The 70,797-nt window shown below is 44.9% G+C and overlaps 2 protein-coding genes and 3 non-coding genes across 12 annotated transcripts; 4 read left to right on the plus strand and 1 right to left on the minus strand.

Annotated features, from left to right (window-relative positions):
- Positions 1–2,262: 2,262 nt before the first annotated feature.
- Trnae-uuc (transfer RNA glutamic acid (anticodon UUC)) lies at positions 2,263–2,334 on the plus strand. Its single transcript has one exon. It is a non-coding gene; the product is annotated as a tRNA-Glu (tRNA).
- A 10,692-nt stretch (positions 2,335–13,026) lies between these two features.
- LOC124077270 (neuroblastoma breakpoint family member 6-like protein) lies at positions 13,027–25,969 on the minus strand. The gene is made up of 3 exons (XM_046421480.1): positions 25,792–25,969; positions 15,255–15,357; positions 13,027–13,282 (listed from the first exon to the last, which is right to left on the minus strand). Exons 1-3 carry the CDS (start codon positions 25,967–25,969, stop codon positions 13,027–13,029), a joined length of 537 nt encoding a protein of 178 aa, XP_046277436.1.
- LOC131423309 (uncharacterized) lies at positions 17,702–25,527 on the plus strand. 8 transcript variants are annotated; one of them, XR_009224684.1, is made up of 5 exons: positions 17,730–17,801; positions 18,839–18,943; positions 22,201–22,261; positions 23,347–23,631; positions 25,122–25,527. XR_009224684.1 is itself a non-coding variant. In XM_058572003.1 (4 exons), the coding sequence occupies exons 2-4, from the start codon at positions 22,223–22,225 to the stop codon at positions 25,170–25,172; spliced, it is 375 nt and encodes a 124-aa protein (XP_058427986.1). In that variant the 5' UTR covers positions 17,702–17,801; positions 22,201–22,222; the 3' UTR covers positions 25,173–25,527. The 8 variants fall into 8 exon arrangements, 3 of the variants coding, with proteins under 3 accessions (XP_058427986.1, XP_058427987.1, XP_058427985.1); XM_058572003.1 differs by lacking the exon at positions 18,839–18,943 and having other exon boundaries at positions 17,702–17,801; XM_058572004.1 differs by lacking the exon at positions 18,839–18,943 and having other exon boundaries at positions 17,702–17,801; positions 23,347–23,598.
- A 15,567-nt stretch (positions 25,970–41,536) lies between the features above and the next one.
- On the plus strand, positions 41,537–41,698 carry LOC124077560 (U1 spliceosomal RNA). The gene has a single exon (XR_006846647.1). It is a non-coding gene; the product is annotated as a U1 spliceosomal RNA (small nuclear RNA).
- A 10,847-nt stretch (positions 41,699–52,545) lies between these two features.
- Positions 52,546–52,708, plus strand: LOC124077571 (U1 spliceosomal RNA). Its single transcript, XR_006846658.1, has one exon. It is a non-coding gene; the product is annotated as a U1 spliceosomal RNA (small nuclear RNA).
- Positions 52,709–70,797: the final 18,089 nt, after the last annotated feature.

The following is a 70,797-nucleotide window of genomic DNA, read 5'->3' on the forward strand; positions in this document are numbered from 1 at the left end:
GTCCCCAGGAGCCGCAGGGAAGTCCCCCTCCGTCTCTCCCGGCTCCTTCCTGCCAAGCCCTTTGGAGCCCGCGCCCCGCAGCCTTTCCGAAAGCGCCCCGATGGGTTCCTGCTCAGCGACTAACGTCTCCGTGTTCGGCAGCACAGCAGCAAAGGCTGACACCGAGGCTTCTGGCTTCCGCCCGCAGCACAGCACGCCTCTTGGCCTGCCTCGACCTCCTCGGGAGGCCAGCCCCGAAGGTGACTAGGAACGGAAAGACTGCGAGGCCACCTTTTGGTGGGGCACACAGGGCAGCCTAGCGGACTTCACAGGAAAGCCACCTCGGGCTTGAGATTCTTCTCGAGAGGCGGTTTTATTTCACCTTCTGTAGCACCCCATGTTAGGTGCAGGACAGGCTGAGTAAGCTGTCTGCAGGGCAGGCCAAGCAAAGTGAGCGGCAGGGTGACCTGGCCGCTCAAACCCTCTGTCTGGTTCTGTATCATCTGATGGCTTCAAGCCCTAATGCCCAAGCCCCCGCCCCAGGCCGAACACTTAACCCCCCCTTGTGTGCCAAGAAGGCAGCTTGCAGACCCAGAGGCCCCATTAGGTTTGGGCTATAAAACTCCCTCCTGCCGGGCCCCTCTCTCTCTTGCGCGCTCTCTCTCTCTCTCTCTCTCCTTCTCTTTCTCTCTTTTCTCCTCTGTTGCTCTGCTGCAATAAAAATCTCTTGGTTGCCCTGAGTGTTGTGGTCGCTTTCTTTCCTTTCACCCCAAACTCCTTATTTATTTGCTTCTTAAATTCTCCCGCTCAACACGGGTCCTGAACGCGAACTCTAGCCGGGGGTGAGGGCGGAGGTCAGAGAGAAGTGGTGACCCAGGTTTTTACGTTTGCCCCACCGCAAAATCTCAGCGGGCAGTTTTCTTTTGCTGAAAGATGGTAACGTTTCTTTAAGATCTGTTTCTGGGACGTGAACTTAAAAAGTTTGTGGGGGGAAATGAGTCCTTTTCCGTCCCGCAGTTGGCTTTTCTTACTGCAGTGGTCACCGCCGTCCACAGCCCAGGTTCAAGAGCTCCCGCCCTGGGGAAGGGCCCTGGGGAAGGCGCCGGCAGCAAGCCCCTCGGATACCGAGAGGCCATGCTCAGCTTTGCTCGGGCCCAAACTGGACGCCCCCAAGCGACTGGACCACGTCACCCCCACCAGCGTCTGGGGAGAACCATTCCCAGAGGACGCCGGTTCGTGTAGCTTTGGATTAGGAAAGTTAACGCCCCCCCCCCCTTCCTTCTCGTTTTGCACGATTCCTCTCCTTTGCAGTTATCCAGAGGAGCGGCTTCACACCTTCCTGTCTCTTAGCTCCCGTTGGGGTTCTTCCCGGAGGAAAGAAAACAGGGGAAAGGGCTGGAGACCTGCGAGGAGCCACAGACTCACCTCCTAGACCTGGCGCCCACACGGTGCCTCCCGAGAGGGGTGGGGTCCTGCTGGTGTGAGAGGGGAGCGCAGGGAGGTCTCGGGCCCGTCCCTGGTCCCCAAGACCACGGCCCAGAGGCTTTAGGGAAGGGAGGACAAAGGGCAAAGGCAGGACGGCCCACTCTCCCGAGGGTTGCCAGTTAAATTGGCCTCCCGTCTTGACCAAGAGTCCTGGGTCCTAGTCAGTGATCAGGCCCTGGGAAGGTGTGCAGGTCAAGGTCCATACTCGATCGACAGTGAAACCCGAATTCCTCGTCTGAAATGGACTTTGCCTAAAACTTCAGCGTCCAAAAGAACTTGTTTTGTTTTTAGTCTGTTTGGGGGATTTGCTCTGAGCCATGGGAGGATTGTAGTAAAGAATCCCAACATGGAGATGCTGAGGGTGCAAACGGTTGTAGGGCGAACAGATCTGATTGTGACTGAGATTCCATCGGGTTGTCTGCTGCTGCGGGAGTCTCGGGCCCTGTGGCCGGAGGTCCTGGGTCTCAGGCTCAGCCTCTTTTCTCCCTGGTCCACTCCCTCATCCTTGCAGGCAGCGGGTCCACGGCCGGGTCCCCTATCACCTCTGGGTTTCCAGGTCACTACTGAGCTGCAGTAGAGACGCACCGCCAACGGCTCGCTGGGCGGATTGTGCTTTTGGCGGTCTGCAAGTCGCCCTACTTGTGGGACCAAGTTCTGTTGCTTCGCCTGCGGCCTCGATTTTTGGAGACAGCTTGGAAGGTCCGACTTTCTAGATCATCTCTAAAACCACGAACAGCACGTGGAAGGGCAGACGTTTCTAGTGTGTCCTCTAAAATTAAGTGGAGGAACGGCAACGGTTCCCTGGTGGTCTAGTGGCTAGGATTTGGCGCTTTCACCGCCGCGGCCCGGGTTCGATTCCCGGTCAGGGAATGCCTGATGCCTTTTTCTGCAACCCGCCTTTCGCGCACGAGGAATCCTACCTTGTAGCTCCACAGAGTGTGTTAAGTGGTGCAAAGAGTCTCTTCTACAGTCTTTGGGTTCAGGAAAAGGGAATCCCTCCAGGCCCTGAAAATTAACAGTACCTTAGGAAGTTGGGGGGCGGTATCAAAAGCCCTGATGTGTGTGTCTTTATTCTTCAAGAAGTTGAAGCAAGAGAATATGTATTATTGCCAGATTTGCTAAGAACCATTTACTTAACATACAAAGACAAAGCGTGTCCTGTTTCAGGAGAGGGTACGGCCTGCAGGCGGCGCTTCAGCTAAGAAGGAAAGGGACGTCGAGGGTCTCTGCCAGTCGAGGGGCCTTCAGCCGCTTCTCTCCCAACGCCCGAGAGACACCGTTTATAAGCAAAGGGAACTGGACCAGCCTGTGACTGCTGTTCAGGAGCTCTGGCTTTGGCAGGAGCCCCTTCCAGTGACACGTGGACGTGACAAGAACTGACCACCGAAGGGGGTCCCAGAGTGCGAGCTCGTGGGAGAAGGCTGCCAGGACTGGGGGTCTGCAGGAGGGGAAGCGCTGGCCCGGCTACTAGGCCATCCGGGAGCTGCGATTGGCGGACTATCCCGCCTCCTCGACGGCAGCTCCTTTGCCGCGGAGCACCCTGCACCCTGCCTACACCTGCGGTCCTCAAGGCCATAGGCTCCCTGCGGTCCGCAAGAGACCAGCCCCAGCGCCACCACCCAGCGCCCCCACCTCCGCCAGGGGCGCTCCCGCCGGGCCTGCTAGGTCCACAAGTCCCCAGAGGTGCCTTGTCCCGGACGGACGCACCTCACAAGGCCAGAAAAGTCAGCCAAAACTTTTGTTGTTGTTGTTCAGGAAAAAATCCAGACTCTATTTAAAGTGTTGCAGGTAGACATTTTTCCTGCCATGAAGATTCATTCTCCATGGAGGGTACAATAGAGGATCTTTAACCACAGGGTGATCCAGTACATATGAGGTAGTTGCATGTCCCCACTGAAATGAGCAGAATGAAGTGACAGTACATCCTGATATTCTCAGCTACAGAGAAGAGAGAGGGAGAACATAGTCAGTAGGAGATGGAGGGGAGTAGAAGACCTGTAGCTGCCATAGAAATAGCAGGTTAACTATTGTGGGTGTTTTTACAATACAGAGAAGATGTCCTCCAGGGAAAGTTCCTATTAGGGAATATGCACACCAATAATTCCATTATTGGTGGATACAAAGTACACCATGATCAGAATATCACTTGGATGTTGTAGGTTTAAAATTCAAAACTAAAACTCTGAATTTACTGACAGAAATTTAGCAGAACACATAATCCTGGGATATAAACATTTCTTAAGAGAACATTAAAGGCCTTAATAATCAAGGCTGTGAAGAACTGACTGAGCCTTGAGGTAAAAATTGGCTCTATGTGAAACTCTCCCTTGCAGGAGGGGTTGACAATCCCTAGTACCATTGTACCCTTCGTTGCTACAAGGAAATGAAGGTCACTTGTCTGTTGCACAAACACATTTAAAGGATCTCTGTTAGCATCTCCTTCATCCTTCTTATATGAATCAGTCTTCTAAGTTTGAGGCTTATCAGATTTTGTATGTTTCAAAGCTTCTGGACAAACTGTCCCACTTTTATATTTGCTTGCAAAACACAAGTCAATGAGTATGAAGAAGTTATCCTCGGAAAAAGAAATCTAAAGGGTAATGTTATTTGAAGCATACTAGTTCCATCTAGGTATTGTTTCTATACTTGTGGGTCCTACAGAAACCTCTAGAATGGAAATTTGGCCTGCATGGAAAGATTTTTCCAAATTATGAATAAATAGCAAACTCCTATCACTGTTTCCTTGGGTTGCCAAAGAGTAAACATGTATATGGCTGCGGCCTTGCTCACAGGTTTGCTTCCCTACAAGAGCAGAATTCCTTGCCTGAGTTATCTCAGTTCCCAAAGTGTGGGACACAACATAGGTTTTCTATGCAATACCAGGTGCCTACTAACATATAATTTTAGAACAAAGTTATGCACCCAGCCTGATGACTATTACTCTGTGGTATTCATATGGTGAACACGTTAATGATTTGAGTTTCATGACTTTAACTGGAGAAAAAAAGAGTTATAATTTTTACTTTCACACGCACAAAAAGAATAGGCCTCAGAATGTATATAAAATAAACTTTATTCTCAAGAGTTTTCTAAATCCTCATCCCTCAAGGAAAACTAACACATGCTTCACGGGCTGATGAGCAATCTGCAGACATTATTCTGACTTTTTCTTGATCCCAAGTCTTTGCCATTTTCCTCCAGTGCTGCTGACTTCAATCACTAGAAGGAGTGGGGAGGAAGGGCAAGGGTTAGGGCTTTTCAAGATCATCACTGAATCTAGGCATTGGCGTCATTTAGACAGTCATCATGTTTGCATGTTGGAGGGCTGTGATTTCTACAAACTACCCACTTGGAGCAGCTGTGAAATTTGGTTTTCAGAGATGGAGCCCTTGGGCTTTCAGATTTGGGTTTTCATTTTTTTGTTGTTGTTTCATTTTTTTTCATGACAATAACTTTTCAGAGTTCCCAATATTAGTGGTTATCTGAAACAAGGAATAAGAAAAAAAAAACAAAAACAAGAATCTTCTCTCAGTTCTTGCTGGTACCTAACTGGGGCTGACGAGGGGCTAGGTGTGACAGATGCCGGGTGCACAAGGAGTGCAGTTGAGTGGAGAAGCTGTGGGGGTGAACTACCAGGGACAGGAGCAGCTGCCTGTGTGCAGGACACAGGGTCCCATCACCTCAGGTTAATCGCCCTGCTCAAAGCTGCTGCACGTGTGTCAGTCACACCTCCACCCCACCTCCTCAGCCTCAGTGTACTCCCCATTGTATTCCTCTAGAGGAAAATTAAGATCTTTATACCACCCAGGAAGAGATTTGCTTAGCCTCAAACATGCACATTCAGAAACAGCTTGTTATAGGAAAGAGAGAATAATTTGTAGGGAAACCAGCCCCCACTCCTAAATCCAATAGGAGGGTAGTGCCAAGGGAAGAGTCCTGTAATGTGAAAGCCAGCAGGGTCCTTAGACACCATGCAAGTAAATTTCATCTTTAGCCATGAGAAGACAGTGGTATCAAGATGTTGAAATTAGTCAAAGCCACATGAGCTGCAGGTGGAAAACCTGGCACTAAAGTCCAGGCCTTAACACTTTTTCACTGTGTCAGAGTTGAAAGGCTTCAATCTGAAGGAAGCCAGCAGGCTCCAGAGGCTGTTGGGTGACCTTGGCTGGGACAGAAAGACTCATGTAAATGTTCTTCTAAAGAGATAAGGTGGGGTACAGAGAAGGACTCATCACAAAGAATATAAAACCCTAGCAAATAAAGAGCCATCTTGGGCTAATCCAGTAGAGACCAACATTCCACAAACTTAATTCTATACCCGGATGCTCCTTATCAGCATTTCCAAAAATATCTTCAGTATTACAAAGTTCTCAGATGAAAAGTGAAAAAGTACTTATTTCTCATTCGTAGGTGCTCTTTATCATCTGATCTCTTCCACATTTCTGTTCAAAAAAGCCTGACAGTTGGGCCGGGGCTGTAGCTCAGTGGTGAAGCACTTGCCTTGCATATGTGAAGCACTGGGTTCGACCCTCAGCAGCACATACAAATAAATAAAGATCCTGTGTGTTCATCTACAACTTAAAAAAAAAAGTTTGAAAGCGCTGGGTGTGGTGGCGCACACCTGTCATCCCAGCAGCTGAGAGGCTGAGGCAGGAGGATCGTGACTAAGCCAGCTTCAGCAAAAAGTGAGGCACTAAGCAATTCAGTGAGACCCAGTCTCTAAATAAAATACAAAATAGGGCTGGGGAGATGACCCAGTGGTTGAATTCCCCTGAGTTCAATCCCTGGTACCCGCTCCCCCCGCTAAAAAAAAAAAAAAAGTTTAAAAGACTCTGCTATATGTAGCTGGATTATAGGTCTAATCCACCTGCCTCTTTTTAAAAATTTTTTTTGCATGCTACAAAAACAAAACCACTAGAAAGGAAGGCAAATTCCATCAATGGATTTTCTGTGAAGCTAGCTGCATGTTTAGGAGACATCCAGTAGCTCTATGGTCCACATCGGTAGCCACATGTTATAATCACGTGGGAGTTTTTAAGACTACTTAATGCCCTGAACCCACCTGAAACCACTTAAATTCTCTAGGTATAAAGTCCGGGCATTGGGTTAGTTGAAAACTCACCAGGTTATTATGACAGCACTATTTAACGACATTAAGTAGACATTAAGATAGAAGGGATACTAATAGAGAACAGGAAGGGGATCCAGAAGGAGAGAGGAGAGCGGACAACGGGGACAAACTAGGAAATAAATTCTATCAGATTATGCTATTTCCACGTATAATCTACCACAACGAACCTTGATTTTTATATAATTATAATGTAATAACAATAATAGAAAAGAGATTAGTAAATTAGAGAAAGCAGACAGGGGCAGGAAAAGGGGGAGGGAAAGGGAAGGTGAAGGGAAATGAGGTAGATCAAACTATGTTATGTGCACGTGCAAATAAGGGCATGACGAATCCCACTGTTATGGATAATTAAAATACACCAGGGCTTCTGGCAGCTCTGGCCTCCCCTCTCTCTTTTGGGTGTGGCAAGAGAGAGGATCATTCTAAGAGTGACCTTACACTGTGAGCTTGACCCCTTACCTCTGGAAATAGAATTCAGGCTCGCAGGGAGGCTCTTATACTCCTCCCCGAGGCCACTGCTTTCACTACCCGGCTGGGCAATGGGACCAGGGTCGGCCTGTGGAGGCTGGAGGAGCGTCCTGTTCCAGGGAATGATCACCCTTAGGCAAGTCACACACATCTGCTTAAGAGAAAGCTCTCTGGAAATTCCATGGAAGAAAACCATGGGACTCAAGGGCTGGGGCTTCACTGGGATGGGGCAGAAGCTTAATTTTCACAGGACCTTCAATGAGAAGAGTCACAGTCACATACATCATCACATGCAATGGCTGGCTGCAATATGAAGCAGGCTTTTCCCACTCATTGAATGCTGCTTCTGTCTGGGAAGGGACTGGGTCACTGTCCTTCTGGCCTAGTACAATATTGTAGAAGGATGGCCTCCGTGTGATGGCACTCTAACAGGAGGGTGTAGGGAGACATCAGGAAAGTGAATGACAGTGGCAGCAGAGGGGACCCCCATCCTGATGAAGGAGGAGCTCAAAAACCTAGGTCCTGCTGAATCACCAGAACAGACACACAACGTACAGCACACAGCCACAGACAGTACACAGCACAGAAGTCACAAGAATGGGAGATCAGAGACTCTAAGAGGCATAGTTTGGACTTGGGACAAGTCTCTATCTAAACCTGCTTATTTACTTATAAAATGGAATGATAGCTCCCAACCTCCTTCCCACCTAGGCCATTTGGGAAAATAAGTGAAGTAAGGTATATCAAAGTGCTTAAAATCTGTGCAGTCGTGCCCCTGTGACATGTCCTTAGAAAGGCAGAGGTCACCAGAACCCTGCCAACTTGAACCTCTCCTACCATTTCCACGGTCAGAGATGCTGAGGTGATATTTCAGGTTTTCTCGCAGGCAGTCATTGATGAAAAGGGTTTCCTTCAGGTGCTGCTGCAACTTCCACATCTCATCTTTTGTAGCCATTCCACCAAGACATGAAATGAGGTAAGAGATAAGGAATCTTTGTCATTTCACTTATCATGATAGTCTCCAATTATTTGCAAAATAATGTCATAAAGTCATTATTATTTATGGCTGAGTAATACTCCATTGTGTATCTATACCACAATTTCTTTATCCATTCATCTGTTGAATAGCATCTAGGTTGGCCCTACACCTTAGCTATTGTGGATTGAGCTGGTGTAAACATTGATGTGGCTACATGTAGTATGCTGATTTTAAATCTTTTGGATATAAACCAAGGAGTGGGATAGTTGGGTCAAATGGTGGTTCCAATCCTAGTTTTTTGAGAACTCTCCAGTAAGGGGGGTGGGGGAGGAGAAGAAGAGACATTCAGTAGATTAGACAAAGGGGAAGGAAGCAAGGGAGAGGAACAGGAAAAGGAAAGACAATGGAATGAATCCAAAATAATCTTTCTAGGGGCTTGTACAAAACAATATAGTGAATCCCACCATCCCTAAGAATGGGGCCCTAACTAGAACAAGACATATCTCATGCTGGTACAATTATATCAAAATGAATTCTACTGTCATGTGTAACTAAAAAGAACCAACTAAGAAAACTAAAGAGTCTTTATCATCAGTGTGGTTGCAAGGGTCTCTCCTCAAGGTCCGGCCTTTTACCATTCTTCTGCCAATCTCACCTTTTCATCCAGGAACACCAAGCAACTTCCAGAGCCCTTAGGGTTTCAAACAAAGCCTAGTCAAGTGCTAAGCGGACTCCACAGAATTTAAGAAGTGTAAGGGAGATTGACAGGAGGTGGGAGAACACCGAAGGCCTCCCAATAGGGCCATCTAGCACCGGGAAAGGTGTGGCCACCTCCTTGGTGTGACTAACCCTAGGTACCAATGTAGGGCAGTGAGGCTGGACACCGAGGAATTTCAGGAAGCAGGTTTATTTAAGCTGCAGTGGTCCAGAGGGGATAATGCCTAAAAATCTCTGGACCCTGAGTCTGGGAATTCTTTTAGATTTATACTCGGGGGTGGGGGGGTGGTGGTGGTTACATGACAGCTGGAGTGGATGGGAACAGAACAGTTACTCTTTGTCCCATATTCTTAGGCAAGACAGGGGTTTCACACATTTTGTCTGCAAACCTGGTATTTATAAGAAAGAGGAAGTTCCAAACCACACAGAGCTTTCTACAGAACTCCTGTGAAATCCTAAGACACTCTTTATAAAAATCTCTCTGACAAGAGAAGAGTAGTTATGGCCAGAGTCTTTTGCTTCAGGACTAGGGAATGTTTTTCTCTCTACCACATCCCTTTAACAAATGATGAAGGGACCTGGCATGAAGATGCCTTTGAAGGGGAAGATCTGAGTAATCAAAAGCACATACTTACATCCACTACCCACCCAAAGAGGTTGAAAGACAAACCTGATAAAAACTCAGTTAACAGTGAATGGATCAATATGGTCTATTTTCTGGCCTAGAAGAAGATATAAGGCATGTAGTCTCCTAGCAATGCAGACTTTTATCCCCAAAGAAAAGCCAAACAAGTGAGGGAGACTGAGGTTTTAATCCATACACACTCAGTGAAGCTGCAGCCCAGGGCCTCTTGTCTGGAAGAGCTTGAGGTCACTGGGAAAGAGACATGCTGGGGGGGGGGGGGGCGCATTGCTGTTAAATCCAGCCTTTCCTTCAGCATAGATGGATGAGCTTATAGCACTGAGACCAAATCCACAAAGATTTTAAAAAACAGACAAAAAACCTGGGTGCTACACACAGATGGGAACTCTGGCCATGTACCAAAGGGTTGCCAAAATCAGTCTTGTCTTTAGGGAAATCACCTGATATTCTGATCCTCAGACAGAAACTTACGTGGAAAAAAGAACCCAAGGGGAGAAAGAAACTGAGACTGAAGCCAAGGAACCATACTTTGGCAATATAGGCAAGATTTCCCATATTCTTGAATAGTTAGAAGAACTTATCAAGAACATTTCAGGAAAGACAAGCTGTCCCACCTTAAAGAAGGAGGTCTGTTAGATCCTGGGCATGTGGTGCAGTGGTAGCACACTTTACATGTGACATTGGGGCCAGAGTAACTGGGATGAGGCATGGACCCAAAACAAAACAAATTATCTGACTTGACACTTGTGTTCAGCCCAATCACCTTTTCAAGGTGATTTTTTTTTTTCCTTAAAGAGATAGGATCCTACTATGTTGTCCAGGATGGCCCTAAACACTTGGGCTCAAGTAATCCTCTTGCCCACCTCCCAAGAAGCTGAGACTAGAGGCACATAGCTCTGTACCCAGCTCAAGGAGAATCTTTAGAGCTCACTGCAGACTTGATCTCAGTCTAGGTAGAATTGGTGAGCATGAAGAATATAAAAGCTATGGAAAGTTTGTTGGACTCTTATTTTCTTTTTAAGAGGAATACTCACGGGCTCTGCCCATAGCAGAGGTGGCTTCTTGCATATTAGACAAGATCACATTGCTGCTAGAAGGCTGTTGACAGTCACAGTGGCTAGAAGGAGTCAAGTACTGTTCATCTAGTGAGTCTTCCAGGACTTCATTTGCTTCCTCTTCTGGGACCTCCCTGCTGAACCTGGTGGGGTACATAGGACAAGAGATTAAATCAAGGCAGCCTAGAACCATAGCTTAATAATTAGTCCTGATCCAAAATTCATGGAAGAGGCTTTGAAAACCAAAGAGGCCATCCTATCAAAGAGGAAGTGCAACAATCCATTTGTGCTTGGGACATAGTATACTTAGAATTCGGGTTCTCTTAACAAATAGATGAGGAAATAGACAATTATGCTAATGACACTTAAGCCACAGTGAGATTTATGATATTGGATTCACAAGGCTGTATACGAGTTTGACTTCATATTATATGAAGTGGTTCATTGAATATTGAATCCTGAGACAATAACAATCCCACGACTCTTGTAGCTTTTAGACCTCTCTCTTGAATGGTTCAGATTTATTTTTCAAGGTAATTTTCTGCCTGTGAAACATCTGCCAACATACTTTCTGACTATGTGCAGAAAGCAGGAAGGTGTCTCATTTTGTCTGAGTTTTGTTGTTGTTATTGCTTGTGTCTTTCTTTGTTTGGTGGTGCTAATGTTGGGTTCAAACACAGGGCCTTGCACATGTGAGGTAAGTGCTCTACCACAGAGCTACATTCTCAGTCCCTCACTTTGGTTTTTAACAACACAGGCTTTTAAAATACAGAAACCAGGGATTCCTGCTCAAATTACCTTTTGGTCAGACTGACTAGTTACCCAAACTTGCGGGAGGAAGCTACGGGGACCAGGGTTGTGACTCACTGATAGAGTGCTTGCCTCACATGCATGAGGCACTGGGTTCAATGCCTGGCACCACATTAAATAAATAAATAAATAAAATAAAGATATCGTGTTCAAAACTAGAACTAAAAAAATTTAAAAAAGAACCTACAGGAACTGAGCATAACACATTCCCCAGACAGCTGCAAGCCATCTTTGGAGGGCGGGGGACTAAGAAATGGGAGACAACTCAAGAGCTAGAAACAAAACAGACAACCATGTTTATTTTATTTATATCTGTTTGTTTGTAAATTCGTTTGTTTGTTTGTTTTCTACGGTACCAGGGATTGAACCCAGGGGCCCTTAATCATTTAGCTACATCTCCAGTAATTTTTATTTTTCATTTAGCGACAGGGTCTCACTAAGTTGCTTAGGGACTCACTAAGTTGCTGAGACTGGCTTTGAACTTGTGATCCTCCTATCTCACTTCCAGAGTCACTGGAATTACAGGTGTGTGCCATTGTGTCAGACAGACAACCATGTTTGAAAAGAATCCATCACTGTAAAATGATTAAATGAAACAGGTATAATAAGCAGTTTCTGGTTTTTGCCTGGATTTGAGACATTTGACCTCTTAATCCCCTGCTTCTGGAATCCTCTCTAGATGGCACCATTCCATCATCAGCCTTCATCATTCAGTTACCTGAGAGCCAGTAGCCTTTGTCTGTCTTCATCCTTCTTATTATGATTTTCTGCCATAAAACAAACCAACAAACAGAAGAGCTAGTCATAAGTTAAATAGGTCGCATTTCACACACTGGAAACATGAGGTCTGTGTGATCAGAGACATAACATGCTATATGTTTGTTGAGAGCACTCAGAAAATTATTCCAGGAAGCCTCAGGTTGTATCTTTTGAGCAGTAGCCTGGCAGACTTCTCTGAGCAGGGGTGCTCCTGACAGGATAAACTATCATTAGGACATTCACAAAAAGTTAAAAATGTGATTTTTTCACCAGCTTACAGGATACTTGCCCAGCTCTTGAACTTCTCCAGCCATGACCTTTATTCTCTGCACAAGGCTGGTTGCTAGACCATGGTTGTGAGTACCATTACTGCCATCATAAAGAACCTAGCCCACTCTCAGAGGAGAGGTCAAATGACCCTATTCTACCTCCACTCCAAAATCAGGGGACTCTCCAGGTTCAGCCTGTCTCTGCTATGCTTCTGATGTTTTCATGGGTGATTCAACCAAAACCCCTATATCCAATTAGAATATCTTTCAGAAATAAAGATGAATTCTTTTCACACTCATCAAGATAAAGTAAACCAGCTACCTCTTACTGATTAAAGACTAAGGACTCAAGAAAGAATGTCATGCAGGGCACAGGGGCCCACGCCTGTAGTCCCAGCAGCTCAGGAGGCTGAGGCAGGAGGATGGCGAGTTCAAAGCCAGCCTCAGCAATGGCAAGGCACTAAGCAACTCAGTGAGACCCTGTCTCTAAATAAAATACAAAATAGGGCTGGGATGTGGCTCAGTGGTTGAGTGCCCCTGAGTTCAATTCCCAGAACAAAAAAAAAGAAAGAAAGAAAACAAAAAAGAACACTACAAGTGTTTACCTGGGTTCTCTAAAAAGGAAATAATAGCAGGTAGGTTAAAGATCATGCTCAAAACTAAAATAATCTACATTGGGAAAAACTTTGCATTCTCTCCTGCTCCTTTGGGGGTCTGGGAGGAACTCATCTTCAGAGCCTGTAGCCAGGTACCAGTGGTGGGCCTGCGGCAAGGCTCTCTGGCAGCTTGCTTCCTTGGGTCAGTTGCTCACAGAGTCTTTGTCCATCATAGCTGGTGACGCCGGTGCTCCCGAGGACACTCTCAAAAGGTCTGACTGCATTTTTCACGTGCTGAGCAAAAAGATAGCAGACGCTTCTCCCTTCCTGTATTTTCTGCCGTAAATAGGTCAGTTCTTGGGCCTGAGCCTGAAATAGGCGATCAGATTTCCTAAGGTGGAAAAAAAGAGTGAACTGTAGGAGTGAACGACGTGAATGGTAGTTACAGGAGCAGAGATGTCTCTGAGGATGCCCCCAGGAACTTGCCAAACTGAATTCCTGTGCAAGCTGTCTGACTTGCCTGAGGCAAATGGAACAAAGAAGTATCCTTGGGTTTGTGGAGTTTTACTAACTTGGTTTTTTTAAAATGCCTCTTTAGGAGGGCTGGGGTTGTGGCTCAGTGGTAGAGCACTTGCCTAGCATGTGAGGCACTGAGTTTGATTCTCAACACTGCATATAAATAAAAGAATAAAATAAAGGTCCATCAACATCTAAAATATATATATATATATATTTTTAAATGCCCCTTTAGTTCCTCACTTCAACCCAAGTCCATTTCCTTATAATATACGCCGAGCATTATGCAGTGAGTGACCAAATAAGCCAGGGATAGAAATGTTGGACAAGTATATCTGGAGTTAATTGAAAGATGAAAAGAAAAATCAGTGTAAAGGTCAAAAAGGACAGCATTCTTTTGAAGGACCTGAAGATAAATATAATCAGGAGTAAATAAAGTTCTCACTCTATGGGAGATTTTGTTTTTTAGTTATTATATACATATTTCTTATGGGTTCCAATGTAGAATGTGAGCTCTGTGAAGCTACAGTGACACATCTTACCCAACTTACAGCCCCCAGTAAGTAGCATTTACACATATAAGTAGTTGTTCAGTTAATGCTTAGACTCGTGTAATCATAAAACTGGATTAACATTTACAGTCACCTGGCCAATCTGACGCCTGAATCTCCTCCAAACTTTCCTACCAAGTACAGATTGTTATCCAAATTATTCGCTTTGCTTTGTTAGGGGAAGTGACCTATGCCTGCTTTGGATCAAAGATCTCTATGTTAGTAGGTTTTACACATTTAAACTTCTAGGATTTCATTTTAACAAAAGGTCAACAGAAATTTTGGAACATCACAATCTATCCTATGTTTGAAATCTTCCAAGGAGGGGCAGTGCTGGTCTGGAGCCAATTAATAATGCCTTTTCCAGATAACAACCACTCAGTTCTCTGTCCAGTAGTCCTAACAGTTAATACTATGATACTTAAAATTAAAGTGGGAAGGAGAAACACTTTTGCATGGAAAGTCACTTCGGAAAGCTTGAAAATATCTCTCATAGAAAAAGCCCATTGGCCGGGTGCTGTGGTGCGTGCCTATAATCTCAATGGCTCAGAAGGCTAAGGCAGGAAGATTGCAAGTTCAAAGTCAACCTCAGCAACTTAGTAAGGCCCTAAGCAATTTAGTGTGACCCTATCTCAAAATAAAAAATAAAAAAGGGGTCAGGGTTGTGGCTCAGTGGCAGAGCACTTGCCTAGCATGTGTGAGGCACTGGGTTCAATCTCTGGCACCACATAAAAATAAATAAATAAATAAAAGTATTGTGTCCATCTACAACTAAAAAGAAAAAAAATTTAAAAATGGATGGGGATGTGGCTCAGGGGTTGAGCACCCCTGGGTTCAACCCCTGGTACTAAAAAGAAAAAAGAAAAAGTTCATTAATGACAAATCCACACCTATAAAAATAGAGCAAGTATAATGATTATAGTAGAACCATGTGTCAGAGATGGTTCTATTCAGTATTTAATCTTTACAACCCTCTGAGTTAGATCCTCAATATTTTCGCTTTGCAGATGAGCTAGCTGAGGGAACTGACCTGCAGGAAAATTAGGTAAATTTGCTCAAGGACACAAAGCTAGAAGCCAATACTTATCACTCCAACCCTGGCCTCTGTCTCCACTTGATTCATATGTTATTAATGGAGAACCCTGGAGACCTCAGTAGACAGCAGCCCCATTGATTGTCTTTGTCTAGTTCTGTGCCTATCCTATGCATTTCTGCCCTTCTGCTTGCACAAATTCACTTTTTATTCTACCAGCCCGGGCAGCTGTATTCATGATCTTCATACAGGTACCTCCTTACCCAAGACTTGCACCTCGTCTCAACTCCTCTGCCACACCGCCCTCTTCAGACTGCAGCTCCTCCTCCAGCACAGACTTAATGAGTTCTTGGTACTCCTCACACTCTGGGAAGACAGACAAGCTTGTCTCAGTGGGAACCGAACATACTGCTGTGGTCACTGCCTCTGGGGGAGAAGGCAAGGTCCACTGTCAGAACAAAAGTAACCCCTGCACCCAGCTCTACAGAGATTTTCACATCTTTACTCTTCAATCTTCAACTATACTCCTTATTTTAGAGGTAAGGGAAGAAGTTCATGGGCAGATAAAATTACCTGGCAAGGTGATTCAATTGGTATTTGGCAGAGTCAGAATTCACATTTCCTGAGGTCTGACCATGATTACCAAACCTTTGGCCTCTTACACTAAGCTGGGGCATGAAATAGTGATTTCCTGTGTATTTGGGAAGACACCAAGAACTGCAAGACTAATGATCCCAAAGTGTTTCAAAGATTTAAAAATGTATCTGGGTTGGAGTTGTGGCTCAGTGGTAAAGTGCTTGCCTAGCATGTACCGATACGTTATTTATTATTAATAAAAGTCCACGTTTACACTAGGTTTTGTTCTTGGTATTATAAAACAAGTGAGATTCAAAACCAGAAAGCATTATTACACAAGAGTACCTGTTCTTTGAAGGTTTCTTGCTTGTTTTTGCTGAAACAGGGTCCCAGTATGTTGCCCAGGTGGTCGTCTCAAGCTCCTGTTTCCCACTGCAGCTGTACCATAAGCATCAGGCGCACCACCCCGAGCACATGCTTTTAATCACTGCTTTACATTAATTTGATATAAAGTCCTAAGTAACATGTTTCTTCTTCAGCTTCAAAAATGTGTGTCTTGAAGTTGTGTTATGGTTGTGATAAATGATGTTTAAAACAACAACAACAGCAACTCAGTATTTCCACAATCCGGAGCTCATCTTTTTACTTCTTTAACAAGTGGGCTTTAAGTTTTACTTGTGTGTCTACGACAATAAGTTGGATAGTTTTTTTTTTTTTTTTTTGGTCCTGGAGATTGAACCCAGGCATGCTTAACCACTGAGCCACATCCCCAGCCCTTCTTTATCTTTAATTTTGAAACCGGGTTTCACTAAGTTGCTTAGGGCCTTGCTAAATGGCTGAGACTGGCCTTGAACTTGTGGTCTTCCAGCCTCAGACTCCAGAGTCACTGTGATTACAGGCAGGTGCCACTGTGCCTGACTAGTTAGAAAAATTTACCCCTCCTCCTTGATTTATTGAAAAAAATCACAGAAATTTGAAGGCAAAATCCATTTCAAAGTTGGCAGGATCCTCTTCTGATATCTGAATTCCACTCATGCCCATTTTCCCATGTGGTTCTCCATCACTGCAGGTTCCTTCTTCCTCCTCGTTGTCAACAGACAGGGGTTCCATTGGACTTCCATGTGTGACAGCTGGCTGTGGACAGGGGTTCCACTGGACTTCCATGTGTGACAGCTGGCTGTGGACAGGGGTTCCACTGGACTTCCATGTGTGACAGCTGGCTGTGGACAGGGGTTCCACTGGACTTCCATGTGTGACAGCTGGCTGTGGACTCTGTACTGGACTCATCTGGGACTGAGACTGGTGGTCTCCACTTGGTCTTAGTCTCATTTTGGCCAAGTGTCTCATACATAATCCAGAACCTAGAGGTCCACCTGGACTTGCTTTTTGTCTACAAAGTTCATATTCACTCAGGAAGAGATAGAAAGAATGTGATGAATGTCTTCCTGGAGCTTAGGTGGGAACGGAATCTTGTTAAGGCGTCAAGACTTCCCTATTTGTCTGCTATTAATATTCTCATCTGTAAACATTTGTGAGTCAGTTGGGAACCGACAGCTTTCAGCTCCTTTAAGGCAGTTAGGATACACTATTACTTCTTTCTCCCCAGCATAATGCCTTACAAATAGGTGTTCAGAAACAGCTTGAACTGAATCCTGAGATTTCAGCCAAAAGTGGTGACACATGTTTCTGAGAAAAAACAATTTAGCACCTTTAACAAGATTTTAGTCTCTATTTCTCCCTACTCTCTTCCTACAAACTTTATTTCTTTGTTTTTCAGTTCTTTCAACCTCTGCAAACTGAGGGCAAAGACCCACTTCTACCTTTCTAGGAGCACAGCCAGGATGAAATTTATTTTGATGAAGGATAGAAAAGAAAAAAGTTTTGTGGGAAGCCGTTCTCACACATGATTGAGCTACTTCCCTGGCTGGGTGTGAGGTGCTCAGACCAGCTGTGTCTGAGCTTTCCCCACCCTTCCCAGATGCGAGGGCCTGTCCTTGTGGGGGTAAGACTGACCACTGACCTGCAAACCAATCACTGACCCTGACCTTGGAATGCTGTCCCCCTCAACCTTCATTGGATGGAATTTCCCCTGAATTTTTTGTTCCCCAATAAAAGCTCACTCTCTGGTGTGCTTCCTCCTCTCTCCTGCTGGTCTCTTGTGTAAACCTCGCTGACCTTCAGGTGGCTAGAGGCAGGAGCTAGGAGGAGCCGTCTCTGAGCTGGGCAAGAAAAAGGTAATTTGAGAGTTATGTGTCTTTAATTTGATCTCACTAGTTAGTTTATGGCAGAAGTGGCGCCCAAGAGGGGACATATTAGATTAAATAGGTTGGGTGTGAGCGCACTATAGAAATAAGGAATTGGTGACATTTAGGGGTCACAAAAGTACCAGGAGGTACTGAAGCGACGAGACGTTAAATTATTAATAATGGGAAATTCGACTTCTACTGATAAGGACATGTACTTGACTATTTTAGAAACGATAATTAATCAGAAAGGAAGGCAAATAAAAAAGACTCAGTTGTTACAATTCTTAAAGGTTGTAGGTGAATTTTGCCCTTGGTTTTGTGACCAAGATTCGCCAAATTTACATACTTGGGACAAATTAGGAAGGAAATTACATAAAATCTGCCTTTCTAATGAATTACCTGGAAATTTTGATAACATTCAAAGAGTATGGACTGCTTTAGAAATTTGTCTTTTTGATTACATGGGCCATAGTCCATGGCCCCCTGAATATCTGTTGAAGGGTATTCAGAGAGCCATTAAGTCTATTCAAATGGAAAACCTGTCTGAGGCTAAGGTAATCTCCCTTCCCTTAAGCCCAATGAAGACAAAAGCTCTCGGGGCTAAACCGAAAGTGAGAAATGTAAGCTTGCCTGAAGTGAGTCAGGGTAACTTGGAGGAAGATCATAGAGACAAAGATCATAGAAAGGAAGCCTCCGGAGGTATAGATAGTTCTCTTCCCGGAGGGATAGAAAGTAATCCTCCTGGAGAGGAAAATCCAGAAGAAATTCCTAGAGAGGTAAAGAGCCCTTCTCCACCACGTGGCTTACAAGCCCAATTTCAAAATGGCGACAGTGAAAATTCAGCTGAGGAGTCGCAGTCTGAGGGAGAGGAATCAGACATTGAAATCCAGGACTTGCGGGGACATTTTAACAGGCTGCCTTTAACACCGCCTGCCCAGGCTATTAGAATTCGGCCATTGTCTGCTAAAAGGACAAAATTTAACAGGTACTCTGAATTAACATCGACTTTTCTTACCCCGTTCCAGCGAGGTATTAAGAAGGCACAGGAAGCGGGGGAGGACATTAGCGAATTTCAACTTTTCCCAGGTTTTGAGCAGATTGAACAGGATCAGCGGGTTCGAGTCCACGCGGTAATTCCTTTTAAGACTATCAAGGAATTAAAGAGCGCTTGTGAGGTTTATGGTCCAAATTCACCTTTTGTGCAAAATTTGCTGGAGACTATTGCTTCACAACCGCTCCCACCGAGTGACTGGGTTTCATTAGCTAGAGCTTGCCTGAGTGGCGGGGATTTCTTGCTTTGGAAGTCCTACTGGTCTGATTTTTGTGCTAAACAAGCAGAAAGGAATAGGAGACAGAATCTCCAGACACCAGTGGAAATGCTTTTAGGAACGGGGGAATTTACCGATTTGAAAAGACAGTTAAATTATGAATTTGCAGTATATGATCAGATAACTGCTTGTGCCAAACGTGCCTGGAAACAGATAGTTTCCAAAGACCAATCTAATTTAGTTCTAACTAAGGTTAGACAAGGTGCTAGTGAACCTTATTCTGATTTTGTAGCAAGACTGTATCAGACAGCCAACCGTTCCATAAGAGACCCAGGCGCTTGTGAATTCATTGTTAAACAATTGGCATTTAAAAATGCAAATAAATATTGTCAGGATGTTCTCAGACCCCATAGAAAAAAAGGGACAGTTTCTGAGTTTATCCGTTTGTGTTCTGAGATCGATTCAACTCATCTACAAATAGTAACGTTAGCTGCTGCATTAAAACAAACTTTGCAGCCACAGGAATTGGCCCGAAAACCCCGCGGGAGGTGCTATCTCTGCGGGAAACGTGGTCATTTCGCGCGAGAATGCCATTTTAAGTCCAGGGCTCCCTCTGCTGTTGATAGTAAATATTACAGGGCTCAGCCCCACGTGGTGGATCAAGATGGCGCTGATCAGCCCGCCTTCTTGTCCTCATTTCCTCCTGGCAGGAAAAAAAATAAAACTTCCAATCAGCCCTTCCCCTGCCCTTCCCCGGTCCCACCAAAGAAATGGGGAATTGGAGGAGGGGTCGCACAATTTGACGTCACTGGCAATGACCATGGCAGGCTGCCATTTCTACCGGAATATAAATCACAGATAGTTTCCTTACGACCCTCAATGACAATTGAATTAAATCCTGAATCAGGGCCAAAACAAATCCCTACTGGGATTTTTGGGCCACTCCCTGAAAAAAGTATAGGTTTAATTTTGGGACGTAATAATTTAAAAGAGGCCATCGAGGTAATACCTGGAGTAATAGATTCTAATTTTGAAGGACAATTAAATGTTGCTGTAAGGTCCAATTATGCCCTACGGCTTACTCCAAAAGATACATTTGCCCAATTAATTTTATTACCTTGTGATTCAGATGAACACCCTCAAGTAAATTCAGTTTCCAAACCGCCAGACAGAATGTACTGGTCTCAATTAGTGCGACAGGAGAGCCCTTTACTGGAATTTAAAATTAATTATAAAAAAATCAAAGGAATTCTAGATACTGGGACAGACATTTCTATTTTTTCTAGTAAATTCTGGCCTAGGAATTGGCCCTTACATGTAGCACCAGCTAACCTAGAGGGAATTGGACAAATTTCACAGCCTGCTCAAAGTGCAAATTATCTCCGTTGGGAGGATTCTGATGGGAACAGTGGAGTTTTTAAACCTTATGTGTTAGAGTCCTTACCAGCAAACCTATGGGGAAGGGATATTTTAGCTAAAATGGGATTGTTATTAGTAACTCCAAATTCTATAAGATCAATTGAGGAAGTTAAGCAGGGTTTTTTTTCCCCGGAGATGATAAGAAAACCTTTCAGGGAGAGTATCTGCTTGAAAACCAGTCTCCGCAACAGAGATTAGTAAATACTCCAAAACAAAATTTTTATTAGGGGCCCTTAGTGTTTCCCCGATCCAAAAGACAGCTGAAAAGATCACCTGGCCCACAGAGGAGCCTATATGGATTTCTCAGTGGACCATCTCAGGGAAAAAACTTAAAGTAATTCATAGGTTAGTTGAGGAACAACTTCAGGCTGGTCATATAGAGCCAACACTTAGTCCTTGGAACACCCCCATTTTTGTTATTAAGAAAAAAATCAGGGGCTGGGATTGTGGCTCAGTGGTAGAGTGCTCGTTTAGCATGCATGAGGCACTGGGTTCAATCCTCAGCACCACATAAATGTAAAATAAAGATATTGTGTCCACCTAAAAAACTAAAAAATAAATAAAAAAAAAGAAAAAAATCAGGTAATTGGAGATTACTACAGGATTTAAGGGCGATAAATCATGCAATTCAGCCTATCGGATCCTTACAGCCAGGACTTCCTTCCCCCACAGCCATCCCTTTAAACTATAGCTTGATGGTAATAGATTTAAAATATTGCTTTTTCTCTATAAGGTTACATCCTGGAGATTGTGAAAAATTTGCCTTCACTGTCCCAGCAATTAATTTAAAAAAACCTGTTAAAAGATATTGCTGGAAAGTACTCCTCCAGGGAATGTGTGACAGTCCTACCTTATGCCAGAAATATGTAGATCAGGCGATAGCTCCTATAAGAAATAGCTTTCCTGAATCGTATATTATTCATTTTATGGATGATATATTATTGGCTCATGCTAATCCACATGTACTTTCCGAAATTTTTACTCAGTAAGAGGCTTCACTTACAGCAATGGGTTTATGCATTGCTCCTCAAAAAATACAAAAGATGCCTCCTTTTCAATATTTAGGTCAGATAATTCAAAGACGTACAATCCGTCCACAAAATCTTCAGATAAAGGTTAAGAAGTTACATACCCTTAATGATTTTCAAAAGCTATTAGGAGATATTAATTGGCTGAGGCCATCCTTAAAACTAACTACTTCTGATTTGAGTCCTTTATTTCAGATATTACAAGAGAATCCTTCCCCAACATCTCCACGTCAGCTAACAATAGAGGCTAGAACAGCTTTTAAAAAGGTTGAAAGTGCAATTAGAAATGCACAACTTACTAGAGTTGATCCTAAAGAAATAGTGTATTTATTAATATTTCCAACTGAGCATACCCCAACAGGAGCCATATGGCAAAGATTGGGAGTTATTGAGTGGATTTATTTAGCCCACTCCCCTCAAAAAACATTGATTCCTTTTCATGACTATTGCTCAATTAGTAATTAAAGGTAGAGTGAGAGGTTTACAATTAATTGGATCTGAGCCTGATATCATAATTATTCCATTTTCTGTTCAACAAAACAATTGGCTTTTTCAAACTTCTAGAGCTTATGACAGATAGCTTTTGCTGATTTTCCTGGCCAGATAGATAGTCATTACCCTTGTGATAAAATTATTCAATTTGCATCATTAACACCGCTTATTTTTCCAAAGATTGTACGTGCCCAGCCCATAGATGGAGCCCTATCTGTGTTCACTGATGGTTCAAGCTCAGGTAAAGCAGGTTTTTATAGTTGTGTTCACACAGAGGTAATGCAAACTTCATATACTTCTGCCCAAAAAGCGGAACTTCAAGCCCTCATTTGTGCCTTAAATTACCTTACAAATGAGCCTATTAACATTTATTCTGACAGCTTATATGCAGTCGAAGTTACCAAAAATATTGAAACTTCAGTTATTGGGATATACTTCATCACAAGAGTTATTTAAATCATTTCATAATTTACAAAAGGCAGTACAAATGCGAAAATACCCATGTTTCATACGGGCTCACACTAATCTTCCAGGACTTTTAGCTTCAGGTAATGACAAGATTGATAAATTAGTAGCTGTTTGTCAACAGATGTCTCCATATGATTGTGTACAAGCTTCCCATTCCTTACATCATCAAAATGCTTCTAGCTTATGTAAAAAATTTAATATTACCAGAGAACAAGCTCGTCAAATTGTAAGTCACTGCCCTAAGTATGTCATTCATTCTCCATCTTTGCCATCAGGGGTAAATCCCCGTGGATTAAAACCAAATCAAAATATGGCAAATGGATGTAACTCATATTCCTCAATTTGGTAAATAATGTTTAGTTGATGCACATTCCAGATTTATTTTTGCCACAGTACGTACAAAAGAAAATACTCAACATGTAATTTCTCATTGCCCAGCAGCCTTTGCTGTGTTAAGGTGCCCTTTATAGATTGAAACAGATAATGCACCAGCTTATGTAAGCTCTTCTTTTCAACAATTTTGCCAAGAGTTTCAAATTAATCATAAAACAGGAATGTCTTATAACCCCCAAGGTCAAGCCATTGTGGAACGAGCTCATTTATCTATTAAGCTTCAATTAAAAAAGTTAAAAGGGCAGAATAGGCTTATGACTCCCCAAAATAGCCTCAACCATGCCTTGTTCATTTTAAATTTTTTAAACTGTGACACAGAAGGTCACACTGCAGCTGACAGACATATGTCTCCTGCAGTAACAGGCCCTTTAGGCAGAGTTTTGTGGAAAGATTTACAGACTGGTCAATGGAAAGGCCCAGACCCAGTGATTATGTGGGGCAGAGGTTATGCTTGTATTTTTCCAGAAGGGGCTTTTCGTCCTATCTGGGTGCCTGAACGTGCAATCAGACATGGAAGAGATAGAACCGAGGTTCAAGCGACTGAAGATCGACCCGGAGAAGCCCCCACTCAAAAGGAAGAGATATCGGAAAAAGACAAAGAGAAACCAGATTGACCCAGCCGAAAAGCTGATTTCATGGGAAGACGTGAAGAAGCTAACAACACAGGCTTCCCGAATAATTCGACTCCTAGGAAAAAACAAGACCCCAGTGATGATGGTAGCTACCGTGATTGCCCTGCTGGGCTGTCAGGTAAAGGGGGGCCAAGCAGACACTTACTGGACATATTTCCCAGATCCACCCCTGGTACACCCAGCTGTGTGGACTGGAGAATCTATTCCAGTGTTTACTAATGACTCATTCATGATGGGAGGATTTACAGATACTCATATTACTCCCAATCATGTGACTAGATTTAATTATTCTGGCTACAGTGCCCAATTACCTTTGTGTTGGTCCCACGATAAACATGCTGGCTGTCTGAAAGTATCATTCGAGGAAAAGACAGCGATTGGTAGACCTAGACTGACTAGTCATACTATTTATGGAGACTTAAAACCTTATACTAGATCAGTAATTAAGATGGGACTTTCCCATAACAGTCATTTCTGCAAAACCTCCATGGATACCCCACTGTCCCAATAGTTCTGCAATTGAGATTGGCACCTTTCCTAGATGGATAGATTGTGTAAATACCTTTCCTGTACAACATAAGGTGTCTAAAGATAGTGGGTATATTTTAGACTGGTCTCCAAAGATTGATAAGAGACAATTACGAAGAAATTCTGCTATGACACCTGCAGGATTTGTTAGTAATATTTTAACTTATAGTGAAGGTGGTATTCAAAAAGATGTTTGGCATTTAATTGCTACCTCAGAATTCTTATATTTTACAGACAAGCCTTTACCAAAATTTTGGCAAGAACTGTAAGGAGGAATCTTGCTATGGCTTACGAGCCTGTGTCCAATCTCCTTACGTTTTAATTATTGGAAATGTAAAAGTTAAATGGATAGATGAAAGATATGTTGTTACATGTAACAAATGTAACCTAACCAATTGTATTACTAGGTATAATAGAGGAAAAGGAGTGCTAATATTTCAGAGCCATGGTACGCTGATGCTGGTTTTCAAGTCTTACAGTAAATCCATGCCCAGCTAGCGAGACCTAAATGTGCTATTGGAATTATAATTGTTGGTGTTTTAGCGCTGTTTCTTTTATTGCATCCAGTGTTACTGCCTCAATAATCTTTATCTCAAAATATTCAACATGCAAAATTTCTTAATTTAGCCCAAAATACTTCCAAGGCTCTGCATAATCAAGTAAATATTGATGAAAGGATTGAGACTAAGTTAAACGCCTTAGAGGCGACTGTTATAGACATAGGTAATGAACTTTCGGTTTTAAAGTTTAAGGAAAGGCTTAAATGCCACGCAAATTATAAATATGTGTGTGTTACAGCTGCCAAGTACAATGCTTCTCTCTGGGATTGGGAGAAGGTTAAGAACCATTTGTTAGGTATTTGGCAAAATAATAATAATAGCTTGGATCTTTTGGAACTTCACCACCATATCCCAGAAATTCAAAATAATAGAGCTGATTTTTCAGATCCTTCTTCTTTGGCTAACCAAATATTGAAGGAGTTAAATGGATTTAACCCTGGAAATATTCTTAAACACTCAGCCTGGTACATTATTGGATTGTTCTCTTTGCTGTTAATTCTCTTTTGTGTTGTAATTATAGGATGGTGAGTCTTCGGAGCAAAAGTGCTTTCTTACTGTATCGAGAGAGTAAATCATCGCCTGATTTTTTTAAAAGAAAAAAGGAGGGATATGTGGGAAGCCGTTCTCGCACGTGATTGAGCTATCTTCCTGGCTGGGTGTGAGGCGCTCAGACAAGCAAGCTGTGTTAGAGTGTGGGAAGCCATTCTCGCACGTGATTGGGCAACTCCCAGATTGGGTGTGAGGCGCTCTGGCTAAACTGTGTCGGAGCTTTCCCGACCCTCTCCTGGTGCGAGAGCCTGTCCGTGTGGGGGGGGTGACTGACCACTGACCCTGACCTTGGAATGCTGTCCCCCTCGACCTTCATTGGATGGAATTTTCCCCTGAATTTTTTGTTCCCCAATAAAAGCTCACTTTCTGGCATGGTCTCTCTCTCTTGCTGGTCTGTTGTGTAAACCTTACTACCCCCTCAGGTGGCTAGAGGCAAGAGCTGGGGGAAGCTGTCTCTGAGCTGGGCAAGAAAAAGGTAATTTGAGAGTTATGTGTCTTTAATTTGATCTCACTAGTTAATTTCTATGTTTCGAACCTCCAGTATGAAGCTAGCGTGCTGGTCGCGTGGCAGAAAATTTGAAGAATATTTAACTTCTGATGTACATTTATCACTTTGGTGACCATGCCCCAGTAGGACTTACCATATTTCTGCAGGTGGTTGGCCAGAGAGAAAGCCATAGCTTTGGAAGTGAGGTATTTCTCTCTGAGATCTTGCAATTTCTGTTTGCTTTCTTCCAGCTGAGAGAGCAAGTACTGGTTAGATTCCAGAATGCTCATTTCTTTCCTTGGACCAGAAAGAGTAGCGGGAGATACTGCCATGCTAAAGTTTGTGGTAGAAGTAGAACCAGAACCTGGGGATAAGAGATCCAAACAAATAATAAATTTAAAATAAGTGATCATGGTGATGATTGTACTACTTGGTAAACTATTAAAAATCACCCAACTATACAAATATAATGGATGAAGTCTATGGTATATAAATTATAAAAAAGAGTTCTTTATTGTGATTAAAATTTAGTTTCCTTACATTAAAAAAAAAAAAAGAATCAAAACAAGTATAAAGAATGCAGACTTGAGCTGGGCATGGTGCTGCACGCCTGTAATCTCAGCAGCTTGGGAGGCTGAGGCAGGAGGATCATGTGTTCAAAGCCAGCCTCAGCAAAAGCGAGGCACCAACAACTCAGTGTGACTCTGCCTCTAAATAAACAAGGCTGGGAGTGTACCTCAGTGGTAAAGCACCCCTGAATTCAAATCCCCAGTACCACCACACAAAAAAAGCAGATTCGATCATAACTTACTTTTGGAATAAACTTTGTCAGCATACCACAACCCTTCAAATCCTTAGCCACAAAAATAAAGCCCAAGATGCCCAGACTCAGAGCCTAAGTCAGCCTGTGGCTCAGTCCCCCACAGGAGGGAGGCCCCTGTGCCAGACCTGGAGTTGGATAACAGAATCAGAAGGTGGAGGATGTCGGGGAATCTCAGCAACTCCCGCCTCTGGCTGCCTAGTCCACAGTGACACACAAGGCCACTAGTGAAGCTGTGCCCTCCACAGCACTTCTCAGTGTCTGTGTGACAATCCTAAAGGCCATCTCTGTCTAAAAGTCAAACATACATTCATTTTTTAATTTTTGCAAGTGCATAGAAAACACAAAGGAATCAGTATTTTCCCCAATTCTTAAGTTATATTGAGGACTGTCATGACATCATTTTTTTCCTTAAAATATTTAAAAATTTTAGATAATATGGTATTCTCTGATTCCTCTCAAGATTTTTTCATACTATTGTAATATTATAAGAAAAAATCCTGAGTATGGTATTCTCTACATGTGAATGGTGTGTGAGGACTTGGGTTCTGTCTTCAGGTTCTTCTTGCTGTGCCCAATGTTAGGCTGGCTCCATTTCCTCCACTAAGGAAACACGTTGGCTTTTCATTAACTTGAAGATAGGTTTCAGGCCTCTGCCTCCCGATCCCATCCTCCTCTTCTGTGTGGGGTTTTGGTTTTTAATCTCTATATGCCAAATGTGTGCTTGCCACTTTCATTCTGCCTCCCCAGGATCTCTTCAAATCTGTCACGTTTGATTTCACAGAATCTTTTTTTCCAGATCAGATCTTGACGTAGTTTATGTATATCTCAAATACATTAGTGACCACCTTATTTCAATTGAAACTATTCTTTGGAGCAGTTTTTATGCAACAGTGATTAGTAGTTTCAGGTCAACCAATGCTGTTGAGCTGAGGATATATTCTCAGAGCATGGTAAAAATCAAGATTGTGAGTCTGTGGTGGGAGATTCTTCTGAGAAGAATCAGAAGAATACCATATTACCTAAAATTTTTAAATATTTCTGTGGTAAGAAGTTACCACAGAATTCCTGTGCAAGGGGGTTTAGTGGCAAAGAAGTTGAGGTTACAAATATCGGCACAGGTGGGAGAAAGTGATCCCTGACATACCTCATTTCCTTCATATCAATTCCTCCCCAGTGGTGAGAGAGACTCCTCTCGCATGTGTGTCTCTTCACTCCTGCTGCCCGGCTCTCTAGGCAGGTGGCCCACACGTGCAGGACCGTGGACACGCCCATCTGTACCACTCAACAGTCATGACAAGTGAAGGAAACTGCCCAACCCTCATGCCAGCCTGCAAATACACCAGGTTTTTGAGAGTCTCAAAAGCTTTAGATGATATCAGTATTTTTAAATGTTGTATTCTACTGGTGTCTATTTGGCCATGTTATTTTAAACATTTGATTTCCTTGTTGATCTTTTGCCTAGTTTTTCTACCCCTTATTAGAAATATGGTATTGAAATCTGTAACTGTTATTGTTGAATTTTCTACTTCTCCCTTCAATTGCATCAGATTTTGCTTTCTGTATTTTGGGGGTTTTGTTAGATGCATATGTGTTTGTAATTGTTATATCTTCCTGGTAGGTTAAGCCTTTTATAATTATGAAATATCCTTCTTTGTCTCTGGTACGACTTGTTATTTAAGATCTGTTGTTTTGTCTTGAGGTAGTATAACGTTAGCTTTCCTACTGTATAATTATGTAGGGTTATATGCCAAAAGGAATTTTGCAGATGTGATTAAATTGGCCTTAAAATGGGGAGGTTATCCAGGTGAACTTAATTCATCATGAGGCCTTTAAATATGGGTCTAGAGCACATAGAACTAGAATGTCAGAAAGATCCCAAGCCAGTGATCAGCGGGGAAGGAGCTCTTAACTGCTGACTTTGAAGGTGGTGAGAGCCACAGTCAAAGAATTAAAGTTTTTTACAATTAGTGCTACCTCAAAATATAAGTTTTTTTCTTTAAAGGTACATGGATTGAACCTAAAGTCACTCTATCACTGAGCTACATCCCCAGCCCTTTTTATTTTTTGAGACAGGGTTTTTGCTACATTGACAAAGCTGGACTCAAATTTGCAATCCTGCTGCCTCAGCCTCCAGAGTCGGTGGGATTATAGGCATGTGCCACCATGCCTAGCAAGTTTCTCAAAAAATATTTTTAGTTGTCAATAGACCTTTATTTTATTAATATGTGATGCTGAGAACCAAACCCAGTGCCCTAGACATGCAGGCAAGCACTCTACCACTGAGCCACAACCTGAACCCTAAGCTAACAGTTTTTAAAAATTTATCTACAGTGGGGTACGGTGATGAACACCTGTGATCCCAGCAACTTGGCAGGCTGAGGCAGGAAGATGGAAAGTTCAAGACCAACTTTGGCAAATTAGGGAGACCCTAAGCAATTTAGGGAGAACCTGTCTCAAAATTTAATAAATTATATTTGCTTTATATTTGCCCCCTACTGTCTGTCTAGAATGGAAGTCACAACCACCAGCACTTTGCCCTGCCTCCTGTCCTCTCTGGATGTGCCATGCCTTTCTGGAGCCCGATGGCACTGCTGCTGAGGGCACTGATAGGTCAAGAGCCTCAGTCCCCCACCCACATTCACCCAGGCTCCGACCTCTACCCTGCTGGGAGTCCAGAGGGCCTCAGTTCTATCACCACAGACTTTGCTCTTTTCTGGTCCCATAAGGCCAGGACCTCTAGGACTTTTACTACTGTTGGTGTATTTCTATTTTCCGTGTATCTGGAGAACTCTCTGAAGTCTCAGTTTCTTCACCCCCCTGCATAGTAAGAAGTTACCAGACGACCTGTACAAAGCCCAGTACACAATCAGGACCAAATGATAATTTGCCTGAATCAGTCAGAGATATTGGCAAATGTGGTGAGGGTATTTTTCCTAAGGTTCCACACTACAGAAATATACTAGAACTTACTTTTTACCAATACACAACCCGGAGCAGTGGTTGTACACCTCAGGCAAAACACTGATCCCTCCAAGACCACAACATGGTTTCTAAAGCCAACAATTTCTCTACTGCTTAGAAATATTCCTTTTTTTTTTTTTTTTTTTTTCTGGTGCTGGAGATTGAACTCAGGGGCATTTTATTTATCTATTTTATTTAGAGACAGGGTCTCACTGAGGTACTAATTAGCAAGCCTCACCATGCTGAGGCTGGCTTTGAACTCTCAATCCTCCTGTCTCAGCCCCACCTCAACCAGCTGCTTAGACAAATTCTCGAGTATCATTTATCTTAAAACCACTATCAAGTCTGCATAATTTGCTTCTGGTGACTATATTTCTGTGGAGACCTGAGTTACCTTACTCATAAATAATCCAGCAGAAGTAGCAAAAAGATTACTGTCCTAGTCTTGCATGTACCACAAAGACTCTCATGGACACTCTGTAGAGGCATTGATGAACCATGCATAGCAAGTGACAATCACATACATTAGCCAGAAATCAAAACTTGGTCCTCCACATGAAACTACAGAGTCTACCATCAAACTACCAAAGCCCAGAATCCGTGCCTGTGTAGCATGAGGGACGACCACATCGGACCTGAGGACTTTGTTTTCCAGATGCCTTCAAAGACTTGTACCCCCTCCTGGAACCACCATTTAGACTTGGTGACACCATATTGAGAGTGGCATATTGTGCTCTCTTCATAGGAAACCATGTTTTTCATAAGAGGTATTTGTAGTTTTATGGAAAGTATTGGCAGATATCAATTCATAAAACATAGACACTCAAACTGAGAGGATTCTATCAAGAAGATCGTTTACGGCAGTTAGTTCTGTCACAGTGCTGCAGGACATGGGGCCTTCCAGGAAACGGAGGCAGCACAAAGGTCTCCCTTTCAAACCCTGATTCTTGTGATCAAGTTGGAAAGATTTCAGACATTTACCTCAGAGTAACCTGCGTGTGTTCTTTTTTCAATATTTATATTCATTGTACCGGGGATTGAACCCAGGGGCTTAAACACTGTGCAACATCCCCAGCCTTTTTATTTATTTTTGTTTTTTTATTTTGAGATAGCATCTCCAAAGGCTGGCTTTTTGGTTTTTTAAACTGTGGTATGTTCTTTATTTACTTTTTTTTTAACTTTATTTTTTGTAATGCTGAGGATTAAACCAGGGCCTTATGCATGTCGGGCAAGTGCTCTTCCTCTGAGCTACACCCCAGGTTGGCTTTCAACTTGCAATCCTCCTGCCACAGCCGACCAGGTCGCTGGGATATAGGCTTGTGCAACCTGTCTGGCCAGGGATAGGAAAGGGAAAAGGGGATGATCTCAAGGAAGAAAGAGAGGAGAGGGACAGTATACCTCTCTTATATTCCAAGTTTACTGGGATCTCAGGTTTCCAAAGAGTCCTGCCCAAGTTCACCTCTTGACTTTTGACTAACAGCAGGATGACATCAGACTTTTAAGTCCCCACTGCCATGACAACTCTAAGTCACTTCGGCCTATGCTAACTGATTCTAATTGGAATCTGATCATTACAGATTTTGTGGTTAGGAGGAATTATCTTTATTTCCCTGAGTTCTGGGGTCTGGTCTGCGTAAGAGTCACAGAAGTCCCCTACTTGGGGTTACTCGTGTTCTTATTGGCATTTCATGACCTGCATTTCTCCTGCAGATAATAGATAGTTTGCTAAGGAATGTAACATATCTTGTAGACTTAAGCCAAGCAGGGCTGCAGATAAATTGCGTTTTAAAAGTCAAAATATGTGGGGGTCAGCACAATGGGCCCTTTACAAAGTTATTCTATAAATTTTATAGAATAAAACATTTTTATGGGCCCAATTTGTAGAAATATTATTAGCCTTGTGTTTCCACCATTCACATCTGTCTGTCTCCTATTGAGAGAAGAGATGTCTCTGAGGGACTGGACTAGAGGTGGAGTTGGGCAGAGTTACACAATTTCATGCCGGTTTTCCCTGTGCGTTGCCCTCATTTTACTTTAGCATACCCGGGCACAGCCAAGGGCACGGGCTAGGCTGTGACGATTCGTGGGCCTTTCTTCATTCAGGGCTTCATGGGCACTTCCTTTTGCGATTCAGTATCTCTCCCTTTATTCCCAGATTCCTATCTCTGTTCCAGGAATGCTAGCCAATCCCATAAATTGGCTAGGAAAAGTATATTATTGTATCTTGGAGAACAGTTTCCATAGTTTTTTCTTTTACACCCTTGAGTCTTTGAAACTTGTGGAACCCAGGCAGGATAGAAGAAATTTTAAAATAGGTAGAAGGAAGACACAAGAGAAGGGCGTGGAGATAGAGTTTTGATCTGAGGCTCGGCATACACTGTCACTCCCCAAACCAGTCTCCCTCCTGGACTGTCACTCCCAAATTTCTAGGAAATCTTTAAATCTTTTTATTTAATTTTTGTTTTTAGTTGTTGACAGACCTTTATTTAATTAATTTATTTATATGTGGTTCTGAGAATTGAATACAGTGCCTCACACATGCTAGGCAAGTGCTCCACCACAACCCCAGCCCTTAAATCTTAAAGTTACCATAAATTCACCCACTTATGAAAATTACCTTGTGCACTATTAATTAGACCATCAATAAATATATTAAGCAAAGAGAAGTATTACATTTTTAGAAGCCTATAATTTGGGGGGCTTTCCAAGATTATATGCTGATCAGATGGAGACCACACCAGCCTAAGGATTCTGAGAAGGAGGAGCTGATACCCTCTTCACATACCTTCCAAGTCCATGGCCTACCAAGTTTAAGAGTTGAGAATCCCAAAAGCAATCTCACTCTCAAGATGGCCCATATTCTTCCTGGAATGTGTATTCTTTGCTTTCCTAAACAAATCTCTGTACCTTTACTGACACAGCTTAAATTCTTTTCCATCATGTTTATCAAAAACCCATTTGTCCCTAGTAGTGTGCCCTTTCTCTGAGAACTCCTTGGGACTCTATTCTGGGGATATAATCAGTATACTCATGTAGGCAGGATAAAGTAGAATGTGTTCCTACTTGTCAAAAGAGACATGGAGGAGATCTATTTTCAGAATTTTGGAAGCATCATCTTTCAGTGCAAATTTTACTGATAGACTCAATTGCAGGGCTGGGGCTATGATTCAACAATAGAGTTCTTGTCTAGCATGAACAAGCCCTGGGTTCATCCCTAGCACTGCCAAAAAACTACAACAACAATAACAAATCTTTCAAAATATTAACTTTCCTGATATGAAAATTAGCCCTAAGATGTCTGCTTTTACAAGTTGACACCACTAGGTAAGCAGTAAAACAATGTGGGTTCTTCTGCCCCCGAAACATCTGCGTAACAATGAAATTATCTTCAGAGACAAAACTCTCCTAACAGACCAAGATATTTAGCATCTCTGATGCTTGAAAGTCAACTTGGCTGGATATAACTCTCCAGGTCATCTTGATTTGGGGTTGGGATGGGAGGGAGGCTTGTAGACCTTATCCTAGCTATTAATCAGGTTTTCTAAAAAAAAAAAAAAAAAAAAAAAAAAAAAAAATCAGGTTTTCTTATGTAAACTACTAATACTTTCTCCAAGTTTGCACCTCCCTTGTAACTCAAAGTGTTATTGTTTTCTCAAAGAAAGTAGCTAATTATAACCAGACCACAAAAATGTGTTCCCAACCAAGATTTTGTACAATTTTCTATCTCAAAATTATCTCTTACTCATTTCTAGCACTTAAATATTTTAATCCACATTTATTTTGCTTAGTATTTATTGTTTTACTTCAAATAACAACAAGCCAAATACTAAATGTCTCAAGCCAAAAAAAGAAATTTATTGTCAGGAAAATTGTTCTAGGTATGTAAATAAGTAAGAGAGATTTCTGGGTGTTCTAGTTGTGAAGTGTTGGGTATTGTTTCTTGAAAAGGAACAGATAATAAATATCATGTGCCTAGATGCAAAATCAAGTATATTACATGGGTACATACAATGGGTAAGAAAATAAATGTCCATATGTTTTATTGATGAAGTACAAAATTATTAATAATTGAGCACAACCTTTTGCAGGGTGAATGTCCTTTGCATTGGGAGTCCTGACCTGCTCTGCTTGCGTTGGATCTCTGGTAGGATCCTTACTTTCCTCTCCACAGGCTACTTGCTCTATTTTCTCCAAAAGTGGGGAGACCTAGCACTCTGCCAAGCTGTGAACTGCCAAGACCTCAAGTCCCAGAGCGAGACCCCTGTTAGAGTCTGTAAACAAGTCAAAATAACACCTGGCATTTTGCCAGGGGAATGTTAGAGTTCCTAAACAAGTCTGGATGGTGCCTGGCAAAATGCCAGAGGGAGTGGTTTGAGAAGTAACAAAAACAAGCCATTAAGTGTGGAGATTCCTTATTGGTTGACTGATGTATCTAGTTTATGCTAATTAGATAAGCTGTGTGGAATGTATAAATACTGCTCCTGTCTTGCAATAAAGGGCTCCTACTCCTGCTGTATCAACGTACACAAGTTATTCGTCACCCCCGGTTATTTTGCTGCAGCCAGCCGGACTGTGGCAGACCCCCAACATCCTCAGAGTAATATAGGAAGAGTAATATAGTAATGTAGGACTCAGGGTAATATAGGAACAGAGAGAGCATTTCTCTCTCAAAGAAAGAGAAACCCGAACAATGAAGTCCTCAGGCCTCTGAACTAAATACCAGTTCTGTCCTCTGCAGACTGCTGCATCTAGTTTTTGCTCTTGTCTTTAGTATTGCCATCCCAGGCCCTCCACAAGGCCCTATCACTGAGCTACAACCCTAGTCTCTGGTTTTACTTACCTTGGATGGATGGCAATTTCCTTGTGCTCAGGCTACATTCTCCTTGAGACCAGGCTTTCTCAAACACCACACTTCCAATTTGTCGGAGGGGGGGGGGGGAATGGTGTTTCCTCCTTGATAAATTAGAGACTTTGATCTACAGAATCTTTCTCTTTCTTGGTCTCTGAATGTTGTCAAACTGCTCTCCTGATAAAGGCGAGGTGGTGGATTCAACTCCCGGCTCCCGGCTGGCTCACACCTGCGCGTTGGACACCCTCAGTCCAGGGATCTGGGTCTGCACGGCCGTTGAGACTTTTCTTTCGTTCCGAGCGTCAAAACCATCCTCTGCGGACGTCTCTTGGAGGAACAGGATCAGGACTAGGTCCTCTGGCGCGGCCCCTCTTGCCTGGTCAGGGACACTTCAGCCCTTCCCTGTCATCTGCAGAGAAGCCCAGGGGGCGTTTATTCACTGTGCCTGGAGCTCACGAGGCCCGGGGGCGCGGGGTCGGGGGCGCACGAGGTCATTTTGTGGTTCCTCCAGTACCCCCTGCCTCCGGTGCCTTGTTCTCACCGCGAGGAATCATGTCCGCGTCCGACGGAGCTTTGCAAACGCCCCAACAGCTCGGCGGGACCAGCAGGGGAAAGGCAGAAGCTGCTGAGGTTGAGGTGGAAGTAGACCAAAGGCAAAAGAGGAAGCCCCCACGAGATTTTATGATTCAAAGGCACCAAGAAGGTGAGAGGGGCCTCCTCTGCAGCCAGTGCTCGGGCAGCAGGTGGTCGAAGGAGGTTCCGTCTCCAGTCAGGTCACAGAAGCAAACTTGGGCCTGGCTATTCCGAAATAAACCACCTTTTCTACTTCCCAGTTGGGTAGTACTTGAACCTGATACAACTGATACGTTTTACTTCTTTCTTTATTTTATAAGTTATGTACTTAAGAGTATTTTCAATTTTTTAGCCACACGCGGTAGTGCATGCTGTAATCCCAGGTACTCAGTTACTCGGGACACAGAAGCAGGATAGCAAGTTTGAGGCCAAATATGGGCAATTTAGCAAGATCCTATCTCAAAATTTAAAAGGGGCTGGTGGGGACTTGGGATGTCGCTCAGTGGTAGAGTACTTACCTACCAAGCCTGAGGCCTGGCAAAGGAAAGTACTTTTGTTGTTGTTTTAAAGAGAGAGAGATCAGTTTTCGGTGGACACAACATCTTTATTTTATGTGGTGCTGAGGATCAAACCCAGAACCCCGTGCATGTCAGGCGGGCATGTTACTGCTTGAGCCACATCCCCAGCCCCTGTCTTTTGAACTCTACTTTCCAGTGTGATGAAAAATTGAAAAACCTCTGCATTAGGGAAAGCAAATACTGTTGAGAATCTCTCTCTCCCTCCCTCTCTCTCTCTCTCTCTCTCTCTCTCTCTCTCTCTCTCTCTCTCACACACACACACACACACACACATACACACATTACATTTCAGCCAGATAGGTTTGCACCCTTAGGTCAGACACATTTAAAGTGTGTGGTTAGTGGAACTTAAAATATAGGATGTTCATAATGAGTATTTTCATTTTTGAAGTTTTCCATTTAAATGCACTTTCCAAAAATTATGTCACAAACCAAGAAGTTCACTTCATGCCATTTTTTTTTTTAAATGAAAACAGGAAAGACATAGACTCATAAATGGCAACATCTTTAAAGTTCTGGGAGAAAAAATAGTTAATCTAGAACTCTAAGCCAAAAACAAAGATCTTTTTTAAATGTTGATGAAATAGAGACACTTGAAGACGAATAAAAACTGATGTAACTCACACCATCTGACCTACAAGAAACTTCAAGGGAGTCTCCGGCAGAATGAAAAGGAAGAACACAGGAAATAGTATCCAAATGGTTAAATATATTAGTTAATTTAATATTAGCTAGTTTATTAAATCTATTTTAATACATTTGACCAATTAAGCAAAAGTAATAGCGATGGATTGCAGAGGTGATAACATGAGAAGCAGCTCTGTGGCCTTCCCGCTCTGGTTAACCAGAGCTTGCCCTTGGATAAAACTCGGATTTCCGTTGGCAGCCTTCTTCAAAGGATCAAAACCTACAGACTATGGTGGGTTAATCCAACAAGTCCTAAGTGAGGGCTGGACCCTGTTGGCTGGAGGACCCGAGAGCCACACTACCGACGCCCTTGCCACCGTGCAGACCCGGGGCTCGGAGTCCGCAGCGGGAAACTTCGCAGCTCGAGGAAGGCGGCCGAATGGGGTGGGCGCTGGTTCATCACTGCAGGACAGCGCCAGCCAGCCCCCGGGGGAGCAACCCCGGGACCACACAGCTACTCCCAGGCTTGATTTCTGAAATAGCCAAGGGGGTAACGCGGGCCAGTACCATTCTGCTGCCCCTCTGGTTTGGGAATCCCTGGGCACCCAGGTTTCCAATGCGACAATGGCCGCCGTTCACTACTCTGGTCTCCTCTGCTTCTCTAGTCCTCAGAACTTGCGGTGCCTTCAAGGGGACCGAGCTTAGTGAGGAAGGATTTTCTATAGAACGGAATGGAAGCTAATCGTGCGTCTGTGGTGCAGTCTGTTCGCGCGTTTGGCGGTTGACCTAAAGCTGTGAGTTCCCCGCCCCCGCCGGGTGGGGGGTGGGGCCAGCTGTCAGTTTCTGCACGTTCCTACTAGTCAACTGCAGACTGTAAACACACGTAGCTTTCTCTTCTGGTCCCCATTCCTTCACACGTCTGATACCTGTCCAGGACTGCCCCAACTCCCAGCCTGACCCTGTGCTCAGGGTATCTGTTCTCTGCAACTGAGCCATATCCCAGCCCTTCTTGTTTATTTCCAGTCTTGCTAAATTGCCCAGGCTGACTTCAAACTTGTGATCCTCCTTCTTCAGCCTCCGGAGTCACTAGGATTACAGGTATGTGCCACTGCACCTGGCTTTCCTTTTTTTTGGGGGGGGGGGTGGAGATAATTCTTCTTTAATTTGTGCATTTAATTAACATTTCCAAATACTTTTGAAACTAAGTTGGTTTTATGATTTTATGATTATAAATAATGTTGCATTCATTCTTGTACACATATCTGGTCAGTCATGCACATGTTTCTGTAGGGTAGAGAACTAGATGTGCATTTTTTATATTATAGTGTGTGTACAATGCTTCTGATTTTAGTATGTTCTGCAAATTCACCTTCCACAAAAGTGGTTCCAAATCATATTCCAATTTATTTTCCAATTCTATCAACATCCCTTTGCTTGCCAGCACAACAAACTCTTTCTTCATCTATGATATTTAGGTCAGCGCTGCCATCCTGGCTTAGCTACAGCAGAGGTCCAACAGAGGCCATGTGGCTATGACTCTGATAAGTATGTTGTATATTTTAGGCAGTTAAAATCTTAAGATAGGGGCTGGGGTAGAGCACTCTACTTAGTTGGTAGAGTGCTTGCCTCATACTCACAAGTCCCTGGGTTCAATCCCCAGCAACACACACACACACACACACACACTCTCCTCATAATTAAACTCCTCTAATAGCTGTAATCATTTTCTGTGGTGACGTAGTGACTCAGGTCTAGAGAATACTGGACATCATGACCTCTTTGATTGCTTTCCGCCAAGCTACTTATCAAAGAGGAGGAAAATTGCCGCAGTCCGGCTGCAGCAAAATAACGGGTGTGTGTGTGTGTGTGTGTGTGTGTGTGTGTGTGAGTGAGACGATGAATAACTTGTGCACGTTGATACAGCAGGAGTAGGAGCCGTTTATTGTAGGACAGGAGCAGTATTCATACATTCCACACAGCTTATATTAATTAGCATAAACTAGATACATCAGTCAACCAATAAGGAATCTCCACACTTAATGGCTTGTTTTTGTTACTTCTCAAACCACTCCCTCTGGCATTTTGCCAGGCACCATCCAGACTTGTTTAGGAACTCTAACATTCCCCTGGCAAAATGCCAGGTGTTATTTTGACTTGTTTACAGACTCTAACATGCTCTCTTGCTGCACCTACATTTTTTTTTTTTGAGAGAGAGAGAGAGAGAGAGGGAATTTTTAATATTTATTTTTTAGTTTTTGGCGGACACAACATCTTTTGTTTGTATGTGTGGCGCGCTACCGCTTGAGCCACATCCCCAGCCCTGCACCTACATTTTTGAGGATGTGGTTTTCTTCCCCTTATAAACCCCATAGAACTCAGACTGGCACTGTTCCTGGCAGAGACAATTTGGGTCCTGCAGGGAGCAGTCCCAGCTGGCTAAATAAAAAACTCTCTAATTTGGACAAAATTCAGACTGAGATGTTTTCTGAGAGATCAACCCACAACAAAGCTTGCTATTAAATTACTACTGCTCCTGTTTCCACCTTAATTGATATTACTTACCATAGATGGTTTCTTTAGAAGCTCCACCAGTTTGATAAAATTCTTTCAGACATATAAATATATTATTCTTAGGAAATTGATATGTTCTTTTTCTGTCTGAAGTGAATAGAGAAATTAGATCTCTAAAAATTTAGAGTTACTGCCCTGATTAACTTAAGGTAATGATCACTTACATAAATTTAAATTTTTAAAAAGTTACTAAAAAACATTTTACTAAGCCAGGTAGGATAGCACACCTCTGTAATCCCACATACCTGGGAGACTGAGGCAGGAGGCACCTCATCGAGTTAGCAGGACCCTTTCTCAAAATAAAACTTTAAAAGGTGGAAGATGTAGCTCAGTGGTGAAGGATCCCTGGGTTCAATCACTAGTACTGAAAAGAAAAAAAAAGGGGGGGGGGTTAACTACTTCTTGTACCTTAAATGTGATGTTTTCTTAATGGAAATTTTTGTTCTGAATTGTAGCAAGGAAAAAAATAATTGTAGATTTGTAGATTAAATCAATGCTTTCAATTGCTTGGTCCTAGAAAGGAAATGATATAATGTTGTTGATAGCAGGAAGGAATCTTGAAGACTTTTTTTTTTTTGGGGGGGGGGTTACAGGGTATTGAACCCAGAGAACTTCACTACTGAGCTACATATCTCAGCCCTTTTTATTTTTTATTTTGAGATAGGGTCCCACTAAGTTGCATAGGGCCTTGTGATGTTGTTGAAGCTGGGAATCTTGAATACTTTTATTTAAAGAATTCAAATATTTAATATATAATGGCATTGAAAAAGTTTGTTATAATTTATTTTTAATCAAGTTAGATCCTTAGACAAATTAGAATAGTTGGATGATTCGATATAAAAACCATTATATATTTCATTTCAGATTCTCTCCTAATGTTGAAAATAATAACAGCATAATATTCTGGCATATATAAGGCTTGGGTTTATTTTGGCTTGACAATCTAATCAAATTTACTTCCTAAATTTCTTATGATGGTCAAATAGTCAAATAAGTGAATCTGTAAGGAGCAAAACATATAATTACAAAAGTATAAATGCAAAGTACAAATGAAGGACTTCAATCACTTCACATATACAAAATATGAGCTTTTTACTCACTATATATTTTTCTCAATTACATGTCTGAAGCAGCTTGAGAAAAACAGAAATTCCCTTCTCCCGTCCTACTTTTCTTCTAAGGAAAGCCACGTTCAACTCATGTAACCTCTTAAATAGTGCTTTTTCTTGGTGTTCGTTTTTTCCATCCCATCCCTGCAGACCCCTCCTCAAGGGAAAGTGGGGTTTGTTTTCCTTCCCGCTCTTTCACTCCAAGGGAGCCAAAAAGGCGCCTGCCCTCGTTTTCACGCGCTTGCAACCACCAACCCACCTCCCTCCGACCCAGAAAGGAAAGTGCAAGAACACAGGCCAGACTAGGGCCTCTGCGTCCTGTGTAACTGTGGGTGCCTATGGGATGGAGGCTCCAGGGGCAGGAGCCCTGGCCTCCCAAACCCGGGGAGGCTGTGCTGTCGGTTCTCTGTCTCCCATCCTCCCCAGACTCGTCTCCCACACGCAGCTGTCAGTCCTTCGCCAGCTCCACGGGCGCTCCCCGCGTGGACGCCTGCTAGGCAAGCCTGGTGAGCGCTCTCACTTGGAAAGATGAAGCCCTGCGAGGCCCTGAGGCCTGGAAAACGCTCTGCGCAGTGCTGGGGCCCGCCGGGCTTCAGGCCGAGGCTCTGCCAGCGAGGAGGAAGTCGCCTCCCCACCCCGCGGCCGGTCGCACCTTCTCCCTGGAGTCCAGCCGCAGCCCGGCTGTAGACACGTGTCCCCTTTGGCCCAGGAACAGCCGCCTGCAGACCGCGGGCGGGACCTCCACGACGCCGCTCGCTGGAGCGGTCTGGCGACTCCGATTTCTGCCCAGCTCGAAACCAGAGTGAGATTTCCCGGAGTCACCTCCACAGCGGCTGTCACCGCGACCTTCGGTGTCCACGGGGACACCAGTGCCGACCAGAGACCGCCTGGAATAAAAGCAGCCGCTGGATAAAGCACAGGCCTCAGAGCAAAGGCCCAGCCGTCCACCCTCCGAGTGCGAGGCGCTCCCCCGGCGGAGCTGACGCGTCGTGCTGAGAGCGCCCCGGGCTTTCTCGGGGGTGGTGGCCGCCGCCTTCTCAGCGCAGGAGGGTCCGCCGACAGGGCTGGGGCCGGGGTCCTTTGTGGGGTCCCTCGGAGGGCCTCCCATCTCCCTCTAAGCCGCGGTCCCTGCCTCGGTGGCCAGTTCCCCTGCTGAGCGGGGATTGCTGCACCGCCTCGTTTTCCTTCTTGGCCTTTCCACGTTTCCACTGCCCAGGGGAAGTCCTGTCCGACACGAGTGGACTTCCTCGGTCCTGGGCCACCGGACCCGGGCCCGCCGGGAAGAGACAAAGGGTCACCGAGGAGGGGCGGTGCCAGGGAGCCATTTCTCCTTCACATCCTCGGGCGCAGGTCGGGGTTGGGGAGAGAAGTTCTATTACAACGAACCCACGTTCCGGGAGAAGGGGCGCCGCGCACCGCCCGAGCCCCCGGCGGGAGGCGAGTTAAGGAGGGAGGGGCCGTGCACTTCCCGCAGCGGCTGCGGGGGCGCGGTTCGGCCGAGTGGACCGCTGAGGGCAGGGAGCGGCCGAGGGACCGAAGGCGAGGCGCAGGTCCGGGGCGGGGCTCCTTCTGTGACGTCATCACAGGGGCGGGCGTATGTAGATAAGGGGGCGCGGGGGCTGCTGAGCGGGCACCTGCAGCACAAAGGCCATCCACTTGCTGTGCTGTGGGAGCAAGCGCACGGCTCTAAGCAGGGTACACTCGCTGTGCGTGTGGACGAAGGAGGCCCGGGATTGCGGCTGTGCAGTGACCGTGTGTGTACAGTGGAGGGCGAGGGAGGCTGTGCTGCGAGGGCAGGCGAGCGAGTCATACTTACCTGGCAGGGGAGATACCATGATCAGGAAGGTGGTTTTCCCAGGGCGAGGCTTCTCCATTGCACTGCGGAGGGGCTGACCCCTGCGATTTCCCCAAATGTGGGAAACTCGACTGCATAATTTGTGGTAGTGGGGACTGCGTTCGCGCTCTCCCTGGCAAGTTTGTTGCTTAAAAGCAGATCTCAGCGCTTAAGATGTTGCGTAGTGTGCAGGGCAACTTCCATTGTTCTTCGTAAGATTTTGCTAGAACATTGAGGTTGAAAATTGCTTTCTAGCAAGCGAAGGAGAGTGTCGTTTAGTTTTGAATTGTAAAAGGGTTTTTCCTACCAAAGGAGGTACTTTTCTGCAAGCAGGTTTCTACACACCCCACCTTTCCTCCCATTTACTGAAGGTGGGTCTGGGTTGACCAACTGTTCTGAAGAAAATCCCCAGTGGTGTGTCCTGGCTGCTGTCGGTTGGTCGTTCTCTGAGGATCTCGTTCTCCTATTGGTTTTTGTAGTTCTATTGAATAGAAATTACCTGGCCCAATGGAGGACACTCTTCCAAGGCGCGTTCTCTACCACACTGGTCCCCTTCCCTTGGTACCTCTGGGACTAATTCCAAGACCTTCAAGCTCCCAGATGGTCCTGATAAGACACCCAAGTGGATTAAGGTGGAGCGCCGCTCTCTCTCCACATCCCCCCCCCCCCAAAATAATAATAACACCACCACCCCAAACCTAGATGCACGGGGTTACCAGCGGAGTATTCAGAACAGTGCAAGTACAGGTCTGGAGGTCTACAGACTGATCTAGTTTGATGAAAAGCCTTCGCTTCTCTCCGACAGCGTGGAGGTTTCCTTCCTCATATAAGATTCCTGGACCACGACAGGTCAACTCTTAGCGCCTTACTGAGAATACTGGAGTTTTAAAGTGTCTAGGAATTTCCTTTTCTCAAGGCTGTTTTCACTACTAAGGCTCTAGATCCTTGATGGAGGAGCTTCTGAACAAAAGCAGCCTTCCAATGCAGCCACTGGGCGGGAGTAGCACAGAGTGTGGGATTGGGTTCCCTAGAGTCTTAGGAATTTGAAGAATGAAATCCACTGGGCGGGCGGGCGGGCGGGGGTGACAGCAAAGTAACAGGATTTATTGAGTAGTAGAAAGAAGATGGAGCTCACAAAGGGAGGGGGTCCCAAGAGAGGCATACCAGAAAATGGCTATTATCTAGTGGTTTATGAGAATCTACACGAGCTATTTGAGCTAGCCCCCACCCAATCCTGAGTAAGGCATTCCGTGTCCATGGCCTCCTCACCTGTTCTTTGATCCAGTCAGGTTACTCTGTGTCCCTTTGTGATGGGGGTCTGGGACCAGACAGCAGGTGTCTTACCAGTTTGTTTTGGTTTCATTTTTCTCTGCTAACCCAGAAGTAGGCCTGGCCTGCATGAAGCCTACCTTGTGTCTGTAGTTTCTCAGCCCTGCTGAATAAAAACCTGACCTGAAGGAGTCCAACTCTCCTACCTGCCCATTTTTACCCTTTCTCCTGCCTCACTTGGATAGTGTCAGACAAACTGACATTACTACAAAAGCATTAGGTTTTGTCTCCCTTTGGGAAGCTCATTCTTTTGGTCCTAGATCCACCAGTGGCCCGTGGGCTGGCTCTATGAGTGTGCTATGCCTCAATTTTGCAAATGTCTTATGAAAAAAGAATATTAAGTACTTTGTGGATTTGTTGCATGACTCAAATGTGATGATCTAGTGCAGCCTGCATTAAACCTAGGCTGGAAGGAAACAATCTCCAAGCTAAGTTCTCTCCCTTAATTATGAAATACAAAAGAAAAGTGCATAGGCTTCTTGTTAGCTGCAGAGTGGGCTGGACACTGGACCCCCGTCTGTCTGCTTCCTTATCGCTTGTTTGCCTCAAGGCTGAGCACTCAGCCCCACTCAAGGGTGAACACTCGCCCCCCACCCGCCTGGTTCCTTATCACTTGTTTGCCTCAAGGCTGAGCACCCAGCCCCACTCAAGGATGAACACTCAGCTCCCATTCAGGGGTGAACACTCTGCTCCCACTCAAAGGTGAGCACTCAGCCCCACTCAGGGGAGAGCACTCAGCTCCCACTCAGGGGTGAGCACTCAGCCCCACTCAAGGGTGAACACTCAGCCCCCATCCCTCTGGTGAAATGGAAATCCACATCTGACCCCTGCCCCCCTCCCTCTCCCCCTTTCTCTCTCTCTCTCTCTCCCCTGTCAATCAGACACCACCACAATAAAGACCTCTTGGTTGTTCTGAGTGTTGTGGTCACTTTCCTTTCACTTCTGCTTTCACAACATTTGAATGAGTTTGTATTTTTGAAGAAAAACCATACACAACGGAGCTCAACAAATAATCACTAACAGAAAGACAGCTGGAGACCCCGAATTGGGTGATTAAAACCACACTGAAGTATAACAGATGCATCAAAATAACATTTCAAGAGAAATTAAATATTTTGGACTAACAATATAAATACAATCTATAGAAATTTATCAATAGAATCAAAGCAGTATATACAAAAGGAGACACAGTCTACTTAAGTATTCATGTATTTAAAACTGGAATCAACAGCTCAAAAGCTTGTAAACAAAGCACCAAGTCTAGGTAGTTTTTTATTTTTTAATTAATTCTACTAATTAGGACAGGAGAGAGAGAGAGAGAGAGAGAGAGAGAGAGAGAGAGAGAGAGACACCGGTGTGTGTGTGTGTGTGTGTGTGTGTGTGTGTGTGTGATACCAATTCCCTGTACAATTTCTTCCAGAAAATTTAAATCAAGGGACAACTTAACTATTTTATGAGGCAAGTTCTAGTTCAGTACCAAAACCAACAAATGACCGGGGTGTTGAAATAATCTGGGTTGCTGCCCAGGTTTTCAGAATCAACCCTGGAGGGAGTTAGGAGCAAGAAGGAAACGGAGCCTGCAGGACTTTTGAGGAGGGGGTGGAGGATGTACAGGAGAAGAGGGAAGAGGAGGAGGGGAGGAGGAGGAGGAGGAGGAGGAGGAGGAGGAGGAGGAGGAGGAGGAGGAGGAGGAGGAGGGAGAGGGGGAACCAGGGCAGGAGGAAGAGGAGGAGAAGGATCAGGGGCAGGAGGAGCAGGGCAGGAGGAGGGGAACAGGGGGCTGGCGCAGGAGGAGGAGGAGGGGGGGGGGCAGGAGGAACAGGGCAGGAGAGCTTCCCCGGAGACTGGAGCCAATTCTACTCAGTTCTGTTGTCGCTGGCGTCTCCCTCTGAGCTCTTCCCGAGGCCTTTTCGTGAGAGTAAAGGACCGGTGGCCCTTGGCCAGTGCGCTGGAGTGGGCAGCACTTGGACTGGCTGCGAAGAGCGCGTGAAAACAGGCGGGGTCCACAGACAGGACGCAGCTTGGCTCGTCCCGGGCTCCTCCTCCAATCCCACGCCGCCCGAGGCCGTACGTGGGGGGGGGGCTGGGCTGCAGAGCCCCAGGGGATCCAAACTCTGCGCAGAAGGCAGGGCGCCCGTCGGGGGGCGAAAGCAGGAGGGTTAGAAGGGCGTCCCCCTCGCCGCGCTCCTGGGCCACCCTGAACTTTGCCCAGACGCCGCGGACTGACTTTGATCGTGGCCACCAGGCACAGGGGCGGCTGTCCGGCCGGCGGCAGCCCCGCGAAGAACCTGCGGCGCGAGTGGGTCTGGGCTCGGCGCCTCCCGGTCCCGTGGCCCTGCCATCGGGCGTTCCCTTCCGGGTCCCCTTCTGCAAGGAAAAGGGGCCCAGTCATCTGTCCAGTGCCCTGTCCAAGTGCAGGAAGTGAATCTGTGCGCAGGAGCCTCCAGATCCGAGGAAAAAGGGTGGCGCGGGTTTGCAGAGGACAGACGGGAGGGAGCGGAGGACAGGCAAACCGACACTGCGTAGTCAGCCTGTGCCTGCCGAGGTCCCGTCCTGTGTGGCAATTGGGAAATGACCCTGAGGTCGTGGTCTTTGTGGTCTTTCCTGCCCAGGGTTTGCTGGAGACCAGGGGAGGGAAGGCGAAAGCGGGGCTCCGAGCTGCGCCAAGAAAAGGCGTGCATTGGCCGGGAATCGAACCCGGTCTCCCTCGTGGGAGGCGAGACTCCTCCGCGTCCTGTCCAGGTCGAGGAGCTGGAACAGGCGACAGCTCTGCGGGGACGGCCGCAGGTCGTCGCCTTTACCGCGCGTTCCCGCCTCTGCTTTCCCCTTTCTTCTCTCTCGGCTGCGGTGGGAACCGATTCCTCGGAGCGTCGGCCCCAGGCGCGTCGACGTGCACCTCGGCCCACTCCCGTCGCGGGGTGCAGCGCCACGCCGCCGCTCCCCGCTGGCCGCCGCCTCTGAGGCCACCCGCTCCCGGCGCGGCCACTCGCCCACCCCAGCCCCGGGAGCTCCGGCTGGGACCGCGCAGGCCGTGCGCAGGGCTTCCCGGCCTCCCGGGGTTACCAGGAGACCACCGCGAGGGGAGCCTTCTAACAAGAACCTCGCCTTTGCCGAACTCTGGGAAATCCGCCCTCGGGTTCTTCGGGGGGACTCCTACGTGACGACGTCCATGGCTTAATCCAGCAAGTCCTAAGGGAGCGCCCGAGGAGGGCCGAGTCCGGGAGTCGGCGAGGGGACCCAGGACCACGTCGTCGACCTCTGCCTCGTGGAGCCCCACCGATGCACACAGAAATGCGAAATGCAGGGGCGAGCGGCCGGTCGTGTGGGCACAGGACTTTCCCAGGGTGATCCTGGCGCAAAGAACAGACAAGGCCACCGCTAGGACCCACCCGGCGTCTCCCCGGGCTGCGACTCCTGAGACGGGGTGACTTAGGGCCGGGCCAGGGCCTTTCCGCGGCCCTTCTGGCTCTAAATCCCGCAGTCGCCAAGTCTCCTAGGCGTCAAACACAGCGATTCACGCTGTGAATCCCTGGATGCTCTTCGCTTTGGAACTTGGTCGGGCGCCCTGCAAACCCTAGGGCGCGTCGTCATTCCTCCCCACCACCTAGAGAGGGGACTCAGGTCTGCGTCTCTGTGGCGCAATCGGTTAGCGCGTCCAGCTGTTAACCGGAAGGCTGGTGGTCCTAGCACACCTAGGGACGCCAGCGACTTCTTTTAGCCTCCTTCCTGCTCTCACGCAGCGGGACACTTACAGAGCACGGCCTCCTCCTGCCACAGTCATGCCACCAGGCCTTCCTACAATATCTGATGGCATAGCGGTCTGGCACCTGAGACACTTAGACATTGAATTCCCAGGGACAGGAGGCCAGGACGACCAAGGGGAACCCTTTCATCAGCAACCTAAGAACCCTTCTCATCAGTATCCTGTCTCCACTGGGATCCTGGATTTGGATTTGGGGATTGCTCTGTCTATACTATTGCCGCCTCATCAGATTTTCGATCCTCTTTTTTTTTTTTATTTTTTTTATTTTTTAAGCCTGTCTTCCTTAGTGTGTGCTATCACTATGAGAGTCTAGTAGGTGCAGTGCTTAGCCAACGGGCTTTCCATCAGAAGGTCCCAGTCGACATGACACATACACACATTCCATCGCGTTTTCTGAATAGCTGAACTTCCTGGATGCTTTAAAGTCCTCCAATAACTAGTTGTTTTCTGTGGTGGCCTAGTCAGGGCTGGAGCACTCTGCCCAAGTGACCACAGCTTTCTGACAGGCCACCTATCCAAAGGAAGTGTGTTAGTCAGCTTTACATTGCTCTGACAAAATACCTGAGAAATCAACTTAGAGAAGGAGACATTTATCTTTGCCTCCGAGTTTCAGAGGTTCCAGTTCATAGTTGCTTGTGCCCATCATTGTTGGCTTATGGTGAGGAAGAAGGCCATCCCAGTGGGAAACGCTTGACAGAGCAGAACTCTTCACCCCAAGGGTGCTGGGAAGCGGAAAGAATGAGAGTGTTAAGAAGGGTCAGAGACAAAACATACCCTTCCAGGGCATGCTTCTCTGGCTAACTCCTGGTTCCGCCACCTCCCAATGTCCATTTAATCCTGGACCTACCAATGGATTAACCAGAGCCCTCGTGATCCAGTTGCTTCTCAAAAGCCCCACGTCTGAACGTTGCTGCCCTGGGGACCAGGAGTTTAACCCAGATCCCAGCTAAACAGGAGGAATATCTTGGTGCTTCTAGCCATGGTTTTCCTCCTCACCATTCCTCTCTTCTTCATAAATATGGGTTTGGGTACATGACAGCGCCAGTGCTCCCTCCTGTACAATGCAATGAATTAGCATCCAGATAAGTGTCTCTCTATTTTTCTTTAACAGAAGTAGACATGGCTTTAAAATTAGCCCATCCAGTCCACATCATTGGCGCCAAGAGAATCCTGCCCCCTGTAACAGGTACCTGAGGGCTGTTGGATGTCTTTCCTTAGCTCTCCTCAATATTTGAACTCTTGGATTTTACATACTTCGTGTGGTTAATGAACAAGGAATTTGTCTCTCTCTTCTCTTGTCATCAAATGATGAATGCAGGTTACAGCTCTCGTGATCTGATCATTCCATCTCCTGCTCACACAGGAGCTTTGGGGATTCCCCATCTCCAAGCCATAAGAGGACTTGAACTTGGCCATCACTTCTGCTGGATCTCCAGCTGGCTGACTTCTCATCTAGGACTTTTGGTCTCCATAATCATGTGAGCCATTTCCTTTCAGTAAGTTTCTCTATACATATCATATTTGGACCTTCTTGGGTTTGTTCTCTGAAGAACCCAGACCAAACACAGAATTTGCAGCAGTTTTTTTCACCATACTTTTGAAAAAGGAAAAGAAAAGATGAAATTGTGGACAGTTCTCAAGAGTAAGGATCGTGTTCAACATTTCCTTCAAGACAAAGTGCAAAAACTATTTTATTGAATCTATTTCAGGAAAATAGTTTTAGCCTTAGTGTCTTCTTTCTTGTTTATTTATTTATTTATTTATTGGGCTGTGGATGGAACCCAGGGCCTGCGCATAACCTTAGTGTTTTCTAAACAAAGGTCAAAACAAACAGAAATATACTTATATTTTATTTGGCAAATGCATTTTAAACGTAATTCAGATATAATCTTAAGAACTCATAAGAGAGATCCCCTGTGCCTTCTTTCCCAGTTTGCTCCAATTGTAACTTCATGGTAATATTTGCAAAATGGTGTGGTGGGAGTTAGACATGCTTATACCATAGAACCAGGATATAGCCATTGGCACAACCAAGTTACACAACGTCTTCATCACCACAAAAATCCATCACCTTTTTAATGGCTCTCTTCAGGACCACCTCTCCTTTCCTCTTTAACCTCTGGCTACCACTGATCAGTTTCCATTCCTGTAACTTATTCATTTAATCAATGGTAGGTGAAGGGAATCCTATACAAAGCCCTTGGAACTACTGCTTTTCACTTTGTGAATTTCTCTGGAGAGTCATTCCAGTTGCTGCATCAACAAGTTGTTCTTTTTGTATTTCAGAAGCTGCACACTTTGCCTTGCTGCAGATAAATTTGTCTACCTATTCACCTAGAAAAGGTTATCCACATTTTTCTCTTTTTGGGAGATATTAAGAATAAAGTTGCTCTGAACTATAATACACAGGTATTTGTGTGAACATAAGTGCTTATCTCTCTGTGATAAATACTGGAATGCAATTCCTGGGTCCTATGGCAGATGCATGTTTACCTTTAAAAACAGACTATAAAAATACTTCCTAGAGTGGCTGTAACATTTGCCATTCACACCAGCAATATAGGTGTGATGCAGGCTTCCTTGAATTCTTGCCAGCCATTGATGGTGTCATGCTTATTTTGGTTTTTGGTATTTTGTTTGGTTTGTTTTAGTGCCGGGGATTGAAACCAGGGGCACTCAGCCACTCAGCCACATCCCCAGCCCTATTTTGTATTTTATTTAGGCACAGGGTCTCACTGAGTTGCTTAGTGCCTTGCCATTGCTGTGGCTTGTTAGAGTCTGTAAACAAGTCAAAATAACACCTGGCATTTTGCCAGGGGAATGTTAGAGTTCCTAAACAAGTCTGGATGGTGCGTGGCAAAATGCCAGAGGGAGTGGTTTGAGAAGTAACAAAAGCGAGCCATTAAGTGTGGAGATTCCTGATTGGTTGACTGATGTATCTAGTTTATGCTAATTAGATAAGCTGTGTGGAATGTATAAATACTGCTCCTGTCCTGCAATAAACGGCTTCCACTCCTGCTGTATCAACGTACACAAGTTGTTCGTCACCCCCCGGTTATTTTGCTGCAGCCTGACCATTGGCTGGCTTTGAACTAGCAATCCTCCTGTCTCAGGCTCCAGAGCCACTAAGATTAATATGTTTTTTTTTGTTTGTTTTTAATGAGGACATCCTGATTGGTGTGTACTGATATCTATTTAATTATCAGATCCTTAGTGGCTGATGATGTTAGGACTTCACCAGTGAATCTAGGCTTGAGGGAGGGCACAATTCAGCTCATGATAATATGCATTCTGTTGCTGCAGAGGATTCTAAAATTGTCAATTAAATTCTGCTGATGGATTGTGTTGTTGGGGTTCCTGTATCCTTGCTGATTCTGATGGGTTTTTGTATATGTTGTTGAAGATACTGAAGTCTGAAAGGAAAGTGACCACAACACTAGGAGCAACCAAGAGATCTTTATCGCAGCAGTGCAAAAGAGGAGAGAGAGAAAGAGAGAGAGAGAGAGAGAGAGAGAGAGAGAGAGAGAGAGAGAGAGAGACCAAGAGAGCAAGACCAAGAGCAAGAGAGATAGAAAGAGCCAGAGCAAGAGAGGGGCCAGGCAGGAGGGAGTTTTTATAGCCCAAATGTAATGGGGTCTCTGGGTCTGCAAGCTGCCTTGTTGGCATACAGTGAGTGGATCATACAGTAGTGTCATCGTCTGCCTTCAGGGAGATGGGGCAGAGGTCATTTGTGGGTTTCCAGATGGGTGGGGGTGGAGTGTTCAGCCTTGAGTGGGGTCGAGTGTTCAGAATTGACGCAAACAGGTGATAAAGGACCAGACAGAGGGGGGTTTAAGTGCGTGGGCTATCCTGCAGCTAAAGTTTGCTCAGCCTGCCCTGCAGACAACTTAGTTCAGCCTGTCCTGCACCTAACAAAATATCTAATTGTAATTGTGAAATGCTCTATGTCTCTGTTCATTTCCATCCATTTTTGTTGCATATGCACGTATACCTTCTGTTATTTTTAAAAATACTCTTTTAGTTGTTAATGGACTTTCATTTTTATTTATTTATACGTGGTGCTGAAAATTGAACCAGGTGCCTCACACATGCTAGGTAAGCACTCTACTGCTGAGCCATCAGCCCAGTCCCTCTGTTGGGGTTTTTGTTGGATTGACCCTTTTATCATTGTGTAATGTCCCTGTGGGTCACTCTATCTGATCTTAATACATCCAGTGCTGCTTTCCTTTGCTTAATGTCTGCAGGCATGGTACATCTCTGTCCATCCATTCTTTCCTACCTGCCTATATCATTATATTTGTCATTAGTTTCTTTGTAAGCAGAATATACTTGCTTCATATCTCTTAATCCACTCTTCTAATCAGTCTTTGAACCATTTACATTTAACATACTTTATGAAATGAGCCGGCTTATGTCTACCATTTTGTTGTTCACTTTCTGTTTGTAAAGTTTCATTTGTTTTCTGGGACCATTTTCTTTTCCTTGCCTCTCTGTGGGGGCTGCAATATATTTTAGAATTACACATTGCTGTATCCATAGTGTTTTTGATAAGATTGGTTTATATAGCGGTTTAGGTTTCTGTCTATATAGAGACACAGTACATCAGTGTCATTATTTTACCAGTTCAAGTGAGCTACAGAAAACTTACATGCCTTTTATATGTCTTTACCCTCCCTGTTTAAAATCTCATTATTTTAAACACTTCCTTGACATAAATGTAGAACCATGCCAAACAGTGTATGAATTTTTCTTAAACCATCAAACATAATTCAGGGAACTCAAGAGAAGGAAATGTGGTGTTGATTATTTTCCTCCTTTCTTTCTGACGTCTCAGATTGCCTTCTATTATTTCCTTTCTGTTTAGAGAGCTCCTAGGAGCCATTCTTTTATGGTAGAAGGGTGGGTGACAGGTTCCCTTGGGTTTCCTCAATGTGACAACTTCTGATTTCCGTTCAATTGCTCAAGGTGCTTGTTGCTGTGGAGGAGCGTGGCTTGACCCTTGTTTCCTGGGTTCTTGAAACTTTGTGCCACTTAATTCTGTCTCCACGTTTTCTGATGAGCACTCCACTGTCATCTGAATTAGTTTCACCCTGTAGATAATTTGTTATCCTTCTGTTTTTCTTTGTAGGTAGCTTCTTTGTCTTTAGTTTTTAAAAGTTGGATTGCTATGCATCTTGTCATAAAGTTCTTTTGATTTTTTTAAAATTCCATTTGTGTTTGTACAACATCTCAAACCTGTAGGTTTCTGTTTCTTGCCAAATTGGTCATTTCCTTGCTTGGCTGCTGTTTCAGTCTCGTCCTTCAGCCTTTGATCCACACTCTGGTAACTAGAACATTAGACCTTTTTACGTTGTTTCCCAGGTCCCTGTCGGAGGGCTCTGCTGGTCTTCCACAGGAACCCTAAGGGCAAGGCTGGCAGAGCAGCTCAAGGACGAGCCCCAGGGTGAGGAGCCCCGCAGTTCCGGAGACCAGGCCCGTGCTCCGTGCACCGCCCCGACGCCGGGTGGGGCAGGGGACCAGGACCGGGACCAGGACCGGAACCAGCACTTTCCACACGCACTGCCAGGGCTCCCGCAGGCGTCAGGGACCACGCAGGAGAAGGCGGAGCTAAGTGAGCCGTGGCCAGTGCCGTGGGGCGGGGCGCGGCTCGTGAGGTCACAGACGGGGCGAGGCGTATGGAGATGAGGCAGCGCAGGGGCTGCTGCGTGGGCACCTGCCGCTCGCACGCGGAGGCTTTCCCGGGCTGTGGGAGCCGAGGCAGGACTGCTGCGCGAGGCGGGGTGGATGCGCTGCGCCAGGGCTAAGAGGACCCGGGAGTGTGAGAGTCAAGTGACCGTGTGTGCACAGTGGAGGGCGCTTGAGGCTGCGTTGGGCGGGAAGCTGAGCCACTCAAACTTACCTGGCAGCGGAAACACCACGATCACGTAGATGGTTTTCCCAGGGCGAGGCTCCTCCATTGCACTTGGGAGGTGCTGACCCCTGCGATTTCCCCAAATGTGGGAAACTCGGCTACGTAATTTGTGGTAGTGGGGACTGCGTTCGCGCTCTCCCCAGGTTTCACGACCTGTACCTCACCTTTTCCTACGGCTGCATCCCCCACACCTGCGTGTACTCCTGTCCCCTCTCCTTTGGCTGTGTAGCTTTGCAGTGCTCGGATTTCAATTTTTTGTGATTATTTTGCACCCAGGGCAGGTGAAAACAGAGGCGCAAGAGCATTGTGTCTCCTGGCATTAAGGGTCTTACTTCCTAAACGAGTTTTTGGGGTTTGTAATTTTTGCTTGAGATTATCACTACTTTGTGTGTGTTGCTGCAGGTGTCCTGCTGGCTATTTTCTGAACCATGTCTCTCACGGTGTTGAGAGGAAGCAGTTCTTCCTTCCCAATTCACATGAGTGCTTCTATGGGAAAATGGCTTTCGTGGAGCCGACAGAATGTTCCTTCCAACAACAGTTTTTAGGCTGTGCAACCATGGTAGGAGAGCTGCCTGTATCTACAGTATTTATTAGAAGGCATTGACTCGGAAACGATCAACCCTGGTCCCGGTTGTAGAAGTAACAGGCTCACCATGTGTGCAGGAACAGCAGCTCCACCGTGATTGATATCGTGGGATCTTGTTCCTATCTTCAGAGGCCCCCGGGTCGGAATTCTGTGCTGTCCTCCCAGGGGCATAAAATAAGAGGCTCTTGTACAGGACTCAGGACCACAGTCCATCCTCGGGGCTTCCACTAGGGCGGTTTGCCTACCCACCTCCTTGCCTTTGAAGTAGATCATCCTTCCTCAAACTTCATTTCTTATGTGATTGCTGACTTGCTTGATCTCTTGCTGTCACACACTATATCTGTTCTCAAGTGACTTTAGATATCACACCGACCCATCCTTTCCAGCCTCTTCACATTCATGATTCTCATTTCCTTACCGTCCCCAGCCCTTTCCTCAGGCCCTTGCTTATCACTTTCATTGTCAGAAAAAGTACTGTTCTTCAGCCTCTGTGATAGTGTGCTCCACTGTCAAATTATAGAGGCTTCCTTCCTACATACCCCCTCTCCTCAAATGGCAGAACAAATTGTAAATAGTTATTCTTTTTCACTGTCAGAAGTCATGTCTCCTCCTTCAATCCCAGCACTCAGGAGGCTGAGGCAGAGGAGGATTGTGAATTCAAAGCCAGCGTCAGGGAAAGCAAAGCGCTCCATGAGACCCTGTCTCTAAATAACACACAAAATAGGGCTGGGGATGTGGCTCCGTAGTCGAGTGCCCCTGAGTTCAATTCCCAGTAGGAAAAAAAAAAGCCATAAAGAAAGGAAGAAATTTATTGTGCCAGGTGTTTTGTTGCATGCCTGTAATCCCTGTAAACACCTGAGGCTGACGCAGGAGGATCACAAATTCAAATTCAGGGGCAACAAGGTCCTAGGTAACAGAACCAGATGCTGTCTCCAATCAAAGAATAAAAAGTGCCGCAGTCTGGCTGGGCACAAATCACGACACACTGAAGCAGGAACAAACTTTATTTTTGAACTGCAAGAAAACACTTCACACACGCTCAGGGGAATTCTCCCCAATGCCACGTGACTCCTCCAGGAACCTCCAGCTGGAAATATCCCTCCCAGAAATCCCTCCTCCTGCACTTCCCCAACCAATGGGAACTCTCGGGGAATCCCCAGGAATCCCCAGGAGAAGTCCAAAGTAGCACAGAACTCAAAAGTAGCAGCCGAGGTGGATAGTAATGCCTCCCCTGTCAACCAATACAGTTGGCAAAATGCCAGGGGCCATACAGACTCAGCCGTGGCTCTCAGCAAAAAAGGGTTGGGGATACAAGGTAGATGAACCATGACCGGTCAACTTTCAGCACCATACAGAGGAGAATACTTTGGGTTTGTGGAGTGTCCAAGGAATTTCCTTGTTCTCAGGGCTGTGATCACTACCTTATGTTCCAGATCCCTGAGGGAGGAGTTTCTGACCAAGAGCAGCCCTCCAGTATCGCAGGTGGGAACTGCTGGCCTAGGGATGTCCAGGCCTATCTGAAACACTGATGTTACCGCAAAGACGTTGGGGTTGTCTGTCTTTGGGAAGGACATCTTTCCAGTCCTGGAGCCACCAGTTGCCTTCTATCTGACTTACAGTCAGCTCTTTCAGTTTCCTTGGTCTTAGTTTTGCAAGAGTCATATGGAAAAAAAATAAGAATGATAATAAGAGAATGTTAAGTACTCATACAATTGTTGCATAAATCAAATGAAGTAGAGTGCTCCCCTACCAGGTGTGAGGCAGTGGGTTGGATCCCCAGCACCACATACAAATATGTGTCCACCTATAACTAAAAAATAAATATTAAAAAAAATCAAATGAGATAATCTGGTAATAGACCTAGATGTGTGCAGCCTACATTAAAAATAGGCCAAAAGGAAACAATATCCAAGATAAAGTTTTTATCTGTAATTATGAAATATAAAGGAAAGTGCATAGACTTCCGCTTTGGGCTTTCATAACATCTGAATGAACTTGCATTTATAAATGAAATATCCATTCACAAAGTAACAAAGTAAGTTAGTATTGAAGGACACCACATTTAAGACAGAATTTATATACATATCCACAAAAAAATGATTTCTGTTTAATACATTCTTTTGTGACTGTCCCCAAACTGGAAGCAATTCAAATGTCCATCAAGAAAGGAATGGATACAGAATGATGCATCCATCCATTGGAACACTACCCTGCAACAACAGGCAAAAGTAACTTATAGTGACAGTATTCTGAGTGAAACTGCCCAAAAAATTGATCGTGGTCTGGGATTGTGGCTCAGCGGTAGAGTGCTCCATCTACAGGTAAAATGTATTATTGGGAGGTGGTGAAATCTGTAGAAGGTGGCACCTAGTAGAAGGGAGTGAGTCCTTGGTGGCATGACCTTGGGGACCCTGTCTTGTCCCTGACCCTTTCCTGCTTCCTGTTTGCCAGAGGGTGAGCAACTTTCCTCTGCCTCATCCTTCTGGGGTGATGTTTCTGCCTCACCACAGCTCAAAATTTTAAAAAGGAAGAGAAAGAAAAGAAACAAAAACAGACTCAGCTGACCATGGACTCAAACCTGACACCGTGAGGCAATATAAAGGTTTCATGCTGATTTTATTTAAATGTCAGTTTCATCACTGGAGCTTTTTGGAGGCCGAAGACCCTCAGAGGGAGAGTGCAGTCCTCCTCTCTGAGCAGCAGGGACTCCTGCTCCCAGGAGTGTCCCAGGAAAACGCCTCAACCTATAGTCGGTTTGCCCTGAAAGGAGCTATAGAGAATGAGCCATAGACTTCATCGTACCTGGGAATTTTCTCTCCTTTAAAGGGGGATATTGAATCAAATTATGGCTTCAAAACTGCCTCCATACCGTGTCTTGTGTCTTAGTTGCAGGGTGGAAGGCATTTTTACATGGAGGGCAGGGGAAATGCTCATTCCTCACCCATCCTCAGCTCATGGCCGAGGCCTCTATATGAAGACACAGAGTAACAAGAGGAAAGCATGCACGTTTATTTAGTCACAAGCTTTTCCTGCCACAGTGCCTTCCTTCCTAAGGAAGAGACGGGAGTAAGCTGTGGACCCAGAGGTGTTTTCTACATGACATTGTTGAAGAGTGGACGGCAGTTAAGGAAGACCATGCCACAAAAGGAGAGTGATCTAAGGTGATCAGCAAGGAAAGGAAGCAAGGCCCACTCGGTTCATGTCGTGTCCCTGGCTCAGAGATAAGATGCTTCTTTCCTCTGGGTACAGGGGATCCCTCTCACGTGAGGGTCTTAGCACCTGCTTCCATGGAGAAGGGGGGTGGGGGTGGTAAACTTTCCACTCTGTTCCCAAATTGCTTTGACTTCTGCCATTCAGTGTGCCCGTGCCTTGGAGCTGGGGTAGTGTTCCATCCCAGGCCTGCAGACCGGCCTCAGGGAAGGCGGGCTTCGTGCGTTTCCTTCCTGCACTCCACACCAGGGAGCCAGCAAGCCACGGGCCTCTGCCTCGCTGCGCCGACCCCCTCCCGCCCGCCCAAAGGAAGAGACTCCAACATCAACATCATAGGTATTATTTTGCATCATGCCCAGAAGGCAAGACATAAAACCACCTAGAGGCTGCACCTTAAAGGGTAGCCCAGATTGACATGTGTTGTCATCATCAATGGTATAATTAATGGGGACTGCCAATGGCATGACTGCACCTGCCGTCATGCAGAGCGAGCAATCACCAGCAAGGGTAGGATTGGAACTGTTAAGTAAAGAAAAGGTAGTTTCTAGGATATCTAATGTATTGGCATCTAAATCAGGAAGCTGGGATTTGGGCAATATCAAGGGGTGGTATGTAGGCTTAGGGATCTCCGGCTTTAAAAGTTTAATCACCTGAAGGTGTTTGATAGCATCAGTGGGTCCCCCTCCATCAGAGACTCCGATGGGGGCCTGCATGGGCCAGCAGGAGGGTTTATCCATGACGCCCTCACATCCTGCCTCCGTTAACCGAGTCGTGATGCCTTCTCCTCCCCGGTCACCAAGAAAAGGAATAAAATTATAAGTAGTCCCCCCTTCTCCACGGGTGTTAGTTAGGATGGCCTCAAAATACTGTTTTCCTTGATTATTAACACAAATTGAGGCTGATGTATAACAGGAGATGTGCATTGCCGGGGTGTAATGACAAGTGGCGGAACAGCTTCCAAGAGTCTCAGTCGAACTGGGGACATTAAGTCCGGGCTTATTGACACATACCCATTTTGGTTGCTCAAATCCTCCGATGTTTTGATTGAGTTCAGCCGCCATGTAGGCTACTTTAGTCCCACAATCAATGCTCTGGGTATAACCAGAGGGGGCCGAGTGCCGGGGCCCTCCCTTACACTCACAAGGGGCTCCAAAAAGATATTCATGAATATTCCCAGGTGGGGGGTCAAGCCCTCCTTCAACAAACCTGTCCAGAAGGAATGCCACAAGCGGGGTCCAGCTCATGAGGTGTGTCACGGCACTCATTTGAAGGGGTGGGAACAACAGCAGCAGGATCAGCCATCTTGGGAACTTCATTTTGTCTTGAATTTTCATTCACCGGTCTGGTGCAGTGCTCCGGGATCCAAATGGGTTTTTCCGTCCCTGGAGGGAAGACACATACAGCTCCTCTCACTCTAGCCAAGAGTGGAGCAGGGGGTTGCCACTTCCCTGTAGCCAGATCCTTCCATCTTATCTGTGCTTTTTGTATGGTGGGAGGGGAAAAGTGACACTGCGCCGCTGTACGGCCTTTGGCGTCAGTGAGCAAAAAATTTAAAGTGAATAGAGTTATGCTTAGGAGTGCTTGTGGTCCCTGACAATTCTGGTATATCTCCCCCTCTTTTGTTTTTTGCAAATAGGTTTTAAGATGTTGATGGGCCCGTTCAACAATGGCCTGTCCTTGGGGGTTATATGGGATTCCTGTTTTGTGTATAATATCCCACTGTGAGCAAAATTTTTGGAAGGTTTGACTAATATAAGCTGGGCCATTATCTGTTTTTATACATCGAGGGGTTCCCATAAAGGAAAAGGTTTTAACATAGTGCTGTATCACGTCCTTAGCCTTTTCTCCTGAATGTAAATTAGCGGAGATAAAACCAGAGAACGTGTCTATACTGACATGCACAAAAGACAGTTTTCCAAAACTAGGAATATGAGTTACATCAGTTTGCCAGATGTCGTTTGGCTGAAGGCCCCTTGGGTTGACTCCCAGAGAAGGGGAATGGATAAGAGGTGCACAAGTAGGACATAGGGAGACAATTTTTAAAGCTTGATCCCGGGAACATCCTGAGCGGAAGCGCAAAGTTTGTGCGTTTAGGTGAAATTTATTATGAAGTTGTAGGGCCTTATCATACTCAGTTATTGTATATATAAAATTAGTGGCATGTGTGGCAGCATCTGCCATGGTGTTGCCCGCTGCCAGAGGACCTGGAAGTCCGGAATGACTTCTAATGTGACCTATGAAGAGGGGGTCTGCCCTAGCCCATATAAGAAGCTGCACTGTTTGTAGTTGATCCATGATAGTGGATTGTTTTCCAATATAAGGTGCCGTCTCAATCGCGGAGGTGAGCCTGGCGATATAGAGACTGTCTGTGAAAACATTAAGGGGCTCCGAGCTATAGGTCTGTAAGGCCAATATTAAGGCTGCAACCTCCGCTTTTTGGGCCGAACAATTGGCCACTTTCTTGCGGATGACTTGGGTCCCATCTGAAACGACAGCAAACCCATTTTTGGCCCCGTCAGTGAAGATGGTTTGTGCCCCCGGGAGAGGATCCTTTTTTAGGATCTTTGGGAAAATTATTGGACATGTCTTTAGACTTTCAAGGAGCCTGCTTTTAGGGTAGTGATTGTCAACCTGTCCCATGAAACTACAGAAGAAAAGACACCAGAGATCATGTTCCTGTCTTAATTTAGAAAGAATGTCTTGATTATATGGTAATATGAGAACATCAAAGGTTTTCCCAAACAGGGCATCTCCTAGATATTTTGCTTTCCAAACTAATTGTATTACCAGATCATGGAAAGGTATCAAGACCCGGGAGGGGGATGCAGGTAAGTGAACCCAATAAATTGGACCAGTCTGCCAAAAGACTCCAGTCGGGGTGAGTTTTGATGGCAGAACAATGAATAACAAGGACTGGGAGTAGTCCACCTGCATCACCTGCATCTCTTGTAAGGCTGTCTCTATCAATCTAAGCGCCTTCAAGGCTTCTGGAGTAGGTTTTCGCGGGGAGGTGGGTGAGGGGTCTCCTCTCAAAAGGTCATACAGGGGTTTAAGTTCACCAGTAGGGACATGGAGGGAAGGCCGCAGCCATTGGATTTCCCCCAGAAATGTCTGCCATTGGTGCAGGGTTTTGAGCTGGTTCACCTGAAATTGAGGCCTCTGGGGAGTGATCCCTACCTTGTTAATAGTATATCCTAGGTAGTTATAAGGATACTGAATCTGCACCTTCTCTGGGGCTATAATCAGTCCAGCCCCCTTTAACAGGGACTGGAGGACTTCATAAGACCGGAAAAGTGCTTTCCTATCAGGGCCTGCCAACAATATATCATCCATATAATGGACGAGGTAAAAGTTTGGGAATTGTTGCCTAAAGGGTTGCAGAATTTTTGCTATAAAGTACTGACACATAGTAGGGCTATTGGCCATTCCTTGAGGTAAGACAGTCCATTCAAACCGCTGATAGGGTTCCCTAAAATTTATTGAAGGTAAAGAGAAAGCAAAACGTTTACAATCCTGGGGGGCCAGGGGAATAGAAAAGAAGCAATCTTTTAGGTCCAAAATAATAAGATGCCAATCTTTAGGGATAGCCGTGGGGAAGGGTAGTCCTGGCTGTAAAGTTCCCATGGGCTGCATGGTATTATTAATAGCCCGCAGGTCTTGGAGAAGCCTCCATTTTCCAGACCCCTTTCTTATGACAAAAATAGTAGTGTTCCAGGGGGAAGTGGAAGGCACTATATGCCCCACCCTAAGCTGTTCCTGAACCAGAAGGGTCGCGGCCTGCAATTTGTCCTTAGTTAGGGGCCACTGTTCTATCCACACAGGGTCATCTGATAACCAAGTAATAGATAGAGGACGTGGCCGCATTTCAGTGGCCCCTAGGATAAATTTCCTAGCCCCCTCCGATCTCCTCCACTTCTGGTAATTTCTTCTGTAGGGTCCACAGGCGTTGCCCTTCCCTCATGTCTTTTCCCCAGTCCTTTTCCGGGAAGCCATCCCATATCTAACATCATGTCATTAACAAATTTATTACTCCCTTTTAGGGTCTGAGTGGTGAGGATAGCTCCCATTTGTTGAAGTAGGTCCCTTCCCCAAAGGTTTGTGGGGAGTCCAGCCACTACGTAAGGCTGAAAATAACCACTGTGTCCTTCCTCATCTCTCCATTTTAGAAAGGAGGCACTTTTTTCTGGTCTCGTCTGCCCAATCCCCTGTAATACAGCTGAGGGATCTTGGAGAGGCCCAGCAGATGGCCATTGTTTCTTAGAGATAACAGAGACATCAGCTCCTGAATCTAATATCCCCTTGAAGATTTTATCCTGTATTTTAATGGTTAACTGTGGTCAGGAGTCCAAGTGTGCTACCCAAAAGGTTTGAGGGGAGCCGGTGGAACCAAAACTGCCATTACCCCGGCTGCCTGTAGGGCGCGGCTGGGTAGAGACGCCGCCGACAGCAGCAATAATTGTGCTATGCATTCTCCGGGAAGAATAATAACTATCCCTTGGGTAGCCTCGGCAACAATTTTTAACTCCCCGTGGTAATCACCATCAACCACACCTGTAAGAATTCTGAGCCCTTTATGCAGAGTGCTGCCTCTTCCCAGTATCAGTCCCACAATTCCCTCCGGCAAAGGGCCAAAGACTCCAGTTGGCAGGGTCTGGGGACCCATCTGCGGAGTCAGTACTGCTCGGGAGGTGGAACTGAGGTCCAATCCTGCACTTCCCGGTGTTCCCCTGGGGAGTTCCCGGATAGAAAGGGGTTGGTCAGGGGGAGGCGGCGGAGACGCCCACTCCCCGGGGCACTGTTTCGTCCCTGCACTGCCCCATACACTTTGGCTTCCGGGGCCCGGGGCGGGCCCCTGCTCCCGTTTCCGACGGTATTGGGTTACCCTGGATGTCAAATTTTGACCTGCACTCACTACTCCAATGATTTCCTTTATGACATCGAGGACAAATTCCAAGCATCCCTCTGCCAGCACCCTCGCTCCTTTCCGGGCAGTTTCTCCTTATATGTCCCTCTTTCCCACACTTAAAACACCCCTTAGAGCGGGTTCCCCTGTTATCAGATTTTTGCATTCCAGTCTTAAGGGCAGCAGCCAAAACCTGACCAGTAATATGAGGCCCATCTATATCTTTGCATGCTCGAATCATGTCATCTATACTTTTGGCCCGGGAGGACTTAATAGCATTTTGGCAGTAAGTGTTAGCGTTTTCATATGCCAGTTGTCTAATAAGTGGCATAGCCTGTTCCAGATTAGGGAATATTTTTCCAGCCGCCTGCATTAGGTGGGCTATAAAGTCTGAATAAGGTTCAGAGGGCCCTTGAGAGATCTTGGAAATTTTTGCTTCAGTCTTAGAAACGGGCAGGGCTTTCCAGGAATGGACCGCAGCTGAGGCTATCTGAGCATAGACCCCCAGGATCATAATTAATTTGCTGATTTATGACAGCATATTGTCCCGAGCCTGTTAACATTTCGAGGTTTCGCCGTGGGAAGCTGGCGTCCTGATTGACTCGGGCTAGCTCGCGACACCTCTCTTGATTTTCACTTTTCCACAACAAAAAATCCCCTCCGGACAACACAGCCCTGGGAAGCTGTTGCCAAACCAAATCCCAATCATTGTTATTGAGAAAGCCTCCTGTCAGAAACCAAGGACAAGCCTGGGCTATAACTTCAAAGAATTCGGTTGCAGTCTTAGTTTTTATTCCTGTTCCTTGTGTATTTAACAGCTCTTTTAGTTCGTTGGCCAGACGAACCTTCGCTGTTGAGTTACCCATGGTATGTACCCTGTCTCTTTAAATTACCTTTAAACCAATCCTCCCCCTTCTACCTTTAGAAGGTGAGCCCCGTCCGCTTACCCCTACTTTCCGGATCTCGGTGGGAACCTCCAGATGCCGCGTCCGGCTAACGGAGCCGAGTCCAGCGAGGGACGGCGGGGTTAAAAATACACAGGACACCAAGGTTCTTCATCCAGGAGGGAGCATGTGTGCGCTTTATTGCCAGATTTGTTCCCTTTATATATCTTTTTAACAGCTGCGGAAAATTACTCAAAAGTGAGGAGGGAAGAGTAATAACTGCGTCCTTGGGTTACCGTCACGTCACCGTCCCCTATCAGGAGGCTCGAACAGGTCAAGATGTTCCCGAGACACATATGTCCGAGGCAGATAAACAGGGAACCGCAAGCCCGCGTCATGGCCTTGTGAGCTGGCCACATTGACATGCATAACAAAGAACTGGGGGTTGAGTCCCCAGGGGCCAGGGCGGGCCTGCTATCAGCAAGTCAAACATGTTTTTTTTTTTTTTACATTTTTTAGATGTTGATGGACCTTTATTTATGTGTTTGTTTATTTATGTATTTATATGTGATGCTGAGAATTGATCCCAGTGCCACACACATGTGAGGCAAGTGCCCTACCACTGCCACAACCCCAGCCCTCAAACATGTTTAGTGTCTGTTTTTTTCTTTTCCTTGTTCCCAGGGATTGAACCCAGGAGCACTGAACCACTGAATGAGACCCCTGGCCCTTCTTAGTCTTGGAGACAGGGTCCCCCTAAATTCCTTAGGGCCTCACTAAGTTGCCAAGAGTGGACTGGAACTTGCCATCCCCCTCTGCCTGGGCCTCCTGAGCCACTGGTATTACAGGTGTGTGCCAAACCCTGCCAATGTTTGTATTAATACTGAAACAAGAACATACCTGCCCCTGACTCAAAATCCACCATACACGACCTCCCCAGGGGGCAGGGCCCTGACACTTAGACACACTGTTTCCTGAGAGGTGGCCAAGCTGAATCCATTCCAGTGTCTCTGCCAGAAACCCTAAAGTTGGGTGGTTTTTAAAAAGTCTCCCGGAATCAGAGTACCCGAGAGCACTCACTACTGCATCTAGGGTGTGTGTACCCAGGTGCCCTCACATTTTACACAGTACTTATATGCTCATAAGTACTGCATAAAGTTAAATAGTTACACAGATGATAATAAAGATGGATATGATGTCTCAAAATAACAATGTGCGTGCATCGCAGGAAAGTTCTCCGGGTGGCCTTCATTTGTGAACCATAAACCTGGACACCTTAACATTTAAAGAGTGGGAGGAGGAGGGAAATAAATGAAAGGTACTGACGATGAGGTTGATTACATTAACTGTACGTACAAATATGGCCTAATGAATCCTGCTATTAGGTATAATTATGGTGCATCAATGAAGACTTTGAAGAGAACTTACTTGAACATTCAGTGATTTAAAAATGGGGCCTACTCAATTTGGAAAGCAGTATGGAGGTTTCTTGGAAAGCTGGGAATGGAACCACCATTTGACCCAGCTATTCCCCTTCTAGGTCTATTCCCTAAAGACCTAAAAAGAGCATGCTACCGGGACTGCTACATCAATGTTCATAGCAGCACAATTCACAATAGCAAGACTGTGGAACCAACCTAGATGCCCTTCAATAGACGAATGGATAAAAAAAATGTGGCATTTATACACAATGGAGTATTACTCTGCATTAAAAAATGACAAAATCATAGAATTTGCAGGGAAATGGATGGCATTAGAGCAGATTATGCTAAGTGAAGCTAGCCAATCCCTAAAAAACAAATGCCAAATGTCAATTCTTTGATATAAGGAGAGTAACTAAGAACAGAGTAGGGACGAAGAGCATGAGAAGAAGATTAACATTAAACTGGGATGAGAGGTGGGAGGGAAAGGGAGAGAGAAGGGAAATTGCATGGAAATGGAAGGAGACCCTCAGGGTTATACAAAATTTCATACAAGAGGAAGTGAGGGGAAAGGGGAAAATAATACAAGGGGGAGAAATGAATGACAGTAGATGGGGTAGAGAGTGAAGAGGGGAGGGGAGGGGAGGGGGGATAGTAGAGGATAGGAAAGGCAGCAGAATACAACAGACACTAGTATGGCAATATGTAAATCAATGGATGTGTAACTGATGTGATTCTGCAATTTGTATACAGGGTAAAAATGGGAGTTCATAACCCACTTGAATCAAAGTGTGAAATATGATATATTAAGAACTATGTAATGTTTTGAACAACCAACAATAAAAAATTTTTTTTAAAAAATGGGGCCTACAGTACAAGCAAGTTAGCAGTCTGCTGAGGGGGGCAAGAAAGGAAACTTGATAAAATGCTCATGGGAAACAAAATAAAGAAATCGTATTTGATGGTCACAGCAGAAGGTTAGAGATTAGTTGATGGTTTCTGGCTGGTAGGCCTCAAGTTCAGTTTGACTCTTGTTTGCCTGAGTGTGAATCCAAAGCTCTAGGCCTTCAGCCTAATAGCATGTCGACAAAACAATTCCTCCTTCCTGTCCCCCAGACTCTCCTTTATGAGGGATGGACCAAAAGTTGGGCATAGGCAACACTCTCTGTCATCATGATGGCAGGTTTCTCTCTGTCTCGGGAAATCAAAACGGACCATGTCAGACTCACTGAAGAGATATTCCTTTAGTGGTTCATCTTGATTTTTCTTGCTCTAATCACAAGGACACTTGCTGGTATACTGAGCAACTTCCAAACCAACAGAAACCTACTGTAAAAACAAATTAGGAGAGAGGTTGTCACTGTGTTGTCCAGTGCGGCTCCAAACCTCTGGGATCAAGCAATCCTCCTGCCTCTGTTAGAGTCTGTAGACAAGTCAAAATAACACCTGGCATTTTGCCAGGGGAATGTTAAAGTTCGTAAACAAGTCTGGATGGTGCCTGGCAAAATGCCAGAGGGAGTGGTTTGCGAAGTAACAAAAGCGAGCCATTAAGTGTGGAGATTCCTGATTGGTTGACTGCTGTATCTAGTTTATGCTAATCAGATAAGCTGTGTGGAATGTATAAATACTGCTCCTGTCCTGCAATAAACGGCTCCCACTCCTGCTGTATCAACGTACACAAGTTATTCGTCACCCCCCGGTTATTTTGCTGCAGCCAGCAGGACTGCACCATGCCTCAGCCTCCAGAGGAGCTTGGACTACAGAACTAAGGCATAGGTCAACATGCCCAGCAAGGAACCTACTTAAATGTGGAGAAGCACAGATAGATTATAAGTGAAAACGGGGAAAGGGAGAAAGCAACGTGTAAGATGGAAGAGGAGCTCTCTCCCTGAGAGCTGGGAGGATGCTGAGGGCAGGAAATCCAGATCTTCTGCCCACGTGCCCAGTGCGATTCAAGAGGATAGCCTTCCCACAGCCCCTCCACAGACCCACATCCTCTCCAGGACCACCAACAGTGGTGTGGACAGCGGCCCCAACTCCAACACTGGGCCAGCCCTTCAGGACAAGTCCCTGGCTCAGCTGGACTGAGAATGTGCAGGCCCTGAAGCACATGCTGTGCAGAGCCAGCCCCAAGGAGCAGGAGAAACCCCACCCCCACAGGCCAACCAGGATCTCCTGACCCAAAGACAGCAGGCAGCCCAATAATGGGATCAGAGAGCCTTTGGGTCCTGAGGGGTCACAAGGCCTCCAAGAGAAGGAGAGAGATACACTAGGCCCATGCTAATTGAAAGACAACTGCAGTCTGGCTGGGCACAATCAGGAGCCACTTGTCAAAAGAAACTAACTTTATTTTTAGAACCACACACGCCAAACAAAACAGCCTCTCAGGAAAAACCCTCAGAGCCTCAACTGCCACCACCGGCTTTCCACAAGCCTCTCTCTCCCACACAAGCTTCTCTCCACCTCCCACAATCCTCCTGCTCTTGAGGCCGATTGGCTGGGTCATGTGGGCGGAGCCAAAAAAGTCCCCCAATGAGCAGCTCCGTGGTCTGAAAGGGCAGGGAAACAGCCCAATGAACATCACCGCAGAGGAGCCAATCAGCTAGATGTTGCTGGGGCCGAGGAGCCAATCAGCTAGATGTTGCTGGGGCCGCTGTGAGCCAATCATCAGCCAGCAGCTGGAAGTTTGCTGGCAGCTGGAAGTTTGCTGGGGCCCCTTTGGCTGTGGCTCTCAACATCTCCCCCTCTCTGTTTAAACAACAAGCATGTGGCTTAGGGACCGTGCCTGTTAGGCAGTCCAATTCAACATATGGTCCTTACCCGTCATCGGATGAACTGACCTCTAGGCGTCAGCCTCCTGTCTTAGGTTGGTACCACTGCAATTGGATCATACCCGTCACTGACTACCGGTCCAGCATACAGCCATACTTGTGGATAGGCCTTTGCACCAGTGGGGGGGTGAGGTTCTTTGCCTCACCTCTGTTGGCCCCCAAATTTTAGACCATCACTAGTAGAGGAGGATGCAAAATGCCATGACATTAAGCCAATTGAGGGCTCCTTTGAAAAATTGTACCACCGGTGACATCATCAGCAAAAATACCCCAACACTACCACAAGTCGCTGCACCAACAGATAGTTCACAATGCATACAGGTGAGCTCACAATGTGTCCAGGCAAGTTCTGCAAGCAGTTCAGTGATGGCTATTGTAGAAGCTGTAGATTGGTTTTATCTTTGACTTCACCAGCACTGGGATGAAGATAGGAATTCTGGCAATAATGGCTAAAGAAAAAATTATGTAACATTCCAGAAGGCACTAAAAGAAAACAATTTTCTTAACAATTTACATTATCTTTAAGAGAATTATTAAATATAATGAAAAGGAAAGGTAAAAGTAAACAAACAGATCTGTTAACCTTCTTTTTTGTTTACATATTAAAACAATCCTCAACAGTTGTTTACCCAATTTAAATTAAACCATATAAATCACGTGAAAAAAAATATTTGGATCCATTTTATCATGAGCGCTCATCATATATGATATATGGACATACGTACATTCAAACATATAACACAAAACACAAGTGTGCACACATAATATAATACATACAACACATAACATTATAGTAAAGGCCTTATAACTTTTTACAGGTGAAATCTCCATTGCAATGTTTAAAAACTCTATAGTCAAAAAATAGAACTGATCAGCAAAACATTAACCTAGGTCTGTATGAGCTCAAAAAACAAAATAGAACTTCATGATATGGCAAAGGGCAATAATAAAATAGATATTGAAAAAAGCATCCTGGTTCTGTTGCAGATGTAAGAATAGCCAAACTGGAGTTTTGGATATCAGTTGTTATGGATTTGAGCCAAATCATCTTCTTTTTGGTCTGTAGAAATCGCTTTAGTTAATCTTTCTGGAATCCAAATCGGCTGCTGTTCTCCCTGTGGAAACACATAAACAGACCCCCGACTCCAGACAATCACTGGGTCAGGACCTTGGTTAATCTCTCTGGAATCCAAATCGGCTGCTGTTCTCCCTGTGGAAACACACAAACAGACCCCCGACTCCAGACAATTACTGGGTCAGGACCTTTCCATTGTCCTGTTAGAATATCCTTCCAAAGTACCTTGGGCTTATGTACATTTTTTGGACACATATGCCTTTCCGCAGCACTAAGTCCTGATGAATCCAAATTTAAAAAGTTTAGAGTAAAAAGGGTTATTTTAAGTTTATCTTTGGGGAATATATACCCCTTCCCAATTCCTACTTTTTGCTTTAATAAGTACATTTTAATAGTTTGATGAGCTCTTTCAACTATGCCTTGTCCCTGTGGATTGTATGGGATTCCTGTTATATGAGTAATGCCAAATGTTGAGCAAAATTGTTTAAAAGAGGTAGAAGTATAACCAGGGGCATTATCTGTTTTTAACTGTTTTGGAACACCCACAGTGGCAAAATTTTGTAAGCAATGAGCTATAACATCTTTAGTTTTTTCTCCGGCATGAAGGGAGCCCATCAAAAATCCAGAAGAAGTATCAACTGTAACATGCAAATATTTTAATTTTCCAAATTCTGGCAAGTGTGTGACGTCCATCTGCCAAATATGGTTAGGTATCAATCCTCTAGGATTGACTCCAAGATTAACTTGTGGTAAAAAGGTCACACAATTTTGACATTGTTTTATTATTTGTCTAGCTTTTTCCTTAGTTATTTTAAAACGCTTTTGTAAAGTATTAGCATTGACATGGACTTTTTATGAAAATTTATAGCTTCTTCTAGTGTAGAGAAAATATGTATGTCATGTGTAGTTTTATCTGCTAAATCATTGCCCAAACTAAGGGCTCCAGGCAATCCTGTATGTGCCCTGATAAGTCCTATAAAGAATGGATCTTTTCTGTCCCAGATTAGACTTTGTATAGTGGAAAGCAAAGAGAAAACAGTAGAAGAAGGGGAAATCCTACCAGCATCTTCAAGAGATATTATAGCATTAACTACATACTGACTATCAGAAAATAAATTAAATACAGAATCTTTAAACATCACAAAAGCTTGTAAAACTGCATTAAGCTCTACCTTTTGAGCTGATTGTTTGGGTACTAAAAATGTAAAAGTTTGATCAGGGGTAACTACTGCTGCTGTACCATTATTTGACCCATCAGTGAATATATTTGGAGCATTCATGATAGGTGTTTTTCTTGTCATTTTTGGAAAAATTACAGGATGCAATGACCAAAAAGACAATAAAGGATTAGATGGTAAGTGGTTATCAAATGAAACATTAGATTTGCACATGATTATTGCCCAAGTATTTAACTCATTAGCTAACTCATCAATTTGATTCATAGTATATGGAGTAATAATTTTATTGGGAGAAATTCCAAACACTCCCTTTGCTGCTTTTATTCCTTTGAGTATTAATTGTCCTACAGCCTCAGGATACCTAGTAAGAATAGTGTTAGGAGAATAAGATAAATGTATCCATAATAATGGACCTTCTTGCCAAAATACTCCTGTAGGAATATTTTTTGTTGGTAGTACAATAAATAATAAAGGCAAACTTATATCAATTCTATCCAAATGCATATTTTCCATATATGTTTCAATGATTTTTAATGCCTTTCTTGCTTCAGGCGTTAACATTCGGGGTGAATTTGGATCTGATGGACCTTTTAGGATATCAAATAAAGGTCCCAACTCTCCTGTTGGTATACCTAAATAAGGCCTTATCCAATTTATGTCTCCTAATAACTTTTGAAAGTCATTAAGTGATTTGAGTTGATCTACTCGTATTTGAATTTTTGGTGGATGGACCATGGTTGAGGATAATAGAACTCCTAAATAATTAATTGGAAAATGTAATTTTACTTTATCTATTGCTATCTCTAGATTATAGTTTTTTAATAAGTTTGTAAGTGTGGCATAACATTCTAGCAATGTGTTTTTATCTTTGTGTGCTAATAATACATCATCCATATAGTGAAATATTTGTAGTTCAGGATTTTGATTTCTAAGTGGCTGGATTACTTTGTTAACATAAATTTGACTCATAGTTGGGCTGTTAGCCATCCCTTGAGGGAGTACTTTCCATTCATATCTCTGATCAGGACCTTCATGATTCAGTGCAGGGATAGTAAATGCAAAACGTGGACTATCCTCAGGATGAATTGGAATTGAAAAAAAAACAATCTTTAATATCTATAACTAAAACATACCATGTTTTTGGCAAAGCAGACAACTGAGGAATCCCTGATTGAGCAGGTCCCATAATAACCATCTCATTATTAATGGCTCTTAAATCTTGCAATAATCTCCATTTACCAGATTTCTTTTTGATGACAAAAATGGGAGTATTATGGGGAGATACAGAAGGTTGTATATGTCCTTCCGCTAATTGTTGTTTGACCAGGTCATGGGCTGCTTGTATCTTTTCTTTAGTCAGGGGCCACTGAGGAACCCATACTGGTCTTTCTGATTTCCAGGTAATTTTTATTGTCTCAGTGGCCCTTTCTGGAAATCCAACCCATGTCTGTCTGTTCCTTGATCTATTTGTATTGGTGCTGCTATACATTGTTCTTGTTCTCCTAATCTTTTTCCTTTCCTAAAACCTTGTCTAGTCATAATAGTGGGTGCATTTTGGTTGATGTTATTTGTTAATGTCAAACCTAATTGATCTAGGACATCTCGTCCCCATAAATTTACGGGAAGATGATCCAATACATATGGCTGTATAGTTCCTTCACATCCTTCAGGATCCTTCCAATCTAATACCATTGCACTTCTATGGGGATTAGTTGCCACTCCTAGGCCTCGAAGCATTTGAGTGGCTTGTTGTAATGGCCAATGTTTTGGCCATTCTTGACGAGAGATGATGCTAAGGTCTGCACCTGTATCCAGTAGCCCATTAAATTCATGTCCTTGAATATTTAGTTTTAGCATGGGGCGAGAATCTAAATTTAAAGAAAGCATAGCCCAATCTACACCTGTGGAGCCTAATCCCTTGGAACCTCTTTCTACAGTACGACTGGAAAATTTATCATGTAGGCTGGGTATTATTAGTAACTGTGCTATTCTATCTCCTGGTGAAATTACTGATATACCCTTTGGAGAACTGGCTATAATTTTTATTTCACCTTCATAATCGGGATCAATTACCCCAGGACTTATCATAAGTCCTTTTAGAGTAGAAGAGCTGCGTCCCAATAATAAGCCTACTGTTCCTTTGG

This window comes from Marmota monax, unplaced genomic scaffold (genome assembly GCF_021218885.2).
Source record: "Marmota monax isolate L192 unplaced genomic scaffold, Marmota_monax_Labrador192_F-V1.1 WCK01_AAM20220418_F8-fsc00108, whole genome shotgun sequence".
In the NCBI taxonomy this organism is placed as follows: Eukaryota; Metazoa; Chordata; class Mammalia; order Rodentia; family Sciuridae; genus Marmota; species Marmota monax.

Bases quoted from the DNA above. Each gene is read 5' to 3' on its own strand.
- LOC124077270 (XM_046421480.1), bottom strand. From the start codon at position 25,969: ATGGCAGTATCTCCCGCTACTCTTTCTGGTCCAAGGAAAGAAATGAGC. The intron at 15,358-25,791 runs GTAAGTCCTACT...CTGTCTTCCCAG, and splicing joins CAACCACCTGCAGAAATATG to AGTGTGAGGAGTACCAAGAA. The intron at 13,283-15,254 runs GTAAGGAGGTAC...TTTCCACCTTAG, and splicing joins AGACGAGGTGCAAGTCTTGG to GAAATCTGATCGCCTATTTC.
- LOC131423309 (XM_058572002.1), top strand. From the start codon at position 17,993: ATGGGAAATTCGACTTCTACTGATAAGGACATGTACTTGACTATTTTA. The intron at 18,799-25,121 runs GTACTCTGAATT...TTGTAATTATAG, and splicing joins AAAAGGACAAAATTTAACAG to GATGGTGAGTCTTCGGAGCA.